Genomic DNA, 72,089 nt, shown 5'->3' on the forward strand with positions numbered 1-72,089 from the left:
GGCACTTGAGCCTTACTGAATTCTCTTGCTCCCTATTCCACATCATACCCCCTTGGGCCCTAAAGAAAATGTTTAGCCAAGTAAATAATTCCTCTTCCTTTTGGTCAAATGTGGTTGTAATCAGTTGCGTTGCAAGAGAGAATCGCAAATGTAAATTGTGCCAGTGAGGTGGATGCTGAATAATTGGATCAACAAAATAGGCTCCAATGACTGCATTAATTCATGCCTGTGACTCACTTGATGCAGTTTATTGCTGAAGTGCTGACAGATTTGAAACCCAATCCATAATCCCATTAAAAGAGCACATTTGGATTTAAGCTCATTGCCACCTGATTCTACAGCATTCATTATTTTGAATTTAGTCTCATTGATTTTGGTGGAATTTATTTCTACATAATCACTCAAATCCAGCAGCTACAGCATTTAGGCAGAGCTTTGCTCATGTAAGTACTTTAGATTTTGGCTAATAGTTTGGGGCATAAAAGAACTGAGAAGGCTCAGCCTGATCCACAGAACACTAAAGGATTTTGACCTGTTTTTATTTTGATTTCTTTTATTTATTAAAATGTTTCAGAAACACTCATCATTCCTACTGGGATGCTATGCAAATATAATTTTCAGTGAAAACTGTAAAATATAATCAAAGCAATACAAACTCCAAAACATGCCATCAGAACAGAAAAAATCAGCAAAACCAAGAGAGCAAACCAAATTGGCCAAATACAGTGCCTTGAAAAATGAAAAAAGGGTTTGATGCCCAAACAACTTCCGTGTGAGTACATGCCACACCTCCATAGATGGCTGCTCCCCAGCAAGAGATATCACGGCTGAGAAGGCTCATTCTTCCATGTTGTCATTTGGAGAAGAGCTTTCCTGGGTCAGGGTGACCAGATGTTAAAGCCGCAGAGGACAAGGGACTGTAGGACATACAATAAACATGTAGAAAATTACAAAATAAAAGCTAAAAAGTGTAATATAAATATAAATTCATGCTTCTTAGCCATGCTCAAAATGGAGGACATTTTGGAATTCCTCCTGGACAGAAGGTTGAAATGTAGGACATGTCCTGGAAAAGGAGGATGCCTGGTCACCCTGCCCTGAGTTATCTTAAAGTCACAGGCAGGCCGACATAGGAAAATATATCAGCTACAGTAGGTTTTTTTGGAGCAGAATGCCATTTCTTGCACTTGAATTGGTCTTGGAAGGAAGCAAGCAACCAATGGAGCACCTTTAGAATCAATGGGGTATGATCTACCAAGAAAAGCTACAATTTTTTGTTAAAAAATATAGCAATTTGATATCACTTTAAATGATATAGTACCAACCTATGGAATCTTGGGATTTGTAGTTGCACTCATGTGCTGCTGACAGTCTTCCTATAGGCAACTGGTTGGCCCCTATGCAAACAAACATTGGACTAGATAGATCCTTGGTCTCATCCAGCATGACTGCTCTTATGTTCTTAAATCAGTCCAAACACTGAACAAGCTAGACCGTTTTTGAAGGGTGCTATTGCAACTCTCAAAACTAAATAGAAAAACAAATATTGAAAAATGTAGCTCGTGCAGAAGCACAGCTTTGTGTAAAGTGAGGGTACCTTTCTGATCTAGAGCCACTGAGGGCAGGAAACCCTGCCTCCTGCTGTGATCTGAAATCTGCAGGCGGGCCATCACAACAGCTGTCATAGTGCTTGAAAGCACATTTGGAGGAAGGAAAATTACTTCTCCCACCCAGTATCATTCAGTCAGTTTTGAGCATGAATTCTCTTACAAGCACTTAGACATCCCTCCAATTTGTTCAGTGTAACTCCCTCCATCAGGAGGGGCTCAGCCACCTGGCCTAGTCCTAGGCAGGGCTCAAACCTGGCTCCTATTCTGACTTTCATGGGAACCGAAATATCTAAGTACCTCAGCACACTAAAAATCCTAATATTCTGTAGGATGGGGGTATCAGACTGATATAACATAGTGCTATAGTCTTGGTAGCATGAGGGTACACACTGGGTAGAAGGAAAGAAAGAGAGAAGGCAGAGGGAGCAAAAGTGAGGGAAGTGTCCAGAAGTGTGCACATAAAAGACAGAGCTTGGAATTATAAATTTTAAAAATAATTAATATAGGTTATTAGGAAGAATTAATTAATGAAGGATCAATTCAATGTTGTTAATATTTAGATGGACCAGTTTTGATTCATTTTGTTAATCATGAATTAATTTGTTAATTAATGGTGGTGCAGGGGTTAAATGCCTGTACTACAGTCACTCACTCACAAGCTTCAAGGTTGTGAGTCCAGGTTCGACTCAGCCTGGCATCCTTCTGAAGTTGCTAAAATGAGTACCCAGCTTGTTGAGGCAATTAGCTTACACATTGTAAACCGCTTATAGAAATGTACATACTTGCTATTGCTATATTAACTTGTATATAGAAATTGTTATAGAAATTAGCTTGTTAGGTTCTCACTGTTGCCCCCTTGTGGCACATTTTAATTCATTCTTTCAAAGGCCTAATTTTTGTACGTTATAACTTATTATTATTATATTCATTTGTATCCCGCTCTTTTCCCAGAACTGGGACTTAGAGCAAACAGCATTCCGCCTTAACTTGGTATTTTCCAAGCTTTTGTAATCTGATGGACACAAACGCTGGTAGGTTTTGAAGTCTAATACATCTACAAACTACCAGTTTGAAAAATAGTGTCTAAAAGCATGGGATCTAACTTCCCATCCACATATGTGCTGTTTCAGTGAGTTGTATTTAAATTCATGGGATTGTTTGTTAGAACTGGAGGTGATGAATAAGGAATAATATGTTTATTAGAGTTAGGGGACAGTAATCCAGTGTATTACAAAAATGTACCAAGAAGGGTCTTCAGATCTCTAGGTTATTACATTATAATTGAACTACCACTAACATTAAAAGCATGGGGCAGAATTCTACATGCACTGGTTAGTTATGTAACTAACCTAGTTCTGTAGCTAATTAGCATCTTCCAACCTGAACCCTTAAACCTACTTTGCCAGGCATGAGCCATGTCGAGATGAGGGGGTCCATTCTGGTGGCAATCTAGGATGGGCAGATGACATTTCCATCCCTCTCCCACTAGCCAGAAAGGCTGCAACAAGAAAATGCAATAGGAGTCCTACTTCTGATTGTCACAGACTTGCTGGCTGGTGGGAAGGAGTAGAAACATCATCTGCATGTGCCCTGATCACCAGCAGAATGGACCACCTTCTTTCTCTCCATGTGGTTGATTCCCAGTAAAGTAAGTCTGGTCATGCAGTTACAATCATGGCAATAGTGCCACGATCATGAATATGAGGGACTGTAAATACAGATCTGCTGCAGATGTGTACCTCCAAGTTACACATCCACAAATCTGATCCTGAATTCTGTCTGTGATTATTGAAAAAAACAAGCAATAACTATAAACAAAACATCACATGAAAGGTGCTTTTCCACTGAGCAATCAGACCAAGGGCCTTCCAGAATTAAGTTTTTTTTCCTCTCCCTGGAAAAAGGTAGTAAGGAGATTAATAATAATAATTTGTTTTATTTATATACCGCTATTCCAAAGATCATAGCGGTGAACAGCAAGTAAGCTAATTAGCAAGTAAGCTAATTTGCCCCCAACAGTCTGAGTACTCATTTTAGCGACCTCGGAAGGATGCAAGCCTGAGTCGAGCTTGGGCCCTTTTGCTGGTCTTGAACTCACAACCTTGTGGTTTTGAGTGAATGTCTGCAGTACAGGCATTTAATCACTGTGCCACCAATCTAGCCTGTCTAGGAAGGGAATTTCAGAGCCTGGGTAGAACCCCTAAGCAGGCCCTCTCCTATGTTCCCAACAGAGACACCTGTGAGGGTGGTGGGACCAAGAAAAGGGCTTGCCTAGAAAACCTCATGATCCAGGTAGGCACATGCAGGGAGATATTGTCCTTCAGATAACCTGGACCTGAGCTGTATAGAGCTTTGTAGGTCATAACTAGCACTTTGGATGTCTGGAAACAGACCAGCAGTCATCGGAGATTATCACACCAGCCAAAAAGATAGGAACATAGTTGTATGCTCTCGAAAATGTCATGCAATAATGCGATGATTATCACACGATTTTGAGTGATGTTGTGATTATCTTGCAATTATCCCGTGAATAAAGAGGAATTCTAACACCACATTTTATTCATGGGGATTTTGCAAGAATAAAAAGTGGCACTAGAATTCCTCTTTATTCACGGGACAATAACGGGATAATCACAATGTTGTGCAACATCATGTGATAATCATCGCATTATCACACAATATTGACAGGAGCATACCATCAAGCTCCCATCTTTTTTGCCAATGTGATGATCTCCATTATTGCTGTTGCAACACTTCCCGTCAATGAAGGAAGTCCATTACTACAGCATTTTTGGTGGAAGGCCCTCTGATTTCTGCTTAGAACCTTAAAATGTCTGAATCTGAAACTGAATACATAAAGATATATTATTAAGATGTATAGAGCAAAAACAGATGGAGAAAGATTTGGAGATAAAAAGTTCTATAGCGTAAAACTGCAGAGTCTCTCCCTGCCCCACAAAAGGTTACTAGCATCTAACAGAAGTAAGAGAAGCGTGAAAAGTAATAGGTCTAACAGATCTCCAATGAATCCTAAGAGGCTCAGACAATAAAGTAGAAAAGGAGTCATTAACTGATACCAGATATGTGCAGTCAGACAGATAAAAGGAACCTCAAGAAAGAACCTGGTGCACAGATCAAAACAGTTTAGAGAGAAAGATAAGCCAGGTGATGAATGATCAAAAATATAAATAAGAACACAGAAAATGATCGGTCTTTGACTCTCAATCAACAGATGGGGTCAAGGCACCCCAAAGTGTGAGGAAAAGTACTAAAATTGTACAATTGGTCTTCCACAACTTTCTGTTCCAGATAGTCCTCAAATGTGACAATATGTGGATTTTGATGTGGTGATTCTGTTCTCTCTCCTTAATTAAACAAAAAAGTTTTAGTGTTAACTAGTGTTGGAATTAATTCTGCTCCTATGGTTTGGAACATTGAAATCAAATGTGCACAAGGATATAGCAAGGTATATAGTATATACTATAATTTATACTAAGTAGTATAAACTACTTAGTAATGCCTATATATATTTAGCCCTGTTCTGTCCACTTCATAGGGAAATGTAGTACAGGATGTGGAAGGAAATGATGTTTTCTCTATTTTCATAACAGACTTAGGCTGGCATCCTATTAGTGCCATAAGTCAACCTTGTGCCTGCATATCAGTTGGAGGTTTTTTTTATTTATATTTGGTTTGACACAGGTTTGTATTCCCTTCCTCTCTCTGCAATAATCAGAGTTACCCTGAGTATACAGTAGAGCTACTGCAGTCCCCCACAGCCATTATGTGCACATCGGTGGCACTAGGGGATGCAGGTCACACCCAGTGACACTCCAGAAGAGGGGTGACACTTGGTTGGCCTGCCCACCTTGGTGCCATCGTCTCATTCTCTCCATGGAAACAGTATCATGAGGAGAATAACACAATGGCACTGAGGGAACCAATTGCCTCTGCCCCACCTTGGTGTCATCACCTCAGTGCAATGCATGGCAAGGAGGGAGTGTGCTCAGCCTTCACTTCCCTGCCATGTGCCATTCTATTCATGCTGCTCCACACACCACTGTACACATGAGTAGAATGGCACATGGCAGAGAGGTGGGCAGCACTTTTTTTTGTCCTGCCCCCAGAAGCACCGTCCTTCACACAGGGTGACACCCCGGGTGGCAACATCACTGTCTGTGCATGCTGAAAAGTGGGGATGGGTGGAGGATGGAGAAGCATCTATGTTCCTGTAGCTAGACATGAAATGATTGCATCATCTTCTTACACTTGTAAAGGACCCTACTGGATGATGTAATCGTTTTGCACATGGTTACAAAAGACATAGCCAGACACTTCTTTGGTCCCTTCTCCATTGTCTGCTATGCATGGAATGATGGGAGGGCTGAGATAGAGTGAAATGAAGAAGGGGAGGAATTCTGCCCTTCCCAGTAGGCTCAGGCAAAAGCAAACTATGGAAAACTCTCCTAGCTTGTGCGTTCTTCCTCATTAATAACTTTTGGCATCTTGATCACACACTAGTTTTGCTTAGTCATATGCATTCCAATTTTCACCTTTGAAATATTGGAGGACATTGGAAACAGCTTTGAACAGCAAAAGGGACTGACTTGCTAAAAACTTGGATCAGCAGTTTTTCCTCTTTCTCTTCATTTTCACCTGTTCTCAGTTAGTCTAAGAAAATATGTGAATATTCATTACATATCTTCAAAGCACAGCTGTGCCCTCAGGTTCTAGACCAGTAGTTTCCAAACTTGGGTTCCCAGATATTGTTGACCATTACCCATGTTGGCTGGCACTTTGAGGAGCAGAGATTCAACAACATGTTGGAACTCAAGTGTGGTAACTACCAGTCTCGATTCAGTAACTCTTCAGTCGCTTTTTTACAACCTTCAGCCCAAACAGAACCCACTCTTTTACATGGAGAGGATTTATCAAGCTGTCATATTACTAAAGCTTTCTGACTGGGTCGTGGAAAGAAACCCCAGGCCTTCAAGACATTTTTGTCACTAAATTCAAAACAGAAAGATCAAACTGAAAATGTTAAGACACAGAAGAACTAGAGCTGATGGATAACCTATGGCACAACTTAGAAAATGGTTGTACTCCTGAGAAAAAAGACTGCTGGAGAGATTTCACTAACAAATTATCTACTTTTTCTTATACAAATATTGGCAATTACATCTGTCAGTTGCAGGTGTTTTGGAAATACTTGTGGCATTAATAACACTGTTTGAGAAGCCTTTTTGGCGGCAATCTTGTGCATTTTCATGTCTAAGCCCCATTGAATATACAAGTTGGTGTGCCTAGGACTGCAGATTTACTCATCTCTTCCCAAAATATTTTAAATATCATGTTGAATTGCAATTACCTATGGAAATGATCATGAGCTGTCTGCTCCAGATATTCAAAACTTCAAGAAGTAAAAGTGTCTTTAATTTGTAAGCAGGACACATATCGACAAATCCTTTTGATAGAACAGCTTTATTTCAGCAGAGGTGTCTCTTTAAAGAAAATCTACACTACATATAGATTAAATTGGGCTCAGTGGGAAAATTAATAGCATTCTGAATTAATTATAACTCAAAAGAGCAAGAATAACTCTCTGGTAAGCAAACAGATGAACTGAGGGAGGGCATAATTAGAAGCACTTTGCTGCTCATAGGGAAAAATAAAATTTCTGAGCAATCTACAGGCTCATATTCATGCCATCCATTATTCATCTTCTAGAGATGTGTGTGTGCTGCATGAAGGTGGTTCTTTAGTAAAACTGAAAAGTGGTCTGTAAGCCGAATCTACTTTTAGCAATCTGTTAGACAGCAGCTGTTGTGGTGGCAAATGTCCTGGCCCTCTTTTTTCACCACCATTATTTACAGCAGGGGAGGAAAAACTCTGCTCTGTGGTCCCACTTCAACCTGTAGAAGTTCTCCAGCCAGCCCATAATGCTTCTTCTGCCTTTTACAGTATTTCAATCACTGGTCAGATATAAGAGGCAATTTAAAGCCGGGAAGGTTTTATATTGGAATAAATAATGGATTATTACCATGGGAAGTTTTCCAAGGACTCTAGTTTGCAGACTGAGAAGATTATGCTTTGGACACAAGCTGTGGTGCTGTACAAGGACAGGGAAATATTATGCAGGAAACAAGAAATCTGGTTTGCAGAGTGGGAAGGGTTTACATGCCTAAAAGCTGTTGCACTGAGGTAGGTTTTCTGACTAGCTAGTAATCTTTAGCACTGATTACTGAGAGAAGATAGCCTCCTAGTTGTTCTTGTTGTGTGCCTTCAAACTGTTCCCGATTAATGGCAACCTTTTCATGAGGTTTTCTTGCCATGATTTGTTCAGAGGGGGAGTTGGAGTTGGAGAGAGTGTGACTTTCCCAAGGTCACCCATAGGTTTCATGGCCAAACAAGTGATCAAATGCTAGTCTCCAGAACTGTAGTGTAACACCCAAACCACTACACCATACTGGCTCTTACACCCATCCCAAATTAGACTTTAGCACATGGGCCAAAAGGTGCTTTCCATGCCTGACACATAGTATGGCTACAACCATTGGGGGGGGGGGTGTTCCAGCTGGACTTTTCCAGCTGGGCAGTTAATTATATAGAGGATTATCACACGAGGACTTACTGTGAGTGAGTCTCCGGGGAAATGTTAGGCAAGTGTGTGTGTGTGTAACCCTAATGGTTCCCCAGTGTTATGCCATAGTGAGCTCCCTCTAGCATCTTGGAATCGTTCAGGGAGAGTGACTTTCCTATAAATGGAAAATTAGTGTTTATAGGAAAGTCACTTTCCCTGAACAATTCCAGGATGCTAGGATTCACGGTTGCATAACACTGGGGAAGTATTTCAGGGTTACACACATGCGTGCTTGCCTATCATTTCCCCGGTGTTTCACTCATGTTAAGTCCTCATGTGATATTCTTCATAGTGAAAAGGGGAGGAGGAAACAAGTGATCAACCACCTCCTCTTGACTTGATTTGTAATTAAAGCAGCATTACTGAGTGTTCAGAAAAGATCCACTTGTTTTCAACAATCATCTCCCACTAGTTCATAATATTAACATATGTGTGATGATAGGGCCATATGTATCCATATATGACTACATTGTCTTCTGGACACCATAGTCTGGCTTTATCTACTTATCAGCCATTTCATGACAGAGAATGTGGGGAAATTCCAGTTGTTGTTTTGTGCTTCCAAGTCATTTTTGACTTATGGTGACCCTTCTCATAGGGTTTTATTGGCAAGTTTCTTCAGAGGCGGTTTGTCATTGCCATCCTCTCATGCTGAGAGAGTGTGACTTGCCCAAGATCACTCATTGGTTTTTTGTTTAAATGCTGAATCAGGGAATCAAGCCCTGTTCTCCAGAGACATAGTCCAACACTCAAACCACTGAAAATTCCAGTGCCCAAATGCAAACAAACTACTCAAACACAAAAAGGGTTAGATCTAAGTTTTAGGCCAGTTTTAAAAGCATTTGCAATAAACATCACAGAATGTATACAGATGAGGAAAGTACTGATCTGCCTCCCCCACTGGCTAATTGTGTGGTCTGGTCATTTAATTCACGACAATCAAAATATGTTATATTGGGAATCACTTGTGTGTGAATGCACGCAAAAAACATTTAAAAATTTTTGAAAACATCCTTCAATAAAATATCATTACATTAATTTTCAGCAGTGGCTGTGAAAGAAAAAAAGCAATTTTGTATATGCCCTGAGACCTCATAATAATTATATATTCATGAGATAAAATGGATAACCTCCAGGGTTTTACAAAAATTACTCAGAGTACTGGTGAGATGAGATCTCTCTCAGTTAAAGAGATGAGCGTATTAGGTCTTTTGATTTTCATTATTCTCTGACTGGTAATAAACCTCACTAATAAATTCCCCTCCTTTTGCCATAAGAGTCATTTCTGTTTTGATATTCTAAATCAAATCAGCACTGGGTTAATTAATGATGGCTCACTGCCTTAAATTATAATCACACAGCGCTGGGATCAGTGTGTTGTTGTTGTTGTTGTTGTTGTTGTTGTTGTTGTTGTTGTTGTTGCTGTGTGCCTTCCACTCATTTCAACTTATAGTAACCCTAAGGTTTCCATGGCAAGATTTGTTCAGAGGGGGCTTGCCTTTGCTTCCAAGGCTGAGAGAGTGTAATGTGCCCAAAGTCACCCAGAGGGTTTCCATGGCTAAACAGTGATTCGAACCCTCTTCTCCAGAGTCATAGTCAATGCTCAAACTATTACACATTGGCTCACTTTCCTATTTGTTTATTTTTTTGGTTGAATAGTGGCATATATATTTGCTGCTTCTAAAATGTCCCTTGAATAGGTGTATGTGTTCCTCTGTTAAAATGGCAACGTTCCAATTCGTGAGTTCATACAACTATCTTCTTGCTGCAACTTGGCCTTATGGATGTGCTTTGATACTGTATATCAAAACTGCTGGTTGGAGATGTTGGGATGTGCAGTCCAGCATAATTTGGATAGCTGCACTTTCCACTCCTGGTTTAAAGTGAGCCAAAGAATATGACCAGAAAATATAGTGTCTCATTGCTTCACTTCAAGCCTGCCTTTTTGGTTTTATTCATGCATTTCTTCATCATTTTAATCTATTTTCTCTTACTTTCATTGTGTTCCATGCGATACCAGATTAGTGGCATTGCACATTTCCTTGGGGGAAAAGCAATCTGGATTATTCCAGTTTGAAGTGATATCATATAATGCAAATAATATAGACTATGTTCATAGAAAGTAGATGCAAGGAAGCTATGTTTATCAAAACTAGCTCCACTCTGTTGTTTATTTTAACTTTTTTTAAAAGCTGAAGGCATAATTTTAGAAACATAATTATATTGCGCTGATAGCAAGCAACAGGGTTTCCCAGACAGATAGACTGTCAGATCATCCCCTGCGCCTATACTATATTGCAAACTTTTGGTTTTAGTTTGTTGTCATTTGGAACTGGAAATTCCAAGTCCCATTGGGTAAATGAAGACTAGTTGTTTTTTAATCATACCAGAGGAATTAGTTATTAGTCCAAAGAAGAGAGATGACTGAGTGAAATATAAGGAATAAGGCAATAAAAGATGCCAAAACTCAGCAGCCATCCTTATGATGATCCTGACAATTAAAAGCAAACCCTCTTTGAGGTGAAAAAAAGTTATATTATATGTTTGGCAATTTAATAAATTATGCCAACAGATTATAAGATGATAGTTCCATTCCTGCAAATTGCACTGTAGTGAAGCAAATGGAATGCCACAAATGCCTCTGTGATCATGATGTTAATGAAACTCAGCCGTCCTTGAGAGCCTCAAATTAAGTTTCATAAGAAAATTATCGTGGATAAGAGCAACAGTGGATGAACAATTGGTCTCACTGTGTGGCTTTGATTCCTGCCCGAAAATGCACATTATTCAGCACAATTAGAAACCAAAGAAAATTCAGGTTCACAACCCAGATTCAGAAAATAGCAAAGAACTGGTTGTCAGTTCAAGTGTCTATCAAATGGGCATAGCTGGGAAACTTTATTTAGGAAGTGACAACTCTCAGGATCTCCCAGTCAGCATAGCCAGTGACCACCCTGGCTGGTGGTTTCTGAAAGTTGTAGTCCAAAAGGAACATCTCCAGGTTCTGCAAATGAGCAGACCCTTGAACTGAGCTGAGCTGGACCAGTGGTCCATTTCACCCAGTATTTCCTTCACTAACTGGCAGCAGCTCTCCAGATTTCAGACAGGAATGCCAGAGATTGAGCCTGAGACCAGTTTCATACAAAGTCACTTATTCTGTCTTCTGTCTACAGACACATAAGAGGCATCTCAGGTTCATTTCCCCCAATCCTCATAAGGCCAGAAAGCATGGCCTGTGAGATTCCAACCTGGAAACACTTGCACCCAGGGTGACCAGACATCCTCCTTTCCCAGGACATGTCTTACATTTCAAGCTTTTGTCCTGGAGGAATTTCAAAATGTCCTCCACTTTGAGCATGGCGAAGAAGCATGAATTTACATTCTTCACCTTGAGTGTTTTCCTAGCTTGATCAAGCCAGCTGGTTTCAGCCTAAAGTAGGAGACTATCTCTGGTGTTGGCATCCTTGAAGAAGCCTGTTGAAAGTTGCCAGAATGTTTCTCATCCTCCTGGCAAAACAAAGCTCCCCACTTTCCCACCCACTAGCAGCTGTATTCAAGCATGATGAGGAGCAGCTCAGCATCACAGAGGAATGATGCATATGCTTAAAATAATCGCATGCACATTTCTTGAATCATGTTGAGGTTATGAATTATATATTAAACAATCAGATGGAACATAAGGATTGACAGCTCTGTACAATTTTCTTTCTCCTATGTTCATTTTTTTTAAAAAAATTAGAATTTAAAAAAAATTCATCATGTTTTCTCAGGCATATGAAACTGTGTGTAAATTCTTATCAAACCAAACTGTACAGAATTCTCACCCTTTCTTGTTGCCACATAAAGAACAACAGTTTGGGGTAAGGTGAGATAAGGCACCTTTGGCTTTCCAAATAATAGGCTACACTTTCCATCATCAATGGTTGGAGCTCACCAGCAGGTCAAGGGTTGGAGGTTCCCTGGTTTAGACTAACCAAAATAGACAGAACATTCTGTCAGGAAATCTAATGGATTCTGAAAAAGTGAACAAATAATGGCTATTTACACAGCTACACAGTGATTCCCAGCCTGACACCTTTATCTCCACTGTGATCAATGGGGATCTGTTTTTCTGTCACTTGGGAAGCAGCTGATTGACATTTCCATCCAGTCACATGAGCAACCTCTGTTGTAACAGGCAGAAAAGGAGATCCTGTCACAATCTCCCCTTGCTCATGTGATCAGCCAGCTGCTTCCTGACAGGAATGGACACCTTTCAATTGCAGTGGCTGCTACATTGTAAGTGGGGATTGGGGGACTTTCATAGTTCAGGAGATCCCAAAGTATCTCTTGAGCTACAGCATACATATAGCGATTATAAATGTACAACTGTCACCGATGCATCACTCTAGGTTACACACTTGTAACTGCCCAAGTAGATTGAGGCCAACATATTTCACCAGGCTGCATTCATAACATACCATTCTCCACAATATTTCTACTACTCCTAAACTACTGGATTTTGCCCCAGCTTTACCTCAAACATCCAGATGTTTTTAAACTGTCAGATTAATCAGACTCTGCTCTTGCAAGATTCTGTTCACCTTGAATATACCTCCAGTGCCTCCCAGAAAGTCAATAGCTTGCAAATCCAAACTTTCCAAATCTATGAGAATGGTGATTCCCCCAGCCCCACCACATCACACACACACACACACCAAAAAAACCCACAACCCCCTCTGTTTGGATGTCACCTGTTTTACTAGCATGGTTTATGTGTGTTTAATGCATGATGTTATGGGCATAATTTAATCATGTCCAGCGTTCTTTATTAATGTATGTCACCAGTAGCCTCCCGAGGTTCTGTTTCAACATTTCAGTGGCAGATAACATTTTTGGTTCAGGGAGATACAAGCTTCTGGAATAAGAATGGATTAGCACAGGCTTCCCCAAATTTATGTCTTCCAGATGTTTTGGACACTATCAGCCTCCACCAATGTGACCATTGGTGTGTACATTTCTCTAGAAGGTCTCTGAACATAGGTCTGCAGCAGGGGTTTTCCTGGGTCTGTGGAAGAGAGGGAGAAAGTTTACTGCCACACTGCAGAATTGTGATACCAGTTTAACTGCCATGGCTCCATCCTATGGAATCCTGGGATTAATAGTTTGTTCTGGCACCAGAACTCACTGCCAGAGAAGCTAAGTATCTCACAGAACTGCAGATAACACAGTTCCATACCACTGACTGTGGCAGTTAAAACTCTGTCAGACTCCATTATTTCTGCAGTGCAGATGCAGCCTAAGAGAATGGGCTGCATTTAAGGAGACTTTCTATCATTAATTTTCTACACCTCACACAGATTGCAAAATACTCTTGCGCTTTTGCTTGTATTGTTCACTTTGCCTTCCTTAGTTCACAAAGGAGATGGAATTGTAAACTATTCTCCTGAACATTATATGTCTCATTTTTAGAGTCTGTTTTGAAAGGTTGTTTCCGTTCTTCTACTTTGTGAAACCCTCAAGGATATGGAAAGCTGAGTTTTAAAAGAAATTATGAAACCTGAACCCATGATGGAGGCCATCCATTCCCTTCTAAATAGAGGCTTTTCATGTACTTTTATCTCTTGGGCCTACAAAGGTCATAAATTTCCAATCATCATGTTTCTCATTAGGTAATGTCCGCGCATGCATCCTATAAATTTTTCTCTTCTAATACAACAGAGAAAAGGATGAATCTTGGCCCGGATGTTGGTGCTCTGAACTTTTAAAAGTTGCAAGCAAAACCATTTGGTTTTCATTACAATTTTTGTTGAACTAGTCAGAAATATTTGTGCAGTCAGCCACCTGTGGCTTCCTGAATACATCCAGATGTTGAAAACTGCACACTTGCTAGTTTTGCCGCATCCTTGACAATGTGTTTCTAAGTAGAATAGCTGAGGACCACCAAATAATCTAAACAGCAAATTTAGAATCTTTCTAAAGAGATGTTCTGATAGGCAGGCAATTATTGCGTAGGAGCCAAGGTGGGTAAGTTTCTTAAAATGTTGCTTCTTTGACCACTGTTGTCAAGCTTCCTATCAGGCTGACCCCAGCGGTTATTTCTGAGGCCTCTGATCCAATTACATCTTCTGAAAGTCAGAACCATGGTACCATGGAATCATTCCAGCACCTTCTAAACTAGGATGCTACCTTCAGGTGTAATAGATTGCATTGCCAAGACTCACTACACTGACTTATATCTCAGGGAAGTACTATGCTTCCACAGATCTCCAAACAGAGAAACAAATTTCGAAGTGAGTAGTAGAAGAGGAAGAGGAGGAAAATCTTTGGGTCTGTATGAGAGGTAGATGTAAAGGCTTGGCACTCATCTCCATCCATTCTCAGTGGGCAGTAGGGCTTTCTATCTCACTGCAAAGGTGTTTCTGTGTGTGTTGCTCTTGTGCAACATCAATGAACCTCAGAGTCAAGAGGGAAGGGAGGGAATTGGGTTAACAGAGATACAATGAATGCATAAACCTGGGGCTGCCATGTCATTTGCAGCAGGATAGGTACACGGATGTAATTCTTCAACCATTTTCTTCCCGAAGGAAGCAACAAATAATTTTAGCAATTTTCTTCCTACATTTATACAGCTTTCAAAGCCTATTTGCAATTTCAGTTATTCTATTTAAAACTCACAGCTGGCTGTTTTGTGCAGAAAACAGCATTTTCTGCACAGAAAATCACAAATTCCTGTGCAGAAATATTAATTTTTTGTGCTGAAAAAGGCTGTTTCTTGCACAGAAAAAGCTGTTTTTTCTGCAAAACAACCACATGTGAATTTTGCATAGGATTACAGCTTTTCCAGTGTAGAAAATATTTCTTTGCAGAAATTGCTATTTTCTATACAAAATGTGCAACTTTTTGCACAGAATATGCCCTGAATTGTGAAGATTCTTGTCTGTCTATGTTTCTTCTCATCAGGGTTCCTCAACACTCAGAGTACATGTTTTTCAATCATTTTTGGAATATTTTCAAATATTCTTTCCATCCCTAGATAAGAACCAGAGTGACAGCATCACAGTTAATGAACCTTTTGGTTGTACAATCCTTGGCAGGATCAGTGAAAAAAGGAGAAAGAAAAGATAGAAGCAGCATAAGGCCTGGAAGAACTCCCCACATGTCATGTGTGCTCTAGGTATAGGAGCATAAATTGTAAGCCATAGAAGGAATTATGACAACTGCTATTACTACTGGGTGCATTTTGCCAGCTGCCTGGCTAATAGGTCTGTGGTGTCCTCCTCCTCAATCCTACCGCTGTCACCAAATGTGAGGTTTTCACCACCATTATTTGACTCTTCTCTGTCGTGTATCCCTCAGATCCAGACCACAGCCAAGGCTTGTAGATTCTTTTTGTACAATATTGCCAAAATCCGACCATATCTCTCCTCCTCTACTGCCAAGATCCTGGTCCATGCCCTAGTGATCTCACGACTTGATTACTGTAACGTCCTCCTGGCTGGGCTTCCTCTTTCTCACCTGCGTCCTTTAATCTCTGTTCAGCATTCAGCTGCACGCATTATCACTTCCACCCACCGCGCTGACCACATCTCTCCTGTGTTGGCATCCCTTCACTGGCTCCCCCTCCCTTTCCGCATTCAGTATAAGCTCCTGATGTCGACATTTAAAGCCCTCCATGGACTGGCCCCTCCTTACTTATCAGACCTTCTTTCTCCTCACCTTCCCACCAGGGCCCTCCGTTCTGGTAGTCAAGGTCTGCTGTCCCAGCCCAGGATTTCCTCTGCCCCATCCCGGATTCGCCCCTTTTCACTTGCTGCCCCTCACTCCTGGAACCTTCTTCCTCCACAAGCAAGAGCCATCACTTCTTTAACCAGCTTCAAAACGGAGTTGAAAACCATCCTGATCAGAGAAGCCTTCCTAGGCATTGCATAATTGTTGCTTACTATTTGATGTTCTTTTGGTGCCTGTTTATCAAACCATTTCCTGTATTGCTATGTACTGTATATGCATTATCCTACTTGAGAGTATGTATTTTCCCTGGAAGATTAACCATCCATTATGAAACCAAGCCCTCCCTCCAGTCCATCTGCCTTGGTCTAGGCCATGGAGGTAGAGAGGAACTGCTGGACCTCTTACCCTTTCCCTCCACCACTCCCTTCTCCTTCTGTGTCATGTCTTTTTAGATTGTAAGCCCAAGGGAAGGGATCCGTCTAGCTAAAAAGATTGCATGTACAGCACTGTGTAAATTTACAGCACTTCATAAATAAAGGTTAATAATAATAATAATAATTATTATTCCATTCACTGACATCATGTCTTTCCCTTTTCCTCTGGCTCTAAGTAAAGCATATCTTACTAAATGGCAAAATCTGAAAAGTCATATATAACCAGATGTTAGATATGGGAGAGAGCCATGGAGCTCTAATCCTTGCATGACAACTCCTTAGGTGACCTTAGGCACCCTATGCCAGCCTTACTTTAAGAACTGTAAAATGGACTCCCATGTGACCTTCTCTACAGCTTTGCTGAGCAGGACAGTGATGTAAGACTGAATTTTAAAAGGCAATTGAATATATTCATGGTAACAGCTTGATATCCAAGGCAAAGCTGTTCTTTTCTATCAAATATTCATACTGAATGCACAGCAATGTGCTTATCTTGATAGATGCCTCCTGTGGTTACAGAAAAATAAACTAAGGGGAGTTGAACTGCATGCAACATATACATGTTGTATATTTTGACCCTACGAGCCAAAATGAATAGATTGCATTTTGTTTAATTTTTTTAAATGCCGCTTTTATACATATCCCCACAACACACAAAGAAAACCCACAAATTCTATTACTTTCTCTTTTTCAAGTGCTGTAATTTCTTTAGAATTGCTTTGTTCTGCTTAAAATAGATTTTATTAATTTAACTGTATCTTTCCAGATGTATGATTATAGTGCTTTTATAATGATAGGGTTTGTTCCATGCGGAATTTGAAATAATTCCATGACCAGCAAGCTTGATGAGGCAGTGAGAATCAAGTGGGCTGATGGGAACTATTTAAAGCTATGATTAAAAATAGGTGGCAGCAGCTGTTGTATTTAGTTTCTCGTTGCGATATAGAAAATGTGAGAGTCCTGGAGAAGGGGCGTTTCCAGTATATTTAGTGGTGTTGTCCTAAAACAGGCCTTGTTCAATGGGTGACCCACCAAGTCACTTGCAATATTGGCCCCATACAGACAGGCCAAAATAAAGCTGCTTTGGGTCACTTTGGAGGTATGGTGTTTAAATGATGCATGCGTACTAAGAGACTGGAAGCTGCGCTCCAGTCCTTAGGACTGGATCGTGACTTTGACGTGGCTTCCAGACTCTTAGTATACATACATCATTTAAACAGCACACCCCCAAAGTGACTCAAAGAAGCTTTATTTTGGCCTGTCTGTATGGGGCCATTGTGCTCTATAAAACAGGGATGAAAAAGAAAACTGGATTCACCTTTCCATACAGAAATAAATATTTCACAGATCCAGAGATTGCCAATGGAACAAAATACTATATATCTTGCCTTATTTCAAAAAATACACACAAACGTGGACAACTGAAACATTAGTCAATTAAAAAAGCAAAAATAACTTTTACATTGGAAAATGGTACACAAAAATGTATACAGGTTTTTTTTGGGGGGGAGCGTAAACAAAAATGCACAATGTACATGGTTGGGATTTTTAAAAATGTTCAGAACTCACGTCAGACAAAAATGTGCAGAAAACGTTTGTAACATTTGGAAAACATGCCAGTAAAAAAGCACATGCTTGAAAGAGGTTTGCAAACAGTTGTTGTTGTGTGCCTGCAAGTCATTTCATACTTATGGCAACCCTAAGGCAAACCTATCAGAGGCAGGTTGCCATTGCCTTCCTCTGGGGCTGAGAGTGTATGACTTGCCCAAGGGCATGCTGTGGTTTTCCATGGGTGAGTGAGCATCTCAACAATTGTCCGGAGTCCAACATTCATACCACTACACCATGCTGGCTCTCAAACATTCTTTAGTTGGGGTGCAGGGAGGGAGGATATGGAAATTTTTATAAAGTGCACAAAAATGTATACAGTTTGAGAAAAATGCACACAAGCATCTTTTTCATATATACATTTATTCATCATATAGTTACATATTTTAAAAGTATATATAAATCACCACAACCATAACACTAACAAGGACAATAACAACAATAACAATGACAATAAAATGACTTCCTAACCTTTACTCTGGATATATCTCCTGATACTATTATATATAATCACTTTTACTAAAAAGAAAGGAAAGAAAGTTAAATCTATATTCCTTTCTTTGGTCCATTTTCCACTATTCCTTTTAGCTTTAGACTATACTTTGGTCTCAATAATTGTTCCTTATCAAGATCCCTCTGTTTCCTCTTGGTATTCTTATTTCCATAATTTTACTCTATTGCTTATATTAGTATGAGTCCCGAATTTGAATTTAAACATTCTATCACTTCTGCCCAGTCCTTCTTGAATTTGTCTGTTGATCAGTTTTTGATCAATTTGTATCAATTTATTGATTTCCATGTAGTCATACATTTTCCATAATCATTCTGAGATACATGGAATCTCTTTGTCTTTCCATTTTTTTGGCATAAATTAATCTAGCGGCTATTACTATATAAAAATGTATTTTCCCATTTCCCCCCCTAACTCATCTTCTATTATTCCAAACAGTTATATTTTAGTTTCTTTCTTAATTTTTATATTTGTAGTATCTCACTTATTATACTGCATCCTGACCCCTACCGCACAGTGGTAGCGCCATGATGGCATGGCCCCATCCACACAGGGGCTGCCATCATGACGCAAGTGAGGCGCAGCATCCACACACCATGGTGCTTCGTTTGTGTTGTCAATGCGCAACAGTGCGCCAATGGCACACTCATGGCATCTGCCGCGTGCACCAAAGAGAACCTGATTTTCGTGGGTTCTTTTTGATGCAGAGGGAGGCTGCACAGTTTGGCTGCTGTGGCATCCCTCAGGAGCAAAAATGGACGCCTCCAACCCACCCTTTCAGGGCGGTCTGTTGAGCCTCTCAGTCTATTTCAAGTGTCCTTTGAACTAAAGCACTTCCCCAGATTTTAAGAATGCTTTCACAGTTGGTGGGGATCCCCCAGTCTCTCCCACATCTTTTTTGGGTAACAAGGGTCTCTTAATGGCTGGACCCAAGTTCTGGAACTCCCTTCCAGAGTGGCTAGATGTCTGCCTTCCTTACTCTCTTTCCAAAATCTGGGGAAGACCTTTTTAATTCTGACAGCCTTTTGACATTTTTTAAACGGGGGAACTGCTTGTATACTGTGCTAGACTTTTATTAGTTTTTTTAATGGCTTGCGTTTTAAATGGTTTTAAATTTTTTGATAGTTTAATTACTTTCAAACTTTTGTATGCTGTGATTTTTTAAAGTACGTATATTTGTTTTAACTGTTTTAAGACACCTTGAGTCCCAAACTGGAAAAGAAGGTGGGATATAAGGAGGAGGAGAAAGACAGGGGCTGAGATCACCTATCTTTGACTCTGGCCCACTATGAGCTTTAGATCCATTCACCATTTGGTGTTCAAATCCTGGCAGTTTATGCCTGAATGAATATGGGCCCTTGACTGAAAAAGGTTACTCATCTTAAATCTTTTTCTTTAAAAAAATCATTAATCCAAGGCCCATCTTTGGTTTGCCTAAATGATTTGATGTGGAGTATGCTACTTTAGTTTGCTTTCTCTGTCTTCTCTCTTTGGTACCAATGGAAACATGTGGAAGTGCTGAAAAAAATGGATGAAAGAAGATTTAGAGAGGTATGGAAGAACTTCAGATGTGTATGATTTAAGATAAAGCATGATGTAATTCTTTCCCATGTTAACTGCTATTTTAACTATTGCAGAAGGCACAAAATATATAGTTTGAATTATTTCAAGCATATGGAAGGAAGAGTAGGAATCCTTTGAGAGTAATAGAACTCCTTTTTCTACCCATCCCCTGTAAACGTTTAAAATAAAAACATTACCATTCTTCCTGCACTGTTGGCAATGATCCAGTCAAAAGGAACTGTGAGCATAGATGAGGTTTCTAAGGCCTGTTACAGACTGCCAAAATAAACCTGCTTCGGGTCTCTTTGGAGGTATGCTATTTAAATGATGCATGGGTCCTAAGAATCCGGAAGCTGCACCAAAAGCTGCACTCCGGTGCTTAGGAATAGAGCATGGCTTTGGTGCGACCTCCGGACTCTTAGGACCCATGCATCATTTAAATAGCATACCTCCAAAGAGAACCGAAGCAGCTTTATTTTGGCAGTCTGTAACAGGCCTAAATCACTTGATGTGGAACTTTAACTTTACTAATAAAATCCTACACTGTCTTCTCGATTGCAGCCATTCTGTATGTCCATGTGTATACTGCAAATATGTTTATAATTTTACAAGTTTATAATGTAATATGTTCTATATGTGTGATGAAGAATATTTAAAAATGTACTTCAAGACCAGTTGTCAAAGAATGGCACGATAAAATAGCTGGAAATGGAAGAATATGTTTCATGTATTTCTGTGTTCCTAACTATATGCTGTCTGTAGTTTATTGAAATTTGGTTAATTGTAATGTATTAGCCTCTGTTTAAAAGCCATGGTTTCTTAACGCAGCTGCAAATCACAATCTTGATTACAAACATAGGCATGTTTAAACCACAGTTTGATGTGATTTCTGAACCTGCAACTATGAGTTGTCCTTAGACTATTTCCCTAGCTGTGGACCCTACAACAGAACCTGGAAAAGGAGTAGGAGAAAAATAAACTAGAAATGGGAATGAAAATCACAGAGTTATAATAATGATGTTTTGCCAGGGAGATACCACGTGTTCAGTAGTTTGCTGGGTAATTTGTGACTTAAGTAATAAAACATAGTTGGTTGCATTGTGGGATGAAGTCTCCCTCCACTTCCAAACCAGTGAACCCTGGCTCCACTGCAATATTGCTTTCATGTCCAGAGTTTTAAACACTTGTGTTAAAACTAAGGTGCTAACATTAATTTGTAAACTAATATATTAATGCCCCTGCCAGGAGATATAAAGGGCTGCCTGAGTGGCTGCAGAGCATTTCCATCCTTGCTGCCAGATCTCTGGGAGAACTATATCTCACCCACAGGATTGGGCCTGAGCTCCAGGTACTGAGATAATCAGAACTGCCTCTACCTGCTTCTCTTCTTGCCAGGAGATATAAAGAGTTGCCTAAGTGGCAGTAAAGTATTTCCTTCCTTTCTGCCAGCTCTCTGGGAGAACTAAATCTTACTCACAAGATTGGGTCTGAGCCTCAGGATTTGGACATCTGTAAAGTCCACATCCATAGGCTTCCTACATCTCCTGTTTTCATGTCTGCTCCATGCCTGGTTTGATTTTAAATTGAAAGAAAGAAGATCTTAACTAAAGAGGGAGGGAGCAAAGGAGGCAAAGTACTTTTGTCCCCAATGGCGGGGCAGCTCTGTTCGTGCCACCATTGGGGACAATATGGGCTTGCCATCTGTGGATGCTCAAATCCGCGGATGTCATGTCTGCAGATAGGGAGGGCCCACTGTACTGATTTTTAATACTATTCTTATTGTTCCTTATGGTGGACCTGTAGGTAATCCTGCTCCTTGAACTGATCTCCCAGTGAGCTAGTTAGCAAATTATTGTCTTTTGACATTGGACAGTTACTATTGAGTTTTTTGAGTCCAGTTGTTTCTTAGCCTGACAATGCAAATGACTTTTGACTGTTTTAGGGTTTTTTTTATACTTTCCTTCCTTTTGCTGTCTGTTTCTGATTGTTTTCTTTTTAGTTTCTCTTTCTTCATGGCTCCTACTATTTCCTCTAATTTGATTTCTATCAGGTGTCTTCCTCGCTCTTAGCTTCCCTTTATTTGCTCTCTTTGGAGCTGTCAATTAACTGGCCCTAATGCGACGACAATCCGTGATTTATTTTTTGTTAAATCTCTTCACCTACTTGCCCTTACTGAAACCTGGCTTCTGGCCCATGGCACTGTAACTTCTGCTGCCCTCTCATTTGGCGGACTTTTCTTCTCCCTCACTAGCCATCCAATGAGTAGAGGGGGAGAGGTTTTACCATCCAATTCTTGCCAGTTTCTATTACTGTCTTTCCCTCCTCTTCTTTTGAATTTCATGCTACCACCCCAGCTCTGGATTGTGGTAATCTATCACCCACCTGGATCACCCACCAGTTTCTTATCAGATTTTGAGACCTGTTTGACCTTTTTTTTTGGCAGATGAAGTCCTCTCTTTGATTATGGGAGACTTCAGTATCCATAAGGTTGACCTTAATAATCTTGGGACTACTCATCTTAGTTCTGTGTTGTCTGTGTTGTTTGGTCTCAAACTCTGTTTGAATGCACCTACCCATTCTTCTGGTCATTGCCTTAATATTGTTCTTACCAAAAAACGTGTAACCTCTGAATATGTGGCTATCGAGTTTCCGCTGTCTGATCACTATCTTATTTCTTTTGTTTTTCCCCATAATCCACCTTCTCGTCAAACTGTCCCAACACCATTTTTGTGTCTTTCATTCCATCAATCCTGATATTTTTGGCCAGGCTTTGGGCTCCTCCTTATCTTCCTTAGATCCTGGAGACTTTGTGGATCCAGTGGTTTCCTTAATCAATTCTACTTTTCTAAGTTTTGCCCCCTTATCAATACATGCAAATTCTTCCAATAAGCCACAGCCCTGGATCACTCCCGTTGTTTGCTTTTCCCGTTCTTGCTCTCAGGCTGCCGAACGTTTGTGAAAAAAGACCAGGGAATGACCATATATCTTTGTGAAGTTTTGAGTTGTGAGGGTACAGCACTGTCCCATCACTTTTGTGCACACCACCCTTCTTACTTAATCCACCCCACACAAATGCCCCCATTCACTTTTATACACACGCATACACACACACACTCCTGCCCCAAGAATCTTTTCCAACCTTCTCATTTATCTTTACACACAACACTTCTTCCCTGCTTCTCTTAACCACGACAAAACCTCTTTTTATCCCACACTATTCTTGAGTCCCTAAACCACCACTTATTCACAAAACTCCACTCTCCAGCTTCTCACTATTCTTATATAGAAACAACCATGCTAAACAAATCATGTTAAAGGCAAGAGTCATAGGTGAGGGGAATCATGACAAACATCTGGCTTTTACCACTTAGAGGAGCATCTCTTCTAGTTTGGCCCTCAAAAACCACAAAATATATAGGTTTAGCAAGACTTTGAGCTCCATATTTGGAAATGGTGCTTACTGGAATATCAAAACCGCAGAAGACACTTGCTCTATTCCAGTGGTACATACTGTTTTAAAATATATATTCTTTTTTAGAATATTTGCTCTATAGCAGTAATTTTAAAAAGTTCTAGTGCCCACCACAGGGGCAATTTTATTCTTATGTGGGTTTTTCAGGCTATGTGACCATGTTCTAGAAGAATTTATTCCTGACATTCTGTCAGCATTTGTGGCTGACATCTTCAGAGATTTAGGAGCAGAGCCAACTCTGCCTTTTTCCTCAATTGCTTTAGAGCAATCATTGATTTCAGATCTCACACAGAGTTACTCAAGAGTAACTTCACTGCCTTTTAACAAACACTGTTATCGAGAAACTAGTTGTGAATGGCATCCAGTGAGAACCACTCTGATTTTAAATAAAATATTTTATTTGACATGATTCTGCTGTAACTGTTCAGTTTTAGGCTTAGTAAATCAGGAAGCTAAACTAATCTCCAGACATTGCATTTTTATCCATAGTACTTCCACATGTTTATACTTTTTCCAGTAACCAAAGCATTACTTTGGGTGATGAATGAAGCAACAAACGTATGGGAGGCAACTACATCAGAAAGGAGGGGAGCAAAGTATAGATCATAAACAGATGTGTTTCACTCTTATTCCTTCTCCCATTTTTCCCTTTGGTTTAAATTAAACAGATCCATTGTATGCTGCAAAGTGTTGCTATGTGAGCCCTTGGACACTTTGTTCAAGATTTAGGAGCAGAGCCAACTGTCTGACTTCCTCAAAGAATAACAGATGTGTCTTTCCTTCCAACTCTCATTGCTAATGGCATTTCAACTGCAGCAAGGAGTGACAATTCAAAAACATAGTTGGTATCCTGCAGCTCTTTGTAGATAGACAGCTCTTTTAGCTGTGTCTGGAACCAGCAGTGTGTGAACAGTCAAAGAAAACTGAATGCTTTGGCTGCTTATTTGCAATGACAATTTTTCCAAATGCAGTTTTGAAATGTTGGGGAACATGAATAATCCTTGCCCATACAATAAAGCATTTATTCTGAGTGCTCACAGGACGTCTGCATTCACTGCCATCTTCTCAATTGTTCTATAATTCAGTGTTACTAGCCTCACATTGTCTTCTGGTGTTGAAAACATAAGAGACTGAACCTAGAATTTTTTGCATACAACATATATGCTCTATCATAGCCATGGTCATATCTGGCCCTCCAGATGTTTTGGGCTACAACACCCACAATTTCTTACCTTTGGTTATGTCAGGAGGGACTGATAAGAGTTGCAGGTCAAAGCAACTGGAAATCAATAGCTGTAACCCTATCCAAATGGTATTTCTCAGCCCACTTGTAGCTTGTGTACTATCCCAGGTTTTCCTACATCAGGACATTTTCTAGAGGCTCCCCCCCCCTGCCAAAAAAAATCCATTTGGGACTTGAAATCCTAATGGTTTATGTATGCTTTTCTGTGTCATTTATACCATTTCTGTTTCCTTTCTTTCTTTCCCCACATCTTCCTTTCTGTGTGTGCATCACACTCAGGGCACCTTCTAGAGCAGTGGTTCCCAACCTTTTTGAGTCTCAGAGCCCTTATTTCTAGGGAGGAGCCCATAAGAGGCCTACCCTATGTTGTATAAATTAATGGTGTTTAGGAGTATATACAGTGGGCTCTTCCATTATACAGGGGTTATGTTAGGGACCCTCCCTCCCCCACATGAGGGAAATACTGCATATGCTCAAGCCCCATTGAGAACAAGGGGTGGCATCTAAGTTCCTAGTTCATTGTGTAACCCTTTCTGTCCTCTCCTTTGGAAGGGAAGGAGATATTCTGTCTCATTAGTCTGCAGGGCACTATGGTTCATGAGGGCATACTCACCAAGATTCAGAGATGAAAACTGGGCCAAAAGTGATCAAGCAATATCAGAGTTTGGTTACAATGGCAAAAGCTATTTTAAAAAAACAAAACATAAGTTAAGAAAGACTGCAGCCTGGGAAGAGCAAGATTCTGGCCCCTCATCTTCTTTCTCCTCTGTTGAGTTAACTGAATGCAAACTACTTTTGAAATTTTGAAGCAATTATGTTAAGATGAAGACAAAGGGGGAAATGGGAGGTGAAGAGAGAAACTGGAACATTTTAAAACCTGCTACTAAAGTGGGATGACAGGGGATTAATTGGGACTGTCCTGCCAAATTGGCACAGTTGGAGGGTATATGAGGATGTTCTTGCTCCTTCCTGCACCATAGAGAGCTGTCATGGCTCAGGGTAGAGAACAATTCTGAAGCCTTATCATCAAAATAAGAGGGGAGAAGTCCAGATGAAACTAAACAGAAAATTAGAGAAACATCTTGGAGGGCGTAGGCAAAGAAGCCAGGAATTGAAATTGAGAGCACTGCAGGAGATTTTCACATTGTCCCCATCTTATATATTCTCAGCCAGCTGGCAGGCTACATTGTGTCTTGATGGAAATTGCATACCTGAATACCTGACAGGAAAAAGAGGGACTATAGCTGCTTCCAATCACATTATCTCTCTTTCATTCAGTCTATTTCAAATATTCAGTCTTCCAAGACTATTGTTCTGATGAAATGAATTATGCTTAGCATGCCATCCTTTTTCTTGTGTCTCCTGTTTCCATTACTCATTGCTAATGCAACCACAACAGCTCAGTCCTATTGTTTCCCTCAACATATGTCTGCTTGTCTGAATCCATAACACACTGCTACTGGATTGTCTGGTCTTGCTCCCCACATCCATTTTTTAAAATTCAAGTTTCTTGTTTTCCTCATTTTATTTCTTTCAGCCTGTCAGTCCATCATTTCCCCCCAAAATTCTTTTGTTTCTTTGCCTTTGTTTCCAAATATACACTGCTTTACTCTGGTTTTGTTTTGTTTTTACTTTTCCATTGAAAAATTACACCACCAATCTTTTCTTTTATCAGGTTGTTCTCCACAGACATATTTGTTACTGATCTTTACTTTGCTGAGATATATTGATTGTAGTTGTTTTTATTCCTTTCTATCTTGTTTTCATTCTAGCAGAAATACCCAGATTCTCAGGATTAGGAAACACTTTTCTCTCTCTTCCTCAAGCTCTCCCTCTTTCTGTCTGCTTCTTTTCTTCTTGGCTCATCCACTCCATGAAAAAAAACCCAACAATCACATTTCTCATTGAGCTTTCATTCCCTCTACAATGGTACTCATTCAGACTTTACCCCATCTCCTTCCCTCCTCCACTTCGCCATTAACAGGATCTTTTCTTTCTCTCTCTCTTCCCGCTGTCAACTGTTGTATTGTTCAGAACCTATAATGGTGGCTTACTACAATGTGGTGGTTACAAATAGCTGCCTATGGGTCCTCCAGAAAGAAGTAGGTTCCTCTCTGGTGGATGGGGAAAGTTAAGGAAGTCTGACACTATAGGTAGTACTGCAGTCTAAAAGCAGTTTAATGAATAAACGTTTATCCACTTCTAAAAACAAATCACTTGTAAGGTATGCACTCTGAGGGTCCACTCAGTAAATATGCCAAATTTCTGGCATCTAGGTCTCATGGTCTTGGAGTTGCGCTGGAGAGAGGCACACATAAGCATTCACTTTTATTGTGATAGAGGATGCTTCACCAAATGGGTCTCTTTGGGCCCGAACAGACAAGCCAAATAAAGTTGCTTCAGGTCAGTTTTGCTGTTTAAATGACACATGCATCTTAAGAGGCCAGAAGTTGCACCAAAGCCATGCCCCAGTCCTTAGAACTGGAGTGTGGCTTTAGCACAGCTTCCAGCCTCTTAGAAGGCATGCAACATTTAAGCTGCTTCAGGTCACTTTTGCTGTTTAAATGTTACATGCCTTCTAAGAGGCTGGAAGCTGTGCTAAAACCACACTATAGTCCTAAGGACTGGAGCATGGCTTTGGTGTGGCTTCTGGCCTCTTAAGATGCATGTGTCATTTAAACAGCAAAAGTGTCCCTAAGCAGCTTTATTTTGGCCTGTCTGTTTGGACACTTTCTCTACAAATAAAGACGATATTAACAATGACTTGATTAATCAATATTGGAACGCTGCAGATGATGGGTCCTTAGATGTTGTTGGGCTACAACTTCACAGTTACTACGGCCAGTGGCCAAGGAATAGCGGAATTATTATCCAATATCATGGGAGGAGAGAGGTGGGGAAAATGTGGTCTAGCTAATTCAATATTCCGCTGCCAAAAGAAGTTATACAGATGCTTGTAATGGCTGAGATAGGTGGTGGTGCAACCTTGTTGTTTGTCCACTTGATATCCAGCTTACAAAAATATTCAGCCTATGAATATGCGGCACAAGCTAACCGCTACTATTCTTACCTCCGTTCTTAGCAAAGATCCTCTTCCTGACCTAACTGAAATGAGGCAGGAGAAGATGTCTCTGAGATGCAATAAACTCAAGCATTGATGAGTTTTTGAAAGGTCATAGCTTTGTATGATGGTATATGAATTGATGTTTGGAGATTTTAAGGAACTAATAGGGATATATAATTCAGTATTAGTATTTTATGGACTGTTCAATTGCGTTGTATTATTTTAATGATGTAATCCCGCTTAGATCTTGGAAGAGGTGCGATATATAAATAAAAATAATTATTATTATTATTATTATTATTATTATTATTATTATTATTATTATTATATATCCCAAGTGACTACCCACAAAGCTTGGCGGCACTTGCAAAACACCTCTCCTAATATCTCAAAAACTTTCCCTTGGGGCAAAAACATGGTAGTGAAGGTGGCAGCAGTGGTGAAGGAAAAACATCAGGAAGCACCTTCCAGACAGCAACAGCAACAATCAGAATATAAAATGGAAAGCCTCAAAATGGTACTAGGGCACCATTTTTTAAATCATAAATTGGAGAGATGCACGACAATTTTGGTAGCAACTTTTCTTCATCTGGGGATCCTGTACGAACAGCTGTATATATGTGTGAAACAAACATGGTGCAAATATTATTATTTTTTTAAAAAAGATATAATGGTTTGCTTTATGTCAGCTTGACAAACTACGCACCCTCTAGAGGTGTTTAAGGCCTGTTACAGACTGCCAAAATAAAGCTGCTTCGGGTCTCTTTGGAGGTATGCTATTTAAATGATGCATAGCTCCTAAGAGTCTGGAGGTCGCACCAAAGCCACACTCCATTCCTAAGCACTGGAGTACAGCTTTGGTGCAGCTTCCGGATTCTTAGGATGCATGCATCATTTAAACAGCATACCTCCAGAGACCCGAAGCAGCTTTATTTTGGCAGTCTGTAACAGGCCTAACTATACTTCCTCCATCAACGTGGTCAGCTGGTGGTTAGGAATAATGGGATTTGCAATGTAACACTTCTGTAGGATGCCAGCCGCTCAGGGAAAGCTGACATAAAGCAAACCATCGTTTATATAAAACAATATGGTTTGAAAATACTTTAGGGTTGTTGCTTTTTTAAAACAACAATGATGTGCTGTTCTAATTTATGTGCAGCATTTGTTTCATCCCCCGCTCCTCCTCCTCCTCCAAATAAAGATTGGCCAAATGGGTTTCTAACTGCATTCACTAACAAACATTCAATAAATTTGCTCCAGACTACAGATATTTTGGGACAGCCAGAAAATGTGTGAATAATACAAAATGCGTCAACTCAATTCAGGTCAGGATTAGAATTTGGCTCCACAGTTCCAAAATGACTCATGGGATAAAGGTTCCTGAGGTTGCATCTCTTTTCAAGCTTAGAATTAAGCTGTACCCATAAATACAAATTTAACAGCTCTAGCGAGTGCAGGATAATTTTGTAATTTGTTCTGTGTTGAATATTCTTAACGCTGCTTCTGTGTTGTTGTTGACACTGCTGTCAAGTCAACTTTAACTTCTGGCAACCTTATAATAGAGTTTGTTCAGAGGAGATTTGCTATTGCCTTCCTCTATGTCTGAGAAAGTGTGATTTGCCCAAAATCACCCCATGGGTTTCCCTGGTAGAGGGGGAATTTGAACCCTTGTCTTCTGGAACCCAAAGCTCCTGCCACAGTGCAGAATTAATGCAGTTTGACTCCACTTTAATTGTCACGGCTCTATCCTATGGAATACTGGGATTTGTAGTTTGCTGTGGCACCAGTGCTCTCTGACAGAGAAGACTTACAAAATTACAGATCTCAGAATTCCTCAGCACTGAGCCTTGACAATTAATGGCCGTGTTTCCACTGGCTTATAACGTGGATCAGGACGCGAATCACGGGTGCATCGTTTCCATTTGAGCACGCATTCGATCCGCATTGCTCTGATATCATTCCCATTGGAATTCAGATCTGACTCCCATGTGATCAAATTATCCTGAAAAAACCTGCATCAGTGGTTGAAGATCTAGCTGAAGTCCCATTTATAAAGAACAAACTGTTAGAAAAGCAGAACATGGACCTTGAAGTTTCCCATCAAAACTGAATAAATAGTCAACCCACTGAATAGTCAGAGGTGAAGAATTCTATTAAAATTATACACCTGAATCCTGGTGCTAGTCCCAGATGGAGTAGAGCCATTGAATTAATAGGATTTACCCACATGCTGACTCACCAGTGAAGAGTCGATTCAGTGGGTGTACTGTAGTTGGCACTAAACAACAAGATTTAGGCCATAGCAATGATGTCTAAAATCAAACCACATACAGATTCTTTTCGGCTCTTTGTCCTAATGACACATTTCCTCTTTGTCTAATGCCATAGTGAACATTGTAGCAAGGAGGACAGTATTTTGTCTTCATGTCTCCAGCACTGTATCAATACTATTCAATAATCCCAGAAGCAAAGTATGGAACAGTTATTCTTAATATGCAATGTAAAAGAAAGAGGGCTACACTGCAATCAGTAGTGTTAAACCCAACATTTGTCCTATCATGAGTAAATCCATTTATATATATATGGGTTGCTGTTGCATGTCTTCAAGTCATTTCCATCTTATGGCAACCCTAAGATGACCCTACCATGGGGTTTTTTTTGGCAAGATTTGTTCAGAGCAGGCTTGCTGTGTTGGAAGCAATGTTCCTTTAAGACGGTTATAAAAATATTTTGTATGGCTGAAGTGGCTGAGATTGTTGAGTCACAGCACTTGAAATGATGCAAAGGCTTACAATAGGAACTGCATCATGTTAAGTAGCACCAGGTGACAACCCTTTGTTAATATATTCTGTATAACTGCACTAAGGCCCAATGTATGTGTGGGTTGTTGGTGATTAGAGAGAGTGGAGTGGAGTGTTGGTGGTTTGTTTGAATACAGCAGACATAAGCTGATGAGAGTAAAAGTTGACATTTCTGGTGGGCCTACAGTTTAATTTTTGTTACTGCATCTCAAGCAGGATAGAAGAGAGCCAACATGCCATTGCCTTCCCCTGAGGCTGTGGGTATGTGACTGGCCCAAGGTCACTCAGTGGGTTTCATGGCTGAGCAGGAATCATACCTTGATCTCCAGAGTCATATTCAACACTCAAACCACAATGCCACACTGAGACTTACTTATAAATAGAAAATCCCATTCATTTAAATGTTGGTAGGATTAATAATGGATTTAGCTGTTTATTATAGTGCATGGACAGTGCAGTACTAACCATGGAAGTAGACTCAGAAGTCATTACTTCAGGAAAAGTAACTTGTGTGTGCCTTTTTCTAGTAATATGGGGGATCATAGGTACCAATGTACAGTGGACCCTTATTATACACTGGGGTTTGGTTCCAAGATCCTCCATGTATAACAAAATCCATGTATGCTCAAGTCCCATTAAATATAATGACATAGCAAAATGGTGTCCCTTATAAAAATGGAAAATCAAGGTTTGATATTTGATATTTATACTTTTTTGAACATTTTCAAACCGTGTATGCTTGAATCCGTGTATAAAAAATCAGTGTATAAGAAGGGCCGACTGTATGTTGTACACCCAGTTTCCTGAATCATAGCCAGATAGTGATGGCCTATGGTCTGAGCTGGGGAGTAAATCCTCAACTATTTCATCCTTGTCTGCAAGGATCAATAATTATGGTGGTTTTCATTCCCAATACAGAACAAAACAAGTAGCCCTCTGCTCCTTTCTCCCTGTATCTGAATGGCCCAAAATGTTGTGGACAAATGGTTGTGTAGAGAAAAACACATGGGTCTCTTGTGCAAAACCATTTTTTTGCCTGCAGATAATAATAATAAATAATAATAATTTGTTTTATTTATATACCGCTATTCCAAAGATCATAGCGGTGAACAGCAAGTAAGCTAATTAGCAAGTAAGCTAATTTGCCCCCAACAGTCTGGGTACTCATTTTAGCGACCTCGGAAGGATGCAAGCTTGAGTCAAGCTTGGGCCCTTTTGCTGGTCTTGAACTCGCAACCTTGTGGTTTTGAGTGAGTGGCTGCAGTACAGGCATTTAACCACTGCGCCACCAAGTTTTCTTGTGTAGGAAATCCCTAACAGGATTCCAGCCTATGAATTTTCTTTCCATCCCTAGTTTGAGCAGGGTAAGAAATGCCATACATTACAGTTATGTTCCATGGGAAAAGACTTCTCTGCTCATGAGCCAGTGGTGCACATTGGAGTGCATGTGTATTGCGTATATATTGTCTTATCAAAAAAATTCCAAATTGATACATTGATTGAGGGAGGGTGCCGACCTATGCATTTATTCTCCTCCCAATCAACTCTTTGCCAGACAACTGGGAAGTTTCATTAGAATGAAGTAACAGATTTAAGATTTCCTTTTTTTTTTAAAAAAAAAAAATGATGGTTGGTCTGTTATCTATCTATCCTGTTTTTTAATTACCTATGTTTATCAGAGCTTGGAACATTACTTTGGAGATAAATGAAACTGTTGAAGCCGCCCATAACTGGGTGCCAGAGCATCATCCCACCACTTCTCAGTTATGGTTGGCTTCAACATGTCATTACACTCATTCATCTTAAAAATCACTTGTCAAGGTCTGGTGTTTTTAAGGAACCCATTAGTTTGGCATGTTGTTCCAGCAGTGCAGCAATGAGTTTGATTTCCATGCATGATCAAAAGAGCAGTAGGAAGACACCTGGGAAAATGCAACCTTTTCTTGACCCTGGAGCTGGCTTGTTTTACTGAAAACAAATTAACACAATGTTCTGCAGGAAGCCTCCCAAAAGTACATTCTGTAGTGAATTCTGTGAGTGGGTGATGGGGTGATTGGTTTGTGTTTTTGTTTGAAATTGTTGCTGTTGCTTTCTTTTGCTTAATCCATCTCCCCATCTCTGGCAAGCAATACCTGGCTAACTGAACTTATTTCATTCACATTCCTCAAGGGGGAGAAGACAAGAAATGATTACATGAGAATTTGGGAAATAGTTGTTTTGAATTAATGCTGCAATTCTAGGCATCACATGAAATAAATCACACCTGACATCTTCAGTCCCAAATGTGTGTGCTATCCAAAGTTCCTTTGCATTTTTATGCAGAAAGGAAAGTCCCTCTGTGATGTTTGGATGGAATTTGGCAATGCAGGGGATGCATGGATGCTGTCAAAAACAGACACTCAGGTCTCTTTGTCCCTTTAACATGGAATGCAGTGAAAGGTGTGATGTGGCATCATCATGTTTCATATTTTTTTCCTATCTATTTGTCCCCTTGGCCTTTAAAGTAGCAACAAATGAAAGTGAGAAAATTCAATGCATCAAAATGTTACATCTCACACTTATATATGTTATTGGGGGGAGGTGTTACCCAAAGAACAGGTGGAGAGACTGGGGGTCCCCACCAGCTGTCAGCAATACTTCAAATGTTGGGGAAATTAGCTTTGTGAGAGGCTTGTGTAACCATTAGACCATGTGCACCAACCAATATATACAAGTATTAATTGGGAGGACTTCAGGTTTGGGGTGAATTAAGAAGGTTTTTTAAAAATATGCAGCGTACAGTTACAAACACAAGATAGCAATCCAAACAAACATAACATGCAGAGCTAGCCAAAATGGAAATATGGAAAGGGGATAGCGGAGTTGTTAGGGGTTGCAATGTCATTATAATTAACTGTCTGTTGAGAAGACCGTGCAAAGCTGAGTGGCTCAGACTGGGAGGTCTGAAGACAACACAGAACATGCACAGAGTGCAAGCATGCATGCAGGCTGGCTGTGTGCACCGAGATTAGGTTTTGAAACCATATTTATATCTTAAAACTAGCCCTAGGTGATGGGCTATATGGTCAGGTAACAAAGGCTGAAATATGTGATGACACTGGAATTCTGGACTGGTTGATGGCTTTAACAAAAACAGTGATTGGATTGGGATATCCCTGAGATGGATGGATGGAAATTTGACTGGGGAGACACCTAGGGGTAGGCAGAAAGAGATTGGCTTACTGCTTTAGGTGCAAGGCGATCCTTTGTCTTATGTTTTGAGAGGAAATGCAGATTACTTGAAGGAATGAAGGAGCACTTTAGATTTGATGGTTTTGTTTACCTAGATGTACACATGCCTTGGGGGAAACAATCTTTTTTTCCTGGGAACCTGACCTAGTTTTTCTGATAGCACATTGATCTCTCAAAAAACATGCTGTCTCCAGATATGCAATATCAAAACATGAAAACCCAAAATACAATGTAGGGGTGCTTAACAGGGGGAAGAGGATGCTTTTACAGACAGACAGGCAAGTTTTCGTCTCACTAGAAAGAGACGATATAAAATTTTGTGTCAAGCTATCTGAACCAGATGGGCTATGGCCCAGAAGGAGTGACCAGAGGCTGCTCCGGCTGCAATTGAGCTGGAACCATGGCAACCACATGGCCCACTCCCAAAGTTGGATTTAATCCACTCCTTTTTGAGCTTCTGTCGCTTTAGGGGCATGCATCATTTGAGTGCCTTGCCCACAAAGAGGCCAGAAGCCACCTTATTTGGCCTTTGCGTTTTGGACCTATGTATCTGATAGATAGAAAATGGTAGACAGACAACATCCAGCCAGGTGGGCTCAATTGTCTCTCTTGGCCTTTCCCAGTATCACCCTGTTTGAAATGTGAATGGCTGCTTTTGAACTTTACTTCCCCCTTTCTCAAGGAAAACAGCCTCCTTTTATCAGAGAAATGGCAGCCTTCACGGGCAGTTCTGTCTCCATAATGGGTACCACTATGTTCTATGTACAGAAGCCAACCTTATGAGCTTCTGTTACCTTGGGAGAAAGAAAGGGGCAATTACTGATCAAAGAAGGTGAGTAAACATGGATGAATATATGATGTATAAAGCATTATATCACAATCCACCTCACTTTTGCCACTTTATTAAGTCAGCATTTCACAAGTCTAGTGCTTCCTGATCATCTGATCAGAAGGGTGCTGGGTGTATTTGAAGGGGCAGAAACATGTACATAACATTGATTTCTTATCCTAATGCAACCATACAGTATTTAAATTTAGCAGTGTTCAATGTAAAGTCAAAGGCTTTCATGGCCGGCATCCATAGTTTTTTCTTTTTGGCTTTTTCAGGCTATGTGGCCATGTTCTAGCAGAGTTTCTTTCTGACGTTTCGCCAGCATCTTTGACTGGCATCTTCAGAGAAGGCTTCGCCTGGAAAAATTGGGTGTATATATACTGTGTGAGCCTGGGAATGCACGAGTGATTTGCATGTGTATGTTTTGTGCTGATGGCAGGCCTCAGGCTGGGAGGCTAATGCAAAGGAGGTTTAATGTCTGCTAATTGGTGATCAATTATCTGCTGGGAAAGCCCCTGACTCTGAATAGTTTCCCATTTGCATTTGCTGAGTCCTTATTTTGCTATTCTTCAGGATTGGTAGCCAAATTTTGTTCACTTTAAGGGTTTCTTCTTTCCGGTTGAAATTATCCAGATGTTTGTGGATTTCAATGGCTTCCCTATGCATGGTAGTTGTTGGCATGGTCCAGGATTTCAGTGTTTTCAAACAGTATTTTATGCCCAGGATGGTTTGTGGCATGTTCTGCTACTGCTAATTTTTCCAGCTGGCCCAGTCTGCAGTGTCACATGCCACAAACCATTGAAAGCCATTGATATTCACACTTTGGGGCTGTGCATACTTGACCATTAAGGCTGGCCTGGGGGCCGAGTCGGGGCATGGCATCCATATGACATACATCCTGACTCCGCCTCCATGGTAGGCATGGCATCACGGCGCTCCTCTGGTGATGCGTCCACATGATGCAGCACCAAAGGAGCTCCTTAAAGCCCGCAGTGCTGCAACTATCATGCCCTTTCCAGGGTCGTGGCGTGCGGTTGCCGTGGCCCTCTGGTTATGAATCCTGGGAGGACATTCTTCTCCCACCCCAGTCTAGAGTAGTTCTAGAAGGTCCCTGTCTGATTTTCTCCCTAGGCTAGAAAATATCTCTTGTCCTCCAATGAGTTTTCTAAAACAATAAATGTAAGTTTCTTCCTTTTAAAAAATCCTACTGTTGGCATCCAGAGTAGTTACTGTGTTTTTACAGCCATAAACTGACACTGCTAGTTACTGAACTCGGCTTGCAGAAGTTGTATCAAATATTTGTATACCGCTTATCATTAGGTACCATTCCCAGGTAAGTCCCCAAAGACCCAGTCTGACAATGGAACCAAGACTGGCTTGGAGTCCTGCAGTGAGCAAGGATTTGAACCTCTGTCCCTGGTCCAAGTTCAACACTATATCCACAATACCAACTGGACCTTCTTGAATATTGGAAGCATCGCTTTGTAGATGTGTGATGCAAAATTCTAACTCCAAAGCTCAGCATGCAACTGTTTTTTAGAAACTTCTGTTTCCTTGCTTCCTTTGTCTCATTTTTTAGGTTTATGTATTTTATCTGAATGACATGTTTTGAACATTGGTGATTATTCTTAATTTATCACCCTTTATTTTAATGATACATTGTTGTTGTTGTTGTTCCCTCACTCTCAGGCCTCTAGTTCTGGTTGTGAAATCTCCAGGCCTGGGATAATCCTGCCTTGGCAACAGTTCTGTCCTCCAACAAGAGAACAAAGCCAGTGGTCTGCCAGTACTGTCATCCTCCTTACCCAGCCAGCATCTTCCTGAGGCAGCTGCTTCAATCTGCTCTAACAGGACCTTTTAACAAACTGAAGCAATGAAGCAGAGCACAGGATTCAAATGTTTCATTTTTTTAAAGTGTTTAAAATGTTTTCAGATTTTAAGAAATTCTGCCTCTCCTAATTTAGTCTGTTACTGAATGAAATTTAATTACTGAACATCAAAGACAAATGGCAACGAGGTTTTGTCTGCTTTGTTATTCTGGGTACATTTCTTTTCTCTCATTAAGGGAAGAAAAAAAGAGATTGAAGGGCGACTTTTGGGGTGCATCCAAAAGAGACAGGAAACTGATACAATTATTTTGGATCCTCTGGCTACTGCTCATAAGATTGCTCCATGAGAATCTTTTTGTCTCCATTGTGCAATTAATTCCACTGCAGAGAAACTTTTTCTTGTGATCAAGTTATTCATATAAATTGAATTTTCCAATTTCTAAAAACACATGGCACCCTAGAAACTGTTACCAGTTATTTGTGTTTTAGTTGAACATGAGGAAGAAAAATGGTAAATTCTTTTCAAGAAGCTCTCATGCAGTGCATCACAAATCTATGAATTTCCTTCAGTTGTTTGAGACAGACCTTGTAAACATACTTGCAAAAGTAACCATGTTACTTGTTTCTCTTATTAATGTTAGTCATGAATAACAAATGAATTAACATGCTAACAATACTGCCAATCTCTAAGCTCTCCAAAGTAGCATTTTGGAAGAATGTGCAAATTACTCATATTAGAAAAATGGTAACGTTGTTATTAAAATATATAAGCAATCATGTTACCTCTCATTACTCAAAAAACCTAATGCGTATTAATTTTAATACATTTATTTGAAACAATAGTCAAAGAAGATTTCTTAGTAAATTACAACGTTAGAATCTTGGGACCCTTTCACATATTTATAGCACTATGATTCCTCTGTCATGGCTACATTTTATGAAATCCTGGTGTTGTAGATTTCTGTAAATATTAAGAAAACTTCCTTTTTATTCTCACCACCAATTGGCAAACTGACAAGTCAGGAGACCCCAGAGAAGTGAAATTCAACATATATTTATTAGCCGGCTTTGCTTCAGGGGAATTATTCCTCAAAGCCCGAAGACCCCTTCAATATGTGCTCCACCTTTTTATATGGATTCAGACAAAGAGATTAATTTATACCTCATACATTGGTTAATAGAAAAGCTTATACATAAGAATTCTCACCTCTATTGGTGGACAGATGCATATATTAAGATCTATTTGAAACCCTGTGCCCACATTCCTTATCAGTTTCAATTCTAAACTCTCTGTGCCATGATGTTTCTTAAGTGCATTTCACACATTATTTATGTTCTGTTCAATTCCAGTTCAGGCGCCTGGAATATTTTGGTGACCTCAGTTATCTAAACATTTTCAAGCCTAACTTTTTCTCTAAATCTCTCTCCTATTTTTACTATTAGTAAAATATATTGATTAATACTGAATGTTCTAAATATAGCTATCACACTGGAGTTTGTAGTTTGGTAATGCAGGGATGTTATGCCAGAATGGATACCAAAATTCTAAATACCACATCCAAAACTGGAAATCCCAGAATTCCATAAAATGGAACCATGGCAGTTAAAGTGGAATCAATGCACTATGATGGTGCAGTGTGGAAAAGGCCCTTGGTAAAGGCAAAGTAGTTTATTGTGAGGTTGCCACCAAATTTCAGCCCCCCCCCCCCAAAAAAAAAAAAAGAATATTAAATAAAAGTGGAGACTCTTCAAATGAAAACATCTGAGCTATAGCAAGGTAGGGTAAAAGACTTGTTATAACAAATAAAATTATTTTGTTAGGTTTGACACTTCATGATTTAAAGGTTTAAACTTTCCCTACCTGCAGGCAGAGGCCTGAATCCAGATCACTGCCTGTATGTAAGAGAGGTTCTAACCTTCTTTGACTCAGTCACTTATTGTCTGAAATTTGACTTTTCTGTATTGGAGATATAAACAGAGAGAGGAAAAAATACCTCCACTGGGGCAATTGAAGTCTTTTCCTTTTTCTTACTCCGCACGAGGGACACATTTCAGAAAAGAAGGCGCTTTGAGAAGAAAGATTAAACCTCCAAAATGGGACAACATGTCACTTCCAGTTGCTAATTTAAAAGAGAAATAGAGGAGAAATAAGGTATTTTGGTGTACTTGAAGGGGGGGATTAGAGGGTGTAAGACTGGTCCCTGGTTCCTGTATGGTTGCCCACTCCTTGTATAGTTTAACCCTCATTGTTAGCATCTCTGCTACCGCAGTCACCATTTATACGAGATAGTATATTATTTCTCATAGTCCAAACAAAGCTTTCTCTGCTAAAGAGGACATTGAAATATTTAAAACCACAGTAATTAGAAATTATCACAATGTGATCATTCTTTCTCATTGATGACAAACTCCAGTCTCTTCTTTGGACTGCATTATCTGGACACATCCTTGAAAAAAACCATATATTATTTTTACATTTCTTTGTTTCTATTTTGAAAAAAGAAAAGAAACCGGTCTATAATTGAGTTATTTGGGAGAAATCAGTGCTACAGGGGATCTTGAACTAATAATGTGTCTCTTTAATACTAGCAACAATTCCTAAATAGCTCCAATAAATATTGATGACTCTGATGCTTAGAAAGGGCTGAAGAACCTGACGCTCTCCAGATGTTGGTGATGAATAGCAACTCTCATAATCTAATATCATTGGCCAAGATGGCTTAAACAAATATTGTATCCATGGTTAACTCAACTTGTTGTATTTTTCAGTCATTTTGAGTGGGTTGATTTTAATGAGAAACAGATTATGGACAAAATCTATTTGAATGCAACACTTGCACCAGAGATGAGAAAATCTTCTCTTTCTTGCATTACTTTGTATCCCATCTGTATTTTCTTCCCATTTTTATTTCACATTGGGTTGTGCCCGTGGCTAAAACAAGAAAGGGAGACTCCTGAAATCAATGGAAATTAGGTAAATTTATTTGTGTAACAGTCCTACTCTACATGGGACTGATAGGATTTGGGCCCTATTCTTCCAATGTGTGTGTTTTTCTCCTTTTTTATTTAATAAATGCAGGGACATAATACAGTCATAAACCAATCAAAGAACAGTTGCAGGAATGTTATGCCAGGATGGATAGCAAAACATACCTTATTAGGTAACTAGATTTCCTTCTAAAAATGCTATGAGAAATAATAATAATAATAATAATAATAATAATAATAATAATAATAATAGGATTTATTTATATGCCGCCCAATCACTGGGAATCCAGGTGGCTTACAACCGGGGGGATAATAGACAGTTATCTATTGACTAAGAATTCCCAGTATTTCCTTTACAAGCTGTTTACAACCTTGAATTTTTGGACTATAGAAGACTTACTTTATGGAAAGCAGATAATAGAATATTCCCATAGAGCAACAGCTCTGTATTTATGGAATCCAAGTTGTTTAGGACACTTTGCATTATGTTTTACATTACAAGTTATATGTAATTCCAAGAGATAAATATTTGATAAAATGTTTAGCACTTGTCAATAAATTTAATGACGCAGACAAAATTATATACTTACCATCTAATTCAATTAACTTGGTCCTTATTAAGGTATCTGGATTTGCAGTGAAAGGAGCCCTAGTCAGAATTACCCATGAGAATAATCAAAATTAGCTGTTCTTATAAGAAATATTGACTTCGTAATTCTGTATTTGTATATTGTATTTTTGAATTGTATATTGCATTTTGTATATAGTAACATATTTTTGATATTTTGATATATCTAGGAAGAATGTTTAAACTTGGTGATTTTACCTTTTATTGCGTTGTTTGGTTGTTTAGCACTGATATTTCTATTGGCTATAACCTGTATTTGGGTCCCTAATAATAACATTGAATTTAAAATATCAGTACGTACTTTTCCTAATGAATGCACTTTTTAATGGATATTTCTTAATGTGCACATTTGTAATGAGTGAAGCATGCTTGTGCACATTGTTCAGTAATACAGCTATTTAGTTCTGCCTATTTTTTATCACAGAAAAAGTAAAAGAGAGAGAGAGAGAGACTGGTGCTCATGTGCTAGTGGGAAACCAAAAGAAATGTGTGTGTTTTCATTAATATCGGTAGTTTCATGAACAGTAATTTTGATTTAAAAGTCAGTAAATGCCAGTTTCTTTCCAGTTTCTGTGTAGCTGCCTTGTACACAGAACTCAAGATAAGCCTATGCCAGGATGCTGGAGAAACCCATCACAGAGCATTCTGAGTGTAGATTTTAAAAGCCTGCCATTATAGAATCCCTGGAGGAATGGTCTGGTAGATGCAGTCAAACTCCACTCTGGACATTATCAGACAAGGGAAATTGGAAGTATAATCCAATGGCAATCCGAACGCAATCATGGGGTTTCGTGTTATTGCATGATAGGCTACCATACGCAATTTCAGGCAATGGCAAACTATTTTCAGGCAATGGGAAGTTAATTTGAATGCAATTTGAATTCAAGTAAATTCGCTGAACTAGCTAATTCACATGAATGCGTTCTGGCCCCACTTTCTTTTCATTTGAAATTATGAGAAATTCCTCCGGTGCGATAAACTCCTCTGTAGAAATAGCAGTGACTTTAGTCAGTTCAGTGCTTTGTAACTTTAACAGAAAAAATGGCCATAAGTATGTTCAGCAATTATCACTGACATCAAGTTCCTCTCCTCCTTATTTCTTATGTGCAGCAGTCCTCCAGGCCCAGGCTAGTGAGTACACACACATGCTTTGGACAGGGAAGAGGGCAAAAGGAGAGAAGGCGCCCTCAAACTATCTGCTGTTGCAAATGCAACTACAGCAGAGTGGTTTGCAGTCACTGCTGTGTTGAACCAGACACAGGCCAAGGCCATATGGGCCATGATCTTGTACCCTATTAGCACATCATAAATCCAGTGTAGTTAAGTTAGGTTCCCTGATTGTGCAATAGATGCCAAAGGCTAGGGCTCACCTATTGTGAGGCTCTGAGCTTACACAACTTTGAAGAAAGTGCTTGCACAACATTTTTTATGCTAGCCTAGTTCCTCAACAACATTGTGGTCCCAGTGGGCTGAAATACAGTTCTTTAAAGTACCACAGGACTCCCTTTGCACAAAACAGTGATACCTTTATTGAGACAAGTAAAATGCTCAAAATACATAATGCAATCATTTACATCAAGCAAACATTTTTGGACATTTTAGTTAGTATCACTGTTTTGTGAATTTAGTATTTTGTTGTATTTTGCTACACAGTCAACACAGCTACCCCTGAATATGTTTCCAGGACTCTCTTTGGTTTCTTCATCTCTATGCAGACAATCTGGAGCCTTTTTATTGCTTTATGGTCTGATAAAATTTCAAGTAAGGGGACATGAGAAACAGTACTCAGAGCAGGAAACACAAAGAAGATATATTGAGCATATGAAGGATCCAGCTTGCATGCAACAGTGTTATTGCATGCTGTTTCTACCTCTTTGTTCATTTGTTTATTGTACACATAATTGACCAGAACAATATGCATATAGTTCATGAGTGGAAAACAGGAATCACAGAGGAAAAGGGAGAACAGATAGCTGAGTGGATTCCATACTTACTTACTTAATGGAATAAGCATGGAATGACTTACAGTATATTCCAGGGGTAGGCAACCTTTTTGAGCCGGGGGCCGGGTTGCTGTCCCTCAGACAACTGGGGCAGGGGAGCCAAAAAATAAATAATTAAATAATAAAAAAAATAAATATATAAATAAACCGGGACAAATGTAGGACAAACTTTTCAAATGGAGGACACTTTTAAAAAAATGGAGGACACGCGAAAAAAATTGCTGATTTAAAAAAAAAATGTTAATATAAATGCATGTTTCTGAGGCTTCTATAGACAATTGCCCCCCAAAGGCCCTGACAGCAATCGGTGGCAGGACCGGGCTGGGGCCGGTCCCAGGGCCGCAGGTTGCCTATCCTTGGTATATTCATGCATCACTAATTCCATCCCTCCCCACACCCACTATAACCTTGCTGCACAAACATCACCCCACTGAATGCCAGACTACTACTAGAGGAACTGGACATCTATGTGGTTTCCTGATCCTGATCCTGACCCAATACATGCCAGAGAGGGAAAAGAATGAAGAAGGCTCCATTAAGCCAGAAACTGATCTCTCTGCACAAGATGTTGGAATGGATTGTTCCCTGGGTTCATGTATTTGGATGACACCGATACAATAAAATTCCAATGTCTCCTTAATTAATATAAATATGCTAGAACACAGTGAGTCCTTGATATCCGCTGAGGTTTTGGTTCCACCTCCCCACCCCTGATACCAAAATCCATAGATACTCAAATCCCATTATATAAAATGACATAGTAAAAGGGTGTCCCTTTTATGCAATGGGAAAATAAATATTTTCATTTTGAAATTGTTAAAAAATACTGGATGCTTGCATCTATGGATGCAGAATCTGTGGACATGGAGAGCTGACTGTATGTCCCTGCATCCCACAACAGTGTTTTTTTTAATATCAATATTTGTGTATCACTGGAATTTCAAAAAGGTTATTTAAAGATCCCAAGGAAATATAATATTTTTCCTCATTTGTATTTAATGTTCCAACCATCCAATTCAGCATGTGCTATTTTTTGCAGAGGGCCATCACTGTTTACATTTCTCTGAAAACTGAACACATTACATAAGCTGTTACTCCTCCACCTAAATACATTTGCAAGAGGCAGCTGTGCAAGCATTTATTCCCTGGGATACAATACCCTAATTAAGTAAGGAAGAGAGGAGGGTGCTAGAAATGAAGTTTCACCTATTCAAATGGCTGTTGTCAGTGGATTTGACTGGGGCAACAGAGCAATGCAGTATGATTCCTTTCCATATTTATAGTGAACTTTCAATGCATCACATCTTTGCCTTAGTGGGAAATATTACTTGTCCAAAGAAATAATATATTTCATATGTTACCATGTTAGTATTACCAGAGAGCCATGAACAGCAGAGATTTGAGGCAAGAGAATTCCACTGGCAGTAAAAGGCTAGCAGATGAGACCTCTATCAGGTAGAGAAGTCTTGTCTACTCATGTTCCTGGTTTCGGTGGGTGAAACAGAGCAGCATCTCAGAAGGCAAAGACCATTCATAGATGTAGTAAGGAAAGAGGAAGCCAGCAACATCAACTGTGGCAACTGTCAGATGCAGCTGGGTGAACAGGAGTGGTGGTGATATCAAACAGCCTTAGGGTGATCATTCCTAAGGCAAGATGAGATAATGATAGCAGGATTGCCATAAGAATATAAATAATGTCTTGCTGTATCACACAGTGGGCACTTTCAGATAAGGCATATTTATTTTTCAGTCTCCCAGCCTAATCTACAAAATTTTACAAGAAGGCTAGAGGATTTTGTCTTTCATTTGTAACGCTCTCATTCTTTCCCACTGCCTCTTTCTTAATAGGAAAAAAAATCCATTCAGAAGGGTGACACAATAGTGACACAATGGGACTTTGCTGGTAGCACTAGGGGCCATCCAACTGGATAGGCCTCAAGTTCCATCTTTGAGAAACAGATCTTGTTTCCTAAAACAACAAACTAAATGACACCAAAGTAGCTGTGGGACCTAACCAAGTCTACTTAATCTAAGGAGATTATCAGACGGGAAGAAAGCTGGGAGTAAGGCATACCCTGGCAAAGTTGGGTGATTGCACTGAAGATTTTCAGACACATTGCGCTTATCCAAGACTTAACCCATGAAAATCCAGGAATGCTCAAGCAACAAACCATTCATGGGGAAGTTCTGGGAATGGTTTGTTGCTGGAGCATTCCTGGATCTTCATGGGTTAAGTCCTGGATAAGCGTGACATCATCTGAAAATCTTCAATGTGATTGTGTGACCTTCCTGGGAGTATGCTTTTTTCTTCCCCAATATCCCCGTCTGATAACCTCCTAATTTAGGGGATTGAAAACTGTGGTGAAACACCAACACAATCCCTATTCTGTCCTGAGTACTCATCTTCACATGATAAAGGGGATGGAATCATGATAGTCACCTCCACCTTCCCGACCTCAACATTTCACTTCTTGCTGCTTTAAATACAGAGAAGAATATAGCTGAAACTGCTCCCCTCCTACATACTAAATTCAGTCCGGTTTCAAGTCAAGTTGGCGTATTCATCCAGAATCAAGTTTTCAATTACTGTTGTCCTCCTGTTCACTGACCTTGAATTCACTGGCAATATGCTCAATCTAGGGCATGTTTTGCCAAGGTTGTCTCTTCTGTCTATTCGGAAATGGAATAATCAGTGCTCCTATGACAGAGTAATTGTCTTCCTGCTCTGTATCTGTCTTTGCTCTTCTTGCTCCCTGTTCCCTGTTCCCTGTTACCACCCTCCTTGCTCCCCTTTACTACCCTCCTGCTTTCAAAAACACATTTCTCCATCAACAGATAGCAACCCCAGCCATAAACCCTATCAGATATCAACCCCAGCTACCACCTTTGAGATGATCACTTATGTTCCTTGACTGGAAATCAAATCAAAATCAGGGACCTAAGTGATCATCTACAAAGGTGGTCACATTCTCCCTCGTTTCTCTTGGTCAGGTAGATGAGCCTTCACCTTCATTATCCAGGGCCCCTTTAGTGTTGACCCCTTTAGGGATGACACATTCCAATATAGGAATGTTCTAGCAACAGCTTATCCTACTTGACGGTGCCATGAGTACAAAAGCATTATTTTCACCCCATAGTTGGCACTATTTCCTGTCCACTTGGGTAAAATGCACGGGTAAAGACTTCAAGCTTTCCAAAGATGGCAAAATCAAGTGCTAGAACTGTATCATTGGTGAAAGGCAATCATAATACCTCCAAGAAAAATGGCCAAAAAGCAAGCAAGCAAGTAATGCAAATCCACTATTCTATTCTATGATAGAATGGAGTATATGGTGCCTAATGACACTATATAATGGTAAAGAAATTACAAAACAAATGTCAAAGATGCCTGCTTTGCATTTTTAGCTTTGGGTAAGGTTTTCACTTTCTAATTTGAAAGACAATCCATCCAACATGCTTAACTCTTTAATTAGGCCAAGCACTGTACCTCCACAAAAGTGACATCTTTGAGAAGATATTATGTTCAGTCCAAATGTACAGGACGAAATCATCAGAAACAGCTGGGGAAATGCTTAACAATACTCATTAAGAGGGCAGTGTTTTACAGAAAACAGGCTCCTGTTATAATAGGTGGACATCTGCGCTGCCAATGGGATTTGGTGTAAAACTGGGAGTTGAAAATAATTACATCCAGCAGCTGCAGTCATTTGTCATTTGCAGAAAATTGCCTGTCACCCAGGACAGTAAGAGGTAAAGAAGATGGAAGAAACAATTTTGAGACGTAGTAATAAACATTCTAATGCACACCATAAAACTTTCAAGGACTGCAGCCTAAGACCTTAATGTTGAGATCTTCATGAAACTTATTCTGGAAAAATATTTAGGGGGCACGATGGAAGTGGACAGAAAACCAATAATAGGTCTTAGTTCCAGACTCATGTTTAAGGTACAGTCTTCCACCAGTGAAGCCCTACCTAGATCAGAAAATGTCAACAGAATGAAGATATAGTGAGGGGTAGACAAGAAATAATGATTTTGCCAATGTTGAACACATGCTCAGATCTCTCCCATCAAACTGCATGAGGCTCAAACTAAGGGTGTACTGTACATCTTCACGTTCTTCATCATCACAGGTAAGAACAAATAATGTGATGCTGAATGAAAACATGAAGGCTTATGTGAAGTTGCAGTTCAAGATTCAGGAACTATTTGTGAAGAAATACATGTGCACATTTTTTTCTACATGGAAATACATTTTCTGCACAGAAAACAAACCTTTTGCACAAAGAGGTACATAGTTGTACTGTGAAGAAAACACATTTTCTGTGCAGAAGTATGCATGGCAGAAAGAAACCCTCTGTTTTTCTCTGCAGACCAATACCGCCTAAAGTGCAAAGAATCCAGTTAACAGCAGCCCTGCAGCTGTCTATATTCTTCCCACCACAGTTTCCTGAGTGTTGAGAAACCCTTTCTCAGCTTGGAAATAATAATAATAATAATAATAATAATAATAATAATAATAATATAAAAAACCCAGAAAAATATTGTTTCCACACCAGAATAGTCTTGCCTAGCCTGAACATTCTTAACTACGTCCATAAGGTTCCCATAACAGAACGTTATTGCTGTTCTATCTGATCTTTACATGGCCCAATACCTACTGCCAGTGAGGTACTAATGGAAAATACTATAGTACAAATGCTCCTAATGACAATCTCTGGAATCCCCAAGCATCCAAGGAGAGTCCAAAATTCAGGCAATTGTGTTGCTGCATGTCCATAAAACAATTATCAATTTTCTTTCCCACTAGAGCAGGTCTTTTGTAAATCTAAGGGGATTTAACGATCCATCCAAGATCAAAATACGCTGGATTACAAGAGAGATTGCACACAGTAGTGCATTATCATTAGGCAAATCCATTTCCTCTCCAGTTATGTTGAGGGGTGCAGCTGAGTTCAGAGGGGAAAGAAGTGTGTGTGTGTGTGTGTGTGTGTGTGAGAGAGAGAGAGAGAGAGAGAGAGAAACTGCTCCCACTAATCAGGAAGTCCCAGGGCTCCACCTGTGAAAACTCTGCTGTATGTTAATGTTAATGCTGTATCAAATATCTTTTAAATTGGCAAACAGCATTACATCTGAATACAGAGAAATATGCCTTTCAACAGGAGCCAGTATGGTGTAGCAATTTGAGAGTGAGGCTACTATCCTGGAGACCAGGTTTAATTCCTTGCTCAGCCATGGAAACCCACTGGGTGACCTTGGGTGAGTAACACACTCTCAGCCCCAGCAAACTCTGTAAGAGATTTGCCTTAGGGTTGCCATAAATCAGAAATGGCTTGAAGGCGCACACCAGCAATAATGCCTTTCAAAATTGTTTCACTTGGCAACTCGTACCTTCCATGTCAGTGGGGCAGTGAACTTTGAGGGAGCTATCCCAAGTGCTGAATAGGCACATTGGATCATTCCTTTAACATCCATATGAACACTGTCTGATTCCTTTATTGGTATTCCCCAGAACTGTCTCCTTCTACTTCATTCATGTAACATTTTGGTTTCCGTAATATTTACGTTTAATTACTGTGACATAGCCCATCATCCTGCTCCAAAATATGTGATACTCATAGAGATAAGAAATATATTATAATTGTATATTTTGTTTAGTTTAGTTAAAAGAAATAGTGCCTCGGATAAACTGGGTAACAAGATGCCTTTGTAATTTCAGATACTTTCACTGTAAATTCTGGACCACAAGGTTGCCTAGAACTGGCTAGTCAACCACCAATTACAATTGAAGAAACCAAATTATAAAATGTGTTTGGCTCATTTGAGACCAGCTATATAGAAACTGGTTACATTTTGTGGTGCGCCCTTGCGTTTCTGCAACAAGACAGACCAAATGGGTCAGTGTGGTTAGAGCTGTTAGTTTTGGTTCCACTACATCCTAAATGACAGAATCATCATGTTCTTCTTCTTTGGCATTCTGGAGCAAAGAATTTATGTAATCTGCAAACAGAATACCTGAGGACAAAGTAGAAACACAAGCAAAGTCATCATGAACCCATGTAAAGTCATTAAGTAAATGCATCTGACATCCTGCGCAGTCCTGAAGACATTTAATATTTATCCAGTGGCTTGATGAGAAGGTGTGCATATGCTTACTGGCCTTTTCATGGTCTCATCATTCTCTGTGTCTTGTGCAATGTGCAATGTTCATGCCCTGTTGCAGCCACTGAAACATCAGTGGAAATTCAGATGTGACTATGGGTGCATCTACACTGTAGAAATAATGCAGTTGGCATCATTTTAAGAATCCTGGGATTTGTAGTTTTACAAGGTCTTTAGCCTTCTCTGCCAAAGTGCTGGTGCCTTACAAAACTACTAACCCAGGTAGGTTGGAGCCATGGCAGTTAAATTGGTGTCAAGCAACATCATCCCAACAGTGTAGATGAACAGTGTAGATGAAAGACTGATCTAGAAATGCTTTTCTATCAGGAGGGCTCAATTTTGTTTTCCTGTTAACAATACTGTATTTTAGTCTTTGTGTATTGAATCTTACTGAGATTACTGATTAATGAAAGCCAGCATGATGCAGTGGTTTCTGCGTTGGACTAGGATCCCAAGAGACCAAGTTTCAAGTCCCTGCTTGGTCATGGAAACCCATTGGGTGAACTTGGGCAAGTCACGTTTTCTCAGCCTCAAACTTGCCAAGAAAACCCCATTTTAACAGGAAATCCCAGGATAGCTTTACTTTAAGGTCCGCATAAATCAGAAATGACTTAAAGACACACAACAACAGCAAATTGAATCTTATTACTGTTCATTTATGGTCCCCACCTCTTTTTTTCCTGAGAGATTCCCGATCTTTGACACTTTTATCTTTATTTTCAAGGCAGATAATTACAACAAGATTCCTTCTGTGCTGGCAAGAGCTGTACATACTAACATGGACCAAGGCAGAATAGGAAATAATGTGTTGTTCCTTTTAAAAGAATTTACACAGATTCTCAAATTTCTTTGTATTGGTGAAAGAATTTGAAGTCCAAAAAAATTCACAAGTAAGGGATCGAGACACACCATGCTTATCCAAGACTTAACCCATGAAGACCCAGCAATGCTCCAGCAACAAACCATTCACAGGAAAATCCCAGGAATGGTTTGTTGCTGAAGCATTCCTGGATTTTCATGGGCTAAGTCTTGGATAAGTGCGACATTGTCTGAAAATCTTCAGCATGATCGTGCACCTTTGCCGAGAGTATACCCTTTTCTTCCCCGATTTCCCCCCTTCTGAAAATATCCTTAGTTTTTACTTCAAGATGTCCAAATAACATACATTTGGGGCCAAAACTGGACCTTTTCATGGTCTCAGTCCTTTAATCCAAAAGGAAAACAAATGTGTGTTTATCCTGGTTTTGAGCAGAAAATCTGAATGTGTGTAATCTGAATGTGTGTCTGTGTGTGTCTGTGTGTAGAATGTACTTCATAGCAATGTTGGTATGAGGTGGGGGTGCAAGGGGTTCTATAATATGTACATTATAAAAAAAATGACAGCTGCGTGGCCACACATACTATGATTTATGGGATTGGGTGTGTTAAAAAGGGAGAACTATATGGACAGTTCTCCAGAACTCACCTCAGTATGTGCAGACAAGGCCATGGTCACTGCAGATTGGGATAACCTGAAAGTGAACTGGATTTTCCTGTCAGTGCAGACAAGGCCATGGTCACTGCAGATTGGGATAACCCGAAAGTGAACTGGATTCTCCTGTCAGTGCAGACATGCCCTCAGATGTGTATTACCATAAAGGAGTGCTTCTTAATGTTTAGATGGGATTTCTAGTCAGTCTTCCTTTGTTCTGACCAGCCTTACCATGGTTGAATTTGGAGCCTAGTGTATGCAAAGCACATTCTCAGCCAGGATCAATCATACACATGTTTGGGGAGACATGCCTGATCTCCCCCTAAAAGAATTGCCTCCCATATCGCTGGCTGAACTGCACTCTCAGAAAGAATGATTGCTGCCAGCAGACCCTTCATACCAGACACGAATTCCTGTTTTTGTGAAATATTTTCACACTGGATCCATCTTTCCCAGTGCCTGTCAAACCTCTGAGGAAGGAATGATAATGTTATCAACAAAAATGACACTTATTCTGTATGTATTGCTATATGGTTTTCAAGGCTCGTATATTACTTCCATATGCCTTGCTATAACAGAAATGCCTCAAGTAGCAGAGTGCCCGATCTGAACGCAGTCTCTTCAGAGTCTAGCAGATCCCTGCTGAAAATGTCTCCTCACCTTCCCATACCTTCATCCCTTTGCAAATATAGAGGAAGGGAATATGAGTGGAAAGTCGAAGGCTTTCATGGCCGGCATCCATAGTTTTTTGTGGGTTTTTCGGGCTATGTGGCCATGTTCTAGAAGCGTTAGGAAGAAACTCTTCTAGAACATAGCTACATAGCCTGAAATCCCACAAAAAACAATCAATATGAGTGGGTTGGGTTTTTTTTTTTGAGGAAAGGTTATTCTGATTTTATGACATGCCAAGGGTGGCTTCCCTTCTTTATTTTTTTTAAAAAACCAAAGCAGAAGCTTGCTTGTCATTTGAAAATTTATTTGTGACACTTATAACCCAGCTTTCCTCCAATAAGTTCAAAGTGGTCTACATGTCTCTTGCTCATTATCTCATTTATCTTCAAAACAGCCCTGCGAGGTAGGTCAGGCTGAATCAGAGTAACTATCCCAAGATCAGACAGCAATTTTTGTAACTCATTGGGAACCAGAACTTGGATTGCCTATATCCCAAAGCAGCACTCCAATCACCCTAGCTCTCAATGGAGCCAAGAAAATGTGATTTGTGAGCAACATCTGACATCCTGAGAGTAGTAGAGATGGTTGACAGTACTGTCACACTTCTCCAAAGAGACATGCATTTTTCAGTCCTACAGCAAACCCTGCAAGTTTTAACAAGGTTTTATATGAACCACTGAAAACCTGACTGTGGATTGTGTATCTATTGGCCAGCCACTGTCACATTATTATCTCACAGAAGCACACACACACACTGACAGCCAACCTCATTCACAAGGAGTGGGAAAAAATTATGGCTGGCATCCAAAACAACTCATTAAGCTAGGCTTTCACGTCTTGACTGAAACACAAGTTGCAAAACCGGTTTCACACTGATTCATGAATGCGTATGTGCTTTCAAGTCAAGGGGTTTTCTTAGACAAGAAATACACAGGAAAGGTTTTGTGAGTTCCTTCCTCTGAAATATAGCCTGTAGCATCTAGTAATACTCAGTTTGAAATTTCTTCAGAAGTTAATCTGTTGCATATATTATTTTTGTCCTGCACCAAATTAAGATTTTTTTTCTTTTAGGCATTTTAATTTAAGGGTTTTGATCTGAGAGGAAAGGAAACTTTAATTTAAGCACTTGCAAGGTTACAATCCTATGTGCCCTTATTTAAGGGGAAGCTCCACTGAACTCAATGGGATTTGCTTTTAGTAAACATTGTACAGAATGTTTGTTTTAGCTATGTTTTTGTGGTATTTTATATTATATAATTACTGTACTATCTTATTCTGAAGTGTCCTGAGATACGTTTGTATGAAGTATATTGTATTGGTAAATTGTCAGCCTAATCTTAATTCAGGTTTAAGATAGAAGATGGTCTATTATAAATACTACATTGTTTTCAAGCATCAATCTGATCAATGGGTATTTCGATGCTAACACATCTGTGGTAATATTCTATTTCCTACCTCAAGACATTCCAAAATTCCCTGCAATTAATCCATTTTACCTTCCACAATTACACTTGGTTAAATATACACATTTCAGAAATCAGATAGGCAAATTAAGCCTATGTTTATCTTCCCCAAACCAGTCACAAAACAAAGCATGTTAAACACAAGATACTGAGGTGAAGAACATTACATGCAATGACAGACATCTATCATCACTTGAAAGAGACTCTTTGAAAACAAAATATACTAAATCTAGTTTTGTCAGTGGCTGCTCATGGTTGAAGATTCTCAGAGGTCAAATGGATTCCATGGGATTCTTTCAGTAAGCAATTAATCCTATGCCAGCCTCCTTCAGTTTGCAGTCAAACATTTATTTTATTTTATTTTGTCATGGATTTGGTGTAAGGCTAGTGATGCAGGAAAGCATAGAATCGTGGTTTGCTACTGTTCCTCATGGCACTGTCTGGGAATGTTTGTATCCTATTGTACCAGAAATGGCTGCAAATTATTGCAGAACTGAAGACTGAGGCCTGCATTTATTTTGAGGCTCTATCATCTCAGTACATCTGAGCAAATAGAATAATGAACAATTCACAGAACAGATATGTGTGCAAAATGGATCTATTTCAGAACTGCCCAAACTCCAGAGGAGTCTGAATTCATTCCATATTAGACCCATGAGGATTAGCTGTGTGAAGTCTGGTGTCCTGAGCCTGTCTGATTTTGCTGTGCCCCGTCCCTTTCATCAATCTAACCTTAATTCAAGTTTGAGATTGAAGGGGCTGTTATTTTAGGGAGAGAAAAATGACTATGAACATATCAGAGTATATTACTCATTTATTCAAAATATGTTCTTATTTTAGTCACCTTTCTCTTCCTCTTCCTGCCCTACATCTGATTTCAACCATCAGCCTTGATAATGGGAATTTAGGTGTTGTCATTTGCAGAGTAAGAATTTGACCCTTACTCCTGCTCTTCTCAAGAGGCATTTGAAGACTGGAACGTATTTGTTCTCCTTGACTCATCCCTGTAATCTTGCCTACAAGCAAAATGACTTTCCCCCTATTTAAATCATGCAACACCTCTTTGAGTTTCAGGATCTCTCTTATAAATCATTAGGGGAACATTCATCTGCTGTGTCCACACAGGGAGCTGAGAGTTATAAGGTAGTCTCATGCTGCTGAAGATATTGCACCCCTGAGGAAAAACAAAGTTGTTAAGTTTAAAAATGAAGTGTTCCTTTCAAGCATGTGGCAATTCATTGTAAGCAAGCAGCAGCACTTAAATAGTTCTCTCTCTCAAAACTGCATTAACCCAAAGCATCTCATTTCAAAGACCCATCAAAAAACAATAAAGTGCAGGGACCATGTATTGTTTATGTAGCATCGTTCTTTTCCCATCTGAACTATATCATAAATCCCCCCCTTTTTTTAACTGGACCAAATGATGTGTTTATAGGGCACTTCTACATATGTCTACTCAGAGGCAAGTCTCACTCCAAATTTAATGTGTTGAGTTGTTGTTGTGTGCCTTCAATTCATTTTCATCTTATGGTGGCCCTAATGTGAACCTATCATGGGGTTTTCTTAGCAAGATTAGCAGAGAGTACTTGTTTTTGCCTTCCTGTGAGGCTGAGAGAATGTGACTTGGCCAAGGTCACCCAGTAGATTTCCATGATCAAGCAGGGTTTCAAACCTAGGCCTCTGTCCTTGTAGTTCAGTGCTTTAACCAGTACCCCACATGGGCAGGTTACAGACCGCCCATTTGGGGCGGGCTGTACCCGCCCCTTTCCCCGGTGTATCGGGGCCTCAGCTTTCAGAACGGCAGCCGCTGAGGCCCTGATCCGCCGCTTTTCAGGCTGCAGGGAAGCGGAAAAACGCCGCTTCCCTGCAGCCTGAAAAAGGGTGTCCGCAGCGGCGGGGAGAAGGAGAAAGGGGCCGCTTGGCCCCTTTCTCCCTTGCTTTGCTGGGCGCAGCTGTCTGAAGGCTGCGCCCAGCGATGCAAAGCGGCACCGCAAACCAGGAAGGAGCTCCGAAATGGAGCTCCTTCCTGGTCCGCGCAAAGGGCACACTAGGCACCCTGGCGCGGAGCGAGGACATCACGTCCACGCCACCCCGTATAGAGGCGGTGCGGCCGTAACGTCCTCATGGTGGCAGCCGTCTGGAACGGCCACCGTCATTTTTTACGCACTCCGCGCGTATTAGCGTTAGGGAGGTGCGGAAGCACCGCACCTCCCTAACCCTAGTACACGCTCTGCGCATACTTTAATGGCGGTGTGTAACCCGCCATTGTTCACCAAATGTGTGCAGTATACTTTTTCAGTCAGATGAAATGGAATAAATTAGCTGTAGAAAAATTGAAAAACTAAGCAAAATGAACCCTGCCAGTTTTGCCTATCCTTATCCAGCTCAATGTTCAAAACAAAACAAGAGGGAATATAGTGAACTGTGAGTCCTCAACCCATGAATCATTCAATGCAGTAGTACAGTGGGCCTTTGGTCTCCACTGGGGTTCAGGCCCAGTACGCCCCCCCCCCCCCTTATAGGGATGTGCTAACCCGATTATATCCAGTGGTATAGTAAAATGGTGTCCCATATATAAAATAGTAAAATCAAAGTTTGCTTTTGGGAGGGCTGACTGTACTGCTACAGCTAAGTGGTTTGGGCTCTTAGAACTGACCAAATTGGAAATGATTTAGAGCTCTTAAGTGTAAATAATTTAGTACTCTTTGGGCATAGATAGCACCATTCGTATCTCAGGATTTAAGGAACAGAGCTTGGAAGTAATTACACATACAGATACAGATAATGGGTGCATTACGGACACTCCTGTTGCCTAAACAGGCTCTTTTGTGGGTAACAAGGATAGCATAATGTTTCCTTTATAAAAAGCTGTGATGGCTAGTAATATTACTCCTTATTTTGTGTAATTAGTCATTTTTACCTGCCTCCAAACAGAAAGGAAATTTAAGGCGGATTCAAGATCCACAGGCTTTGAAGATAATCAGAATGGATTAGACAACATACTATGGTGAAAAGAAAAAGGTAAAATGGCCAAGCTTTACAAACTACTCTTAGAATGAGACATGGAGCATGAGTTAATAAAAGACTCAGTGATAAAATAGGCAAAAGAGTTTGGTTATACAATACCTTTGAAAAGCTGAGAAAACGCATTGGAAAAGACCAACTGCTCCACAGCCTCCCAAAACCTAAAAGAGAATTTCTTTAAGATAGCTAATAGATGGCACTACACTCCTGTCAGATTGAACAAATATATAAATTGGCCAATGACAGATATGCTGGAAGTGTCATAAGGAAGCTCTTTGCTACATATGTGCTGGTTATGTCCTTTAATAAAAAAAGGTTTGGGCCAAAGTACACTTGACCATTCAAAAAAAAAAAAAAATTCAAAATGCAGTTTCCACTTAGACCAGAAATACACCTACTCAATATGACCTTGATACTTTATAAAGAGAATGAAAACAAATACTGGAGAATTATTTTATATCTAATTACAGCTGCAAGATTAAACCCAGCAGAAAAATGGGAATCAGAAATATCACCAATCGCAGAGAAACGGATGCTTAAGATCTCTGATATGAGAGAAATGGACTATTTGACCTACCTAGTAAACAACAAAGCAATGAACAACAACAAAGCAAAGGAGCTACAAGATTTCTGTACATACTGCCATTGTTAAACATATTGAAACATGGGATATTCAGTTGAAGGAGGGAAATTCAGAATCTTCTGCCATAGAATTCCTCTGCCAAAACTATAAACTTCAGGATACCACATGATGCTGGGCCAAATGGCATCTCATGGACCTTCTTTATTGCTGGTGCTCTTCCTCCTCCTCCTCCTCCTCCTCCTCCCCTTTTGTATTGTATTGAAGTAGTAAACTAGCCACACACATATGTTTGCTACTGGGCAATAATCATGAAACATTAGTAGGACTGCCTAGGGAAGTTGTTTCAAAAGTAACTTGTTATGCATAGAGTTTCCAGATCTTGGACATGGCCCATCTTCTCTGGTCCTCAGAACAATGGAAGGTATCTTAGAGTGAGAGCACTGCCTTGGGAGTGTGTGTGTGTGTGTGTGTGTGTGTGTGTGTGTTAGACGTGCATTCTTAAAAATATTGAATGTCAAACACTGAGCATCTGTTGTTCATGCTCAATGCATCATGCTTAATGTCATAACCAGGGGGCTGCCATTGTGACATCACCTTTGGTTGTATGGATAGTTTAGTTATATTTTTAATGTTTTTATTTGGATATTTGAATCCCATTTAGAGAGAAAGGCAAGATATTGGCGGGTTACAGACCACCCCAAACCGCGTGGGTCCCGGACGCTCCAAGGAAGGAGCGTGGAAATCGCGCTCCTTCCTGGGCCCTGGAAAAGATGTCGTAAAGCGCTAGTCGCGCACTAGCGGCATCACTTCCGGGGCGCCACGTGCAGACGCAGAGCGTCCATTACGTCAAAATGGTGGCGGCCGTGTGGAACGGCCGCTGCCATTTGTTACGGACTCTGTCCGTAACAGGGTAAGGGGCATGTGGAAGAGACGCCCCTTTTTCAAAATGGGACGTCCTAAGGACGTCCCTTATGGCGGTCTGTAACCTGCCATAAATCACATAAATAAATATATATTTTCAAGCGATGTCTCTTTTAAGTGTTTTAAGCCACCGTCAGTCCCAAATTAGGAAAAAGTCAGGATATAAATAAGGAGGAGGAGGAGCAGGAGGAGGAGGATAATGAATAAACATTTACTAAATTCAACGATATAGCCATGTTAGTTTGTAGGATCAGTACATAGAGAGATCTTGTAGCACCTTTGAGACTAACTGAAAGAAAGAAATTGGCAGCATGAGCTTTTGTAGACTTCAGTCTACTTCCTCAGATGCATTTCTAGAAATGTCTACAAAAGCTCATGCTGCCAATTTCTTTCTTTCAGTTAGTCTCAAAGGTGCTATATTTACTAAATTACTTTTTATTGTTTGAAATAAACTAGTATACAAATATTATACATATGGAAAGCAAATGAAGACAGCTCATCTCTTCACATATGACTTCCTTACAGGTTGTTGTTGTTTCCCTTAGAGTTGATTTCGACTCATGACGATCCTGTGGATGAGACACCTCCAAGAATCCCTATCTTCCACTTCTTTACTTAGTTCCTGCAAGTCCATGTCTGTGTTCCCCCAGTTGAGTCCATCCATCTGCTATTTTGTGTTCAGTTGTATATCCTTACTCTTCAGGATCTTTTCTAGTTCTTTCATAGCTGCCCTTCCCATTTGTAATCTTCTTATTTATTGACTGCAGCCACCATTCTGGTCAGTATTTGATCCTAAGTACAGGAATTCTTTAACTATTTCAAATTCCTCATTGCCTAGATTGAATTTTTGTATTTCTTCTGTGGTCATTATTTTTTTTCTTTATATTCAGCATCAGACCTGCCTTTGCACTTTCATTTTGACGCTCCTTATTAACTGTTTCAATTCCTGAATGTCTTCTGCTAATATTATGGTGTCGTCCACATGTCTTAGGTTGTTAGTGTTGCTTCCTCCTATCATCACTCCTCCTTTTACTAATCCTATTTCTGCTTTTCTTATAAAGTTTTCAGCATATAAATTCAACAAGTATGGTGATAGAATGCAGCCTTATCTGACCCCTTTGGTTATTGGCAACCACTCTGTTTCTCCAAATTCAGTTCTGACAGTGGCCTCTTTTCCTTGGTACAGATTTCTCATCAGGACTGTCAAATGTTGTGGCACTGCTGTGTCTTTGAGTGTATTCCATATCTTTTCATGATCTGTACAGTTGAATGATTTGCTGTAGCCAATAAAATACCCACTGATTGTTTTCTGTAAAGGTGAGTCAACAGGATAGTGACTCAAACATTGAGGGATTACTTTAGGAGACCTTGATTAAGGATTTTTGATATAACTGGGCATGACTGCTCCTACCTTGCTATGGTTTATGTATATTTATATGCTTTATTTTTCAGAGTGTTGTTTTGGATTTCAGGGGCTGAAAGAGATTTCTGCAGAGAGAGGACTAATCCTCAACAAGTATCCTCTCTTGGGAAAGGAAAGCTGCTTGATACTAAATCAGATCTTTCCTCCATCTATTCAATCTACTGATTCTCAGAAGGTCTGAAATAAGACTATTCCCTAACTTTAAGAACAGAGGTTGGGATTTATTCTTTTAATGGTCTTCAGGATATACTGATGATTGAATTGAAGAAGCATGAGCCCCTTTCAAGCTACACAATTATAGTATTGTGATTCTACTTTAACTGCCATTGTTAATTTCCATAGTGGTAGAATTCAAAGATATAGCTGTGTTAGTCTGTAGAATCAGTATGCAGAGAGATCTTGTAGCACCTTTCAGACTAACTGAAAGAAAGAAGTTGGCAGCATGAACTTTTGTAGACATCAATCTACTTCCTCAGATGTTTTTAGTGGAGTGGAAGCCAAAGACAGACACATATATGCCTTGAGTTCTGTGACAGACCCTTTTCTCTGAATGCCTACAATGTATTTCTAAAGACTATACTGAAGTTTTAATTTACTGCAATGCTTGAAAGCTAGGGACTGAAGGAAGAATTCAGCTGAGGGGACAGAATTCTTTTGGGTGGGGGAGCAATGCCTTCATTTTCCCTCTCCCCATAGCTATCCCCCTGGGGACACTGCACAGATGTTTTAATTTTCTGCTGAGAGTGTTGGCATGTGCAGCAGGTGTTCCATCCGTCTGTGCCCTGCACAATGTGGTTCAGGTGGAGAAGAACACTCTGTTCATTTCTTCTGCTCTCCTAAACAGATATCATTTCCAGAAGACTCTGGAAAAATGCTACATTTGGAATTGCAAAGTTACTTTTCCAAGCTCTGATTTCCAGGTGATAAAATATAACACTGAAGCACGTTCCACTTTCACACTTTCCTCTCAAACCCTTTGTGCATCACAATTCTGATGAATATGAAGCTCCTCTGCCCTTTCTGGACCAAACAGTGTGTTCAGTCTAATTAGGAAGTTATCATTCAGGGTCAGACTAGATATAAAGGGGAATGCATACTGCCTTATGATTAATTTGTTTTCTCACCCACACCAGGATTTTCTCAAAGGCACCTGACTCAGAAATCAGACTTGCAAATTAAGCTTCTGTTTATCTTCCTAAGACCAATTGCAAAACACAGCACACTAAAGACTAGATATGTAGGTGGCCATGGTGGGAAATCACCATTTTGGAGAAGAAATGAAAGTAATCAAGGGTACTTCATTGTTCTGGAGAGGGATGCTGGCTATGGGGTAGCAAATTTATCTCTTGTCCCTTAGTAGTTGCCCATCAGTACGCTAGTTCATCCTTTGGGGAAAGGTCACACAAAATAGCAGAAAGTGATTTATTCTCTCTTTATTGACATTTCGTGCCACCTTTCTGTCCTGTCTGTTTCCATTTCTTTACGATGTACATAACTCCGTTTAAAGCTTATAAATGTCTGCAGTCCTGTACTCTTACATGTATCCATTGCCTTCTCTCTCTCTCTCTCTCTCTCTCTCTCATTCTCACATTACATTTTACCATCACACATTCCAGTCACCTTTCACTTGCATTATTCTCTCTTTCTGTCCCTATCTAGGAAACACTCTGTCTCTAGATATTCGAGCAGCTTCTCTGGTTTTATTTCTTAAGTAATGTGTAAATATTTACTGGTGCTCTGTTTATCCCTGTCTGTAGATTGTAATTGCTTGCAAAGGAAGTCTGCCTTGATATCTATGCCATGCTCAGAAGTCTGATTTTAAAGTTGCTTCAGAAATTATTTGGCCTGATCCTGTTCTTGTCATGGAGATGCTGAGACAGGTTGAGCCTCCCTTATTCATAATTCTCAAATCCAAAATACTCCAAAAACCAAAACTTTTTTCATGGGTGGCTGAGATAGTGCCATCTTTGCTCTCTGATGGTTCAATGTACAGATACTTTGTTTCATGCACAGCATTATTTTAAAAGATTTTATAAAACTACCTTCAGGCTATGTGTACTGTTTGCCCTCCTTATCCACAGATTCTTATCCATGAATTGAAACATCTATGGCTTGAAAATATTTTTTAATATAAATTCCAAAAAGCAAAATTTGATTTTGACATTTTATATAAGGGACACCATTTTACTACACCACTGTATATAATGGGACTTTAACATCCATGCATTTTGGTATCCAGGGTGGGTCCTGGAACCAAATCCCAGTGGATACCAAGGGCCCACTGTATAAGGTGTATATGAAACATAAATAAAGTTTGTATTTAGACCTGAGTTCCATCTCCAAGATATCTCATTATGTTTGTATGTGCAAATATATGTATTCCAAAATAAATATTTTTTAAAAATCCAAACACTTTTGTTCCTAAGCAGTTTGGATAATAGAAACTTCATCTGTGTAGACTAAGTTTTACAAGATTGCAAATAACAATACACATTCAAATTCACAGCCTATTCAAAACAGTATTATGTGAACAGACTATAATTGCCTCACATAATCTTAAACTCCTAGCAACTATGGCCAGTAATGAGCAATCCTGGGAACTGTAGTCTAAGGACAAATCTACATCTGGGCTAAATTCCTAGCTTTATTGCAAAATATTCTATACCAATGTGAAGTCGAAGTCTTTCATGGCCAGCATCCATAGTTTTTTCGTGGGTTTTTCGGGCTATGTGGCCATGTTCTAGAAGAGTTTCTTTCTGACGTTTCGCCAGCATCTGTGGCTGGCATTCTCTGAAGATATATAAATAAATATATTAATAAATAAATATTTCACTCACTCATTCATTCATTCACCTAAATCCCAGCTAGAATCTGAGCTCAGCCGGCCGATTTGCAAAACCGGAGGAGCTCCCAACTTTGCAAATTGGCTGGCTGAGCGCGGCTATGAGCCAGGTTTTAGGTGGAGGCGGCATCGGTGCAAAATGCATATGATAATATCCAGCTGTATCCTGGAAGAAGATTCAAACTGGACATGGTATAATGGATTATTTAGCTGTGCGCTAAACTCCCAAGATGCATACTCTCTATGATCTTAAAGCAAACTACTAGGGCACTATTTGCTGCCACTGTGCCATTAAAAGGGAGCAGAAACAGAAGCTAATAAAACTAACTGCTACCAAAGTTCTTCAGAATGTTTTGCTGCTAACAGATAGATCTACCAGAGGAACAGAAGGAAAAGGAAGAGATGCAAGAGATAGTGTTTATACAGATACAAAACACTGTTGTGACTGGAGGATTCTAGAGAGATTCTTGCGGTAGACTGGCAACTAGAGCTATCAATGAGTAATGCAGTTCCACTTCTTCCCCGTCCATCTAATATGTTCTTGCTGAAGAATCATGGCTTAGTTTTTACTTTATTGTGGTCTGATGTCTTGATTGACAAATCTGTTCAAAATGGCTTGGACCAGGCTGATCCAACCCAATTCAGATCAGTAAATTGGCCTTATTTGGTTTAGGATTTAGGCACACATTTGTACAGCCCTACTGAGCAGATCTTGGAGGATGGGGGAGCGAGGTTGTATCTGGATAGGAAATTAACATAAACTGTAGTATCTTTAACCCTCACTTTGTCCCCTGGTGCGGTTCTAATCTAGATCAGGCATAGTACATTTGTTATTTACATTAGGAGGAAATCTTCCATTAAAAAGAATCTTCAATCTTATTTCCATATCTTCTCCAACATAATACTTTGTCCCAGAGCATAATAACTGCAGACCTTCTTCCTTGCTTCTATAGAGCGGAATGGGGTGTAATAAACAGAAATATTATTACATCAACAAATAAGAAGTATTTATTACTTCAGGACTAATGACCAGTCTGATAAATATGACTCTTATCTGCCCTTGTAGTCATCAAGGCACCCAGACGGCATTAAATCATTTTACTCTCTTGCCCTGCAGAAAAACATAAGGTTTTGAAGGAAATTGCCAGATGCATTATTGTTCCTGTTTGCAATGATATTTGCTGTGATCGCTTTAAGGAAATTAATAATGTGGGTAATAAAATCCTTAGCAATGTAAGATTTATGGCTGCAATGTTGGTATATTCTTCAACTGATAAGAAGCTGCAGTGATTCATGCTGCGATTAGCTGCTTATACATTTTTCCAAGTGGAATGAACAACGTATAGCAAAGTAATTACATGCCTCTAATTATCTTCAATCGTTATTAGGGACACTTAATCTATGAGAAGCCTGAAATGGATGCTAGAATTAATGTGTTGGAAATGCCTTCTTAAATCTATGACAAAAATCTCAATTTCAATTAGGTTTCATACATTTTGGTCTGCTCAGTTAAAGCTGGGGGAAACTATAAATATATTTAGTTTATCTCATACTGTCCCTTTTTCTTGAAAACTAAATTTTCCATTTCCAATGTGATCTTCAAAGAAAGGGTGAAAGGTGGGGTCAGCCGAGTCCCTGGGCAGTGACCAGTCACCTCCAGCTGCCAATTTATAGTTATTTAACTTAGTACTTTAGATGTTTATTGTTGAGGAGGCAGAAGGAAGCCTCTGTGATTTTCTGTCCCATGGGTCAAAATAACTTGCTTGCCTTTAAATGTCTGTACTACGTACCTTGATCTGGATGGAAAGGTGACACTTGCTGGTCCATCTCAGATGTTTTGGGATGGCCTTCCTGAGAGAAGATTACTTTATGATAAATTCACTGCTTCTGTCTTTTCAGAATAGATACTGAAATTAATTTACCCGTGTCTTCCTGATGACACTCCACATATACACACTCCATTTTCCCATCCTCACCAGGGGCAGAGAATGATGTGGAGTGAGACTGGGGACAGACACAATATGTTGTCAGGACAAGAGTAGAGTTGACCATATTTTAGAAAGAGCACAATTTGATACAAAGCTGCCTGAAACTGTTTTGGGTAGCTATGTTTTACCATCTTGTATAGATTTTCACAAAGCACATCTACATTTTTGATTACCATGTATGGCTCTACCATAAAAAAAACTCTTTTGAGTTGACCTGCTAAATAAATTTGTGTAGAGAGTCTGTATTATATTTGTGATGTGGCACATCACCCCTTTTTTGCACCCTCCCTACATATACAAATACACACACACATAAACACACACATTTGCTGATGTTTGTACTGATAATCCATTTTTATCCTGACTGATCTCAAGGAAGAAAGCTGTATTTCCCCTCATCCTTCCATTTCTTGTCTGAATTTATGTACCGTAGTTTTTGAAGGAGTATAGAAGTAGCATGGTGTAATGGTGTGAGCATTTGATTATGACTTTGAGAACCAGGGTTTGAATCCCGACTCAGCCATGGAAACACTCTCTTAGCCTCAGGGGAAGCCAAAGGCAACCCCCTACTGAACAAATCTTTCCAAGAAAACCCTGTGGTAGGTTCGCCTTATGGTTGCCATAGATCAGAAATTACTTGAATATGTACAACAACTCTTTGTTGAGGCTAGCCTCTTTCAGTTGTACAAATGCCAACCTCTTTTGTGTTCAAGCTTGTCACTATTGGCAAGACAAAACCTGGCTTTGATCTAATTTGGAAAAGCGGTATATAAATAAACATCATCATCATCATCATCATCATTATTATTATTATATCACCTCCATAAGTTGGAAATAACTTTAAGGCACACAATGATAGCCCTTATCATGATGTTTGGGCTAACTCTCTGGGAGCCCTAGCCCAACACTCAAACCACTATTGCACACTGCTCTCTATTGTCCAGTCTGTACTGAATCTATGAAAAGAAAGTGATAACAATACTTAGAGGGCAGATCATCTATAGAGGGTGTATAGGCTGGCAATGGATCTCAGGTGCCAGTCCAAAACAAATTTCATGGCTCAGGATGTAAATATTTTAAAGTAGTCATCTGTGTAACAGACCTTGCCTCTAGATGCAGTTTGGAAACAAGAAATTCTCCAAGTGGACAACTGTATCAGCTAGCATTGTTCTCCACTAAAAAAGGGCAATAAAAAAGATATAGGATAACTGATTTTAATTTCCCATTTCAAATCATAAAATCATAGTGTCCAAAGGTAACTTAGAGGTCTTCTAGTTCAGTGCTTCCCAAGCTATCTGACATAGGGCTGGCAACCCCCCCCCCTTAATTTGGCTACAATTGTTTATTTCCTTCCTACAAATTCTCCAGGGACCAGCAGCCAATTACTTGTGGATTTGCACTGGTCCATGGAGAAATCACTTGAAGTATAACTGAGGCCCTAAACAGACTGCTGTCAAATACTGGCATTGGTGCAAATTGGGGGTGTAGCAACGGCATGCTACATGCCCGAACTCCAACCCCATGCCAGCATGATGCTACGATCCCCAGCACATGGCGAGAGGCATTATGGTGCTCCCTTGGCACAGCATATACATGCGCTACAACAAAGGAGTGCCAAAAAGCTGTTGCACTGGTGGCTATGGCACCCTTTCCACAGCACAAAAAGAAGCTGCTTTTTGAGGCTTCTTTTTGTGCCGTGGATCTGCCAAGTTGGGGGCGTGGCATGCGGTTCCTGTGTCCAATCCGGCTGGGAAAGGGGTGGTGTTCCGCTGCCCCTTGAGGGCTGTCTGTAAAGCTCCTGAGTCCAACTCACCGTTCAATGCAGTATTACCCATGCAGGATACAGCTAATGCACCCCAGCAGATGGCTGTCCTGTTTTTATGCTTAAATATCCAAAGTGAAGAAGAGACCAAGCCAGCATGGTGTAGTAGTTTGAGTGACTACAGCTCTGGAGACTAAGGTTTGAATCCCCACTCAGTCATGGAAACCTTGACTGAGTTGGAGCAAACCACATTTTTTCAGCCTCAGATGATAGCTTTTGCCTTAGGGATTATTATTATTATTATTATTATTAACATTTATTTATATAAAGCGCTATAAAATTTGCACAGCTCTTTACATAGTAAGGGTCAAACAAAATAAGAGAAAAAGTGGCGTACAATCTAAAACAACATCACATGATTAAAATATCTCTAAAATTATTATTATTATTAACCTTTATTTTTAAAGTGCTGTACATTTACACAGCGCTGTACATACAATCTTTTATGCAATAAAAAAAGTAAGTAGCAGATTAACAACCAGTAATTTGGAATGCTTCCCTAAACAAGTGTGTCTTCAATTTGGCCTTAAAATTAGCCAAGGAAGTAATAGTTCTTAATCATGTGAGGAGGAGATTCCAGGCATATGAGGAACTACACAGGAGAAGAGGTGGATTCAAGTAGGGGAGGAGGAGACCCTTGGCTGGTTCAAGAGACCAGTGTCATAAGATCTCAATGTGCATGGAATATGGTAAGGAGAGATGAACACTGACAAATAAGAGGGAGCCAAGTCATGAAGATCTTTAAAGGTCAGGAGAAGAATTTTATATCAGATTCTGAAAGGAATGGGGAACCAATTGAAGGATAACAACAAGGGGGTAACATGATCAAAGTGATGGGCACAGAAGATGATCCTGGCTGCTGAGCATTGCACAGAGATTAGGGGGCTAAGGTGGGAAATAGGAAGACCCACTAGCAATGAGTTGCAATAATCCAGGCATGATATCACCAATGCATGTACCAAAGTCTTTGCCATCGAAATAAATGGTCAAAATTCTGACAAGATTATAAAGAAAGAATCTGCATGACTTGACTGTAGCCTGGATCTGTGGAGTGAACAATAATGAAGAGTCACATAGGAAGCCAAGACTACAGGCCTCATTGACAGATTAAATAGAAATGTCATTCACAGTAATTGACAAAGAACACTGCAAAGATGGCTTGGCTGGGAAGACAAGTAGCTCAGTCTTGGCCATGGTGAGATTCAGGTGCTGGTGAATCATCCACTCAGAGACAGCAGCAAGACATGATGATAATGACTGCTCAACACCCGGTGAATTCTCAGGGGTAGAGAAGTACAACTCAGTGTCATCAGCATAAAGGTTATATTGAAAGCCTTAGGAGCTAATAAGATTTCCCTGGGACAGGATATAAAGGGAGAACAGTAAAGGACCCAAGACAGAACCCTGGAGGACTCCAACAACTAATGAGACAGGGGCAGAAACTTGACTTCCTGTAACCACCACAAAAGAACTGTTTGACAGGTAGGATTTAAAATTTAAAACTGATCCCGCAAAACCCAGGTCTTGAAGTAAATCCACCAAAAGACCATGATCAACAGTGTCAAATGCAGCAGAGAGATCTAGGAGGACTAGAATAGAATAAAGACCTTTAGATTTAGCCATGATCATCAGTCATCTTAGTAGGAGCAGTCTCAGTCGAATGCAGTGGGCAATAACTGGACTGAAAAGGATCAAGAATAGAATTAGCAATAAGAAACTCCAGGCAGCAAAAATAAACAACACATTCTAAAACCTTAGATAGAAAAGGAAGAAGTGAGATAGGCTGAGAGCTCAAGAGAGAAGATGGATAAAGAGAAGGCTTTTTCAAGATTGGCGAAACTAAAGCATGCTTAAAGGCAGAAGGGAAGGAGCCACTGGAGATAGAAAAGTTAAAGAAGAGAATTTAAAATAGAGGGGGCTACAGAAATCAAAAGAAGAGAAGGAAGTGGATAGAGAGGGCAGGTCATCAGTTTAGAAGAATTCAGGAGCTTAGATAATTCACCCAATGAAATAGAAGAAAAAGCAGATAAAGTTCCAGTTATAGATGACTGAGTTGCTGGAGTAAAAGAAGAATGCAGGGAATCAAGGTTGGAATGGATTGTTTCAATCTTAGTAGTAAAATAGTCGGCAAAATCAGTGGGTAAAAATGAGTGCAGAACCAACAGAGAAGGAGGTTTTAGTAGAGAATCGAATGTGGAGAAAAGATGTTGAGGCTTCAATCACAGATTTATAATAATTCTGTTTTGCCAAGGAGATAGCACATGAGAAAGAAAAAAGAACAAATTTATAATTATTAAAATCAGCCCATTTCCTGGTCTTTTCCCACAACCATTCGGCAGCTTGAGAACAAGAATGGAGGAATCGAATAATGGGAGCGAGCCAGGGCTGTGGCTTATTAGAAGAGGTCACATGTATCAAGAAAGCGGCAAAATTATCAAGGGTTGCCAATAAGGTAGAATTAAGTAAGGAGATCACTGGATTCATGGAGTCCCCAAGGAAGATAAAGAAAAATCCAGAGCCTGGCCAAAAGTCACAGAGTCAATAGAATGAAGGTCGTGAACGCAGCGTTGGACAATTTGATGAGGAGGTGGATAATCCTTGATAACTTTTGCCTTAAGGTCAACATAAGGTGCAAATGATTTGAAGGCAAACAACAACAACATAAAGAGAGGCCATTACCTGCCATTGTTTCACAGCCCTACACCTCAAACCACTAGAATGTTTCTCAGATGCTGTTGGTCTTCATCTTCCAGAAGCTCCAGTCAGCATGGACTGGAAGGTATAATCAAACAACATCTAGGGAGTCAAGTTTGAGCACCGTAATGTTGATCTGCAATGCTTTTCTGCCATGTTTACCCATTGGCACTAATCTTTTATTGCAGAACAGGAGAGAAGAAGGCTGGTTCATCTTCAACATTTCAGTTCTGCAGATAGTTGAAGACCAGCATCATGTTTTTGTTGTCATGGCTCCCTTTAGTTTCCTTTTCCCTCTGCTAAATATATAAACATCTTTTTCAGCCATTCTTTCTAGGATTTAGTTTCCAGACTTCTCATCATGGATTAGGACTGGGATGGGGAACTGTAATAGTCCCCAGGACAGAGTAACCGAACTGGTAGATGATGTAACATCAAATGGGATGGAGGCCAATCCTTTGATACTATCCAGCCTCTTTCCCAGCTGGACTTCCATTCCATCTCTTTTCCATTCAGAGAGAGCATATTGGTTCATAAGGCCCTTGTTATTTCAGCCTGAGGACCTGAAATAAGCTCCAACCCAATCACATCCCCTATTGGGATTACAAGTGGGTAGCTGGGATATCCCTTTTAACCTCCATTCAATGATCAAGCAAATAATCATGCCATTGTTTTTCTGTTATCTCCAACTAGACTTCTCTGTGAGGGCACTGGAATCCAGATCTCTTTTCCTCACTTTCTTTGGCCAACATGAAAATAATGAGATAATGAAATAAATGCTTACTATTTTGCTACTCCAGACTTCCTGTACTGAAGCTTCAGGGACTTCTTCAAGCAGAGAAGAGGGCTATACAGTCTCAGTTCCTAATTCTGGCAGGCATATTGAAACCACAATACTTGCTAAACTTGGACTTTTTGACGTGGACTTGTCAAAAAGTAATTCTTTCTGCATGCTACTGCACACCAAAAATAAGGCAATGCCTCTTCCTCGTCTAGACTTGGGTTTGGCAAACCACAGCCTTGGTCTCATCTTTATGATATGTTTATACATTCAAAAATGTACTGTAAAGTCTGCTCCACAACATCTGCAAATCCATCAAGCCCCAGAAATACTCTTCCAACAGCTATCTGTTCTCTGTAGGACTGGAATGGATCAGCTGTTCTTGGAAACTATAGCTCTCCTTTGCTTTGACATCTGACTAGCATCAAACTGGGTTTTAAATGCTGGTGAGCCTCCATGGCAACATTAATATTAATGCCAATTTTGAATGCAGAAAAAAATCCAGAAGGCATTTTAGCTCAGATGAGAAATGACCTTTTACATTCTCCTTGAAGTAAACAAACTTAATTGGATGCAGAGGCCTGCCACAATAGCAATAGGTAGAAAAACCTGCTGTTAACTTGTGAACTGAGCTCAGGTTAATCCCTCTAAGATAAACAAGGGTTTGTCACTGTTTCTGTTACTATCATTCATTTCCATCCCACTGGATTTAAAGCATTGGGAGACACTAAGCTGAGAGTTGGGATTCAGATCCAGGAGCCCAGCTTGAAAGCTGCTGAAGCTCTGAGATTTATTTTTGCTTTTTGGTCATGTTTCATGCAAGGGTCAGAATCCATGTTACAATGAATAGTGGTTACAAGAAGATATCTTACAGCTGTTCACATCATTAGTAAATTCTTAATTTAACAAAGTAGAAAAGGAACAATGTACACACCCCACCCTTACTCAGACACTGGAAAAGTTATATATATATGGATCATAATTCCTAGAACTCCTCAACCAGCATATACCCAATGGCCATGTTGGCTTCAGAATGCTGGGAACTGTAGTCCAAAAACAACTTCTTCACTCTACTCCTGTATTTTTGCATTGCATACAATGTGATGTCCACACTTACAGCTGGTAGTAAACTCAACTTGGTGGATTTTATTTCTGAGAGTATGTGCATAGAATTGGCTTCTGTAAGTGACAAACATGTACCTATCTCTGCATATGTAGCCATGATACATAGAATTTTACCCCTCAAAAACCAAGTGTTAATAGTTTCTAAACTGGTTTTGTTTGCTAGATATATATGTTCAAAATAAAGGGGCTGAGTATGCAAGAAGAGCTGACAGGGGTTGCAGTGACATAAGAAATGGAAAGAATATTTGAAAACATTTGAAATATAGTTTTAAAATGTGGTTTTTTTACTTTTACATTCTTAACCATGTGCATGGTTTTACACATTCTTCCAAATGCAAATTGGATCTTTTGCATTAGCTAAAATAATAATGGTCAACCATAGCTAAAGTCTCATAATATAGATATCAAGTCAGCTTTCCTCACAGCAAGTAATTGAAACTGAAATCAAAGTTCTCCTAATATCAAGAAAGACTCAGGTCAGCCAAGCCAAAGGCTGGCCCTTGTGTAATTGCTGACAAGAGTGTCCTTGTTAAAGCAGTGAAAAGAACACCTAGTTCTGCCTAGGTGTCATTTAAGATCAAGAAAATTATGTCATCTGACAACATGATCTGATTGCCATCTTGCATCTTTTACAGTGCTACCTTGACATCTTCACGAAAAAAAAGGGTTTGAGTTGTCTTGACTGATGGACTCCATCAGACCCTTCAGACTCACAGACTGACCCAATCCAGGGTAAGCACTGGTTGGAAGACTAGTGTAAAATATTTTAACAGTGCCGTTCCAAATTGTGTAAGGTACTTGATGATAAAAGTTACAAAATAGTTACAAAACAGTTACAAAAGCTCACAGCTAGACTCATTTTTTTCATAGATCCTTTGACAGCACCAACCACATCTCTTCTTTTAATTATTTTTCAACACTGTTTAAATATATATTTGGCTTAAATGGGGGGTATGTTTATAGTGTTACATATCTGAAAAGCTTGAGACCAGAAATGTTTTGAATTTTGAATGGGGGGGGGGGGTTGGGGTTGGAATACCAGTATTTGCATATATGTACATATTGAGATATCATGGAGTTGGGACCAAGTGTAAACACAAAATCCATATACTGTGCACCTTATGCACATAGCCTGAAGATAATTTTATGCAATATTTTAAATAGTCTTGTGCCTGATACAAAACATGTGTGCATTGAACCACCAGAAAGCAATGGTGTCACTATCTCATCTACCCATGAAAAAAGGTCTTGGTTTTTGGAGTATTTCATATTTCAGAATTCTGGATAAGGGGGTCTCAATCTATATTACTTGCATTTATTCTAAGTGATGTCACTATAGAGCCAATTGGATTGACTGTTCAGCATTATGGCATCACCATGATCTCTTTATGCTACCTGATTGGCTGAGATCAGCAAATGATTAATAGAGAGAGAAAGCAGGACCATTGGGGGCTTGTTGTGACAAAGCTGCAGCAAGCAAGGGAAACAATGGCACTGAACAAGTTTTTTTAAAGGTGAAATTTGGCAAAATGTTTACCTCTATCTAAATAGCTGCTCTCAATCTGAAAATCAAAATAGCACATATATGATTATTTTGAACACCTCTGCTCCACACTGAAGATAGTTCTGAAGCAAAAAGAAAGAAAGAAAGAAAGAAAGAAAGAAAGAAAGAAAGAGAAAGTAGGCCCTATTTAAACCCATTATTGTATTCTATGCACAATTATTTTAAGTTTGGCATTTCTAGTTGCACACATACATACCCTTTCTGATGTAATAGGACAATAATGTGTGCTCTGGGAACTTTACTTTTTTCTGAAGATGCCAGCCACAGATGCTGGTGAAATGTCAGGAATAAACTCTTCTAGAATGTGGCCACATAGCCTGAAAAACTCACAAAAAACTATGGATGCCTTTGACTTCCCACTTTACTTTTTATTACTTTATTTATAAAGCCCTCCCATTTTACCCTTCCCAAGAAAGCCACTCTCACAGCTGCTGAACATTTCAAATGTGAGAGCTGCCTCTGGGTGACAGGAGGTGAAACAGAAGGCAAATGTTGATAGCAAGAGGCAGGGTGGAAAAACCTCTCCATCCTTTTTACTCCTGGGAAAAAGAGATAATTTCCACTTGCCCTTTGCTTTCATAAGGTTGAGCCAACCTTTGTATGCCAGTGATGTAGCTATCTTATAATGAAGCATTAATGAATTTGTCTGCCTACATCTCAATTCTTCTTTAGGGAAAAAAGTCAGTGCCACTCTCTTAAAATAACTTTGTCATATTAAGCATGAAGGCAAAGAGTAAAACCCACATGAACAGGTAGCTGCAGCTGTGTGTGTGCATCTGAACAAATGTGGCCCCACATGTGGTGCCCATAGGGTTGCATGAGACTGACTGAGAGAAAGCAATGGACTATACCACACATATTGGCATCTACTCTGCATGGATATTTCTGCTACCGATATCACTTATGGTTAATAACAGCATAGCTCTGCAGATATATGTGGTACTTTACAGGACAGCATAAAGAAAGAGGATAGGTTTCTTCCCCAAATAACTTGCATGACATATGAGCAACAGAGAGCAAGCGTGGCATAATGGTTTGAGCATTGAAGCATGACTCTGGAGACCAGGGTTTGAATCCCGGCTTGGTCATGTAAACTCATTGGGTGACCATGGACAAGTCACATGCTGTTAGCCTCAAGAGAAGGCAATGGCAAATCTCTGAACAAATATTGCCATGAAACCCCAAGGATGAAGTCATCTTATGGTTGCCGTAAGTCAGAAATTACTTGAAGACACACAACATCAACAAGGAAAAGAAAGGATTCAGCCTACAAACAATGTGAGGGGAAAATGGGAGATGTGTATGACATGGGAAAATTTACAAGAATGATTTCTAACTGCCCACCCACCCCCCCTGGATCCTGGCCATGCTGGCTGGCAGATTCTGT

Source organism: Sceloporus occidentalis, unplaced genomic scaffold (genome assembly GCF_023333645.1).
Source record: "Sceloporus occidentalis isolate IW3139 unplaced genomic scaffold, rSceOcc1.0.p SCAF_2, whole genome shotgun sequence".
NCBI classification, from domain to species: domain Eukaryota; kingdom Metazoa; phylum Chordata; class Lepidosauria; order Squamata; family Phrynosomatidae; genus Sceloporus; species Sceloporus occidentalis.